At 37.7% G+C, this 68,540-nt stretch overlaps 2 protein-coding genes across 4 annotated transcripts; both read left to right on the top strand.

Moving 5' to 3' along the window:
• Window positions 1–18,663: 18,663 nt before the first annotated feature.
• On the top strand, window positions 18,664–33,801 carry LOC149847112 (Transducin/WD40 repeat-like superfamily protein). Of its 3 annotated transcripts, none has more exons than XR_016430589.1 (9): window positions 18,664–19,009; window positions 19,142–19,244; window positions 20,404–20,511; window positions 20,618–20,727; window positions 20,871–20,978; window positions 21,054–21,099; window positions 23,438–23,569; window positions 27,262–27,455; window positions 33,289–33,801. XR_016430589.1 is itself a non-coding variant. In XM_089998299.1 (8 exons), exons 1-8 carry the CDS (start codon window positions 18,798–18,800, stop codon window positions 33,370–33,372), a joined length of 903 nt encoding a protein of 300 aa, XP_089854425.1. In that variant the 5' UTR covers window positions 18,664–18,797; the 3' UTR covers window positions 33,373–33,801. The 3 variants fall into 3 exon arrangements, 1 of the variants encoding a protein (XP_089854425.1); XR_016430588.1 differs by having other exon boundaries at window positions 27,262–27,459; window positions 33,289–33,384; XM_089998299.1 differs by lacking the exon at window positions 27,262–27,455.
• An 18,815-nt stretch (window positions 33,802–52,616) lies between these two features.
• LOC149847111 (cellulose synthase A catalytic subunit 6 [UDP-forming]-like) lies at window positions 52,617–63,211 on the top strand. The gene is made up of 14 exons (XM_089996826.1): window positions 52,617–53,634; window positions 54,507–54,702; window positions 55,087–55,304; window positions 55,409–55,511; window positions 55,600–55,783; window positions 56,948–57,214; window positions 57,344–57,689; window positions 58,731–58,868; window positions 60,495–60,620; window positions 60,703–60,915; window positions 61,001–61,277; window positions 61,410–61,606; window positions 61,727–62,077; window positions 62,229–63,211. Exons 1-14 carry the CDS (start codon window positions 53,554–53,556, stop codon window positions 62,817–62,819), a joined length of 3,288 nt encoding a protein of 1,095 aa, XP_089852952.1. The 5' UTR covers window positions 52,617–53,553; the 3' UTR covers window positions 62,820–63,211.
• The last annotated feature ends 5,329 nt before the right edge of the window (window positions 63,212–68,540 follow it).

The following is a 68,540-nucleotide window of genomic DNA, read 5'->3' as shown; positions in this document are numbered from 1 at the left end:
CACGTACATAAACAAACATAAAATCAACGGTTCTTAAATGGTTTTATGCCCTCAATGTTCACCTAATAGGAAAAAGCAAAGACATTGCAAAACAGATAAGCAAAAGCAACATCTTATGATTTTTTTTTTTTTGCAATAGGATTAGGTGATTTTGGTGTTGTTGATTCTAAAGAGAATAGGTGATCATTGTTTTGTTGGTTTGGTGAGGCAAAACTTGGTCTATCACTCAACCTCGCTTTTTCTTTTAACCAATTTTACTTTGGATATGTTAATCGTAGATTTATGTTTTATTCTTTTCTTTGTACATGTGATTTTGATGTCTTTTTCTGATATATACATGATTTTATATCATACTTGCTGATAAAGTCTATTTTTTAATATATATTCATTCTTCATATTCTATTTTGAGTTTTCAATGCAATGACAAGCATGAATCATAACTATTTTTTAAAGAAAATTTGTTTGTTTATATGTTGTTTTGATTCTTTTTTTTCCTATTGTTCACGTGTGTATGTGCATTTGCTGTCCAAAAATTGTTCTTTGGTGTTTACTTGAATCTTTGGACTTGCTCTTAAGCTTTGTGGCATGAATGTAACATGAAAATCAATGCATTATCAGCAAAGTTAGGTTTTTAATGTTTAATATCATCCATATTTCATTATTACAAGCAGATTATAGATGTGTATTTAGTATCATCCATATGATTGTTTTATATAATATAACAAAGTGCATTATTTTCATGTTATAAATTGGAATACCAAGCACGCAATTTAAATGTATCAATTGGTTGATATTATATTATTATAGTTATGTTGATTTGAATTTCTGGCATGATAATTTATTTAGATGTCTATAACATTGATGACTTACTACATTTTCTTCTATAAACAACAGATGGCTCGTAGACAAAAAAATGTTCAAGCATCCAATGCCCATCACTCTCAAATAAGTGGTACATCATGTATGTGCACCATTTTTTTTTGCTAAACTTTTAATTGTTTATCCATTGTCTAACATATGTTTTGGATAATTTATTACAGCTCAGCATGAAAAAAAGACATGTAACCTATCTTGTGCTCTTGCAACAACAAGGTTTGCTTCATGCATGAAATTCCATGTTGCAATGAATAAGTATGGTCAGCCCATAGGTGTAGCGTGCAAAAACACTATAAAATATATAAAATAAATTTAGATTCCAAAGCATGTATTATGATCATATGACATATTTTTATGATTGTAGATGATGTTTAGATATTGTTAATGGGTTGATGCATGATTAAAAATTGATACTCCGTGTTTATGCTTGAGTTTTCTTGTTTTTCTCATGATTTATATTTTATTTTTCATGCTATCTTGATTTTCATAGTCTGGCGAGGGGTAGTGGTGTTCACTCAAGTACATGGTTGTGGTGCAATTATGTACAGATATGTGTGCCTCATAATTTAGGCCATATTTGGAAACATTTTGTTTATACAGTTGGGTGTTATGTTAAACCTTTTTTTAGACATTTTGGATAAATGTCTTTTGAACACATAAAACTTATGGATAATACCTTTTTGTATAACCAAACTTTGTTTTCCTCTGCTCTACGTGTGTGTATTGTTAATTTGCCATGTTCTTTTTTCTATTAAATATATTTGCACAAAAGTTCAAAAGAGGAGGTGCTACACTTATAAAGCTTTTTGTTTTATTTGTATATGAATGTATTCCATGAGATCTTTGGGTGTTGACTCTCATTCTTAATGCTTTTGTTATGTGTCGTTATGGAATGTTTGTGGTGTCATTGCCAATCAATTCTCTTATGTTTGATGCTCATTATAAACAATTTCTAATATGATTCACCATGGAATTTGGGTTCTATTTTTATCACTAATTTTATGAAGAAATCAAAGAGATTTCACAGACTGGAGGCCACTAAAGATAAAGGGAAGATGAAGAGCTCATTAAAGAAGGAGAATGAAAAGGATAAATAAGAAAATTTGAATGAAGTGATTTTATTGTATCGTTTGTTTGTATCACAATTATAGTGTATTTCTCCTGGTGTTCATGTTTGTCACCGTATTTACAGATCCAGCTGATCTTTTGGTGAGCCAAGAGGTGCATGTGAACAAGGAAAATATAGTAAAGTCCTAGTTAGCCTCATTGATAAATTAATTTGACAGTACATTTGGTAGGACATGATGCCCTTAAGGGTCAGGGCCATGTATTCTCTTTGCTCTCTTGTCTTCTCCAAGTGTTGTTTACATATTTACAAGGAAGGCAATGCCAAGGGTGACAACAACACTAATCAAAGGGAACTTTCCAAACATTAACCACCAACAGCAGTTCAGTTTAAATGTTTATCAAAATAAATAATCTAGTGTCAGGTTTCTCATTTCTTGATTGTCTTCTTAATTAGTCTTCAGTCAAACATGCAATAACTTAGCAGCCTAGTTCAAAAAAATAATTGCAATCTATTAAAAATCAGCATGTATGCATGCTTGAAAAACAAACATGACACAAATAAAAATAAGCATGTTTCCAAGTTGATATAAAGCTAGGAAAAAAAGGAACAACCTTATAGATAAATTCTTTTTTTGGCTTGTCTTTAGTTGGAATTAGGATGCCTTTGAGCAATAATGATTTCCTCATCCCAAAAGACGTGCAACTTGGACCAATCTACTATTTTAAGGTAAGGTTCTCAATGAGCTTCCTAGTTAATGGAAGAAACCACAAATAAAAAAAGGAAAGAGAAAAATCAATGTACTACTACTGTTTTAGAATAGATCAAAAGAAGCCAAGAGAAGAATTGTATACAATAAGAAAAACCTCAAGAATTTCAATATATTCCTTCTGGAGATAGAAGATAGAAGGCTCCACTGTCCATTGCCAGAGTTGAAGCAACCTCTGAAACTTTATAGCAGAACACAAAATATAGGTATTAAAGCAAGAAAGGTAAGTGACTTTGCCTCTTTGAGGCATTCTAACAAATAATTGATGTGCAGACATGATTATTTCTTTAAATAATTGGACAACAAAAGAAAAAGAGGACAAAGAACATGAAAAAGGAGGACCTTACCTCTAGGGGATGCCTCTTTTACATCCCTGCCCTCTTATCATTAAAACCGAAACCTAGTCAGATCAATTTTCTCAGTTTGTATAATGTTACGAACAAACCCAAATCTGATCCAAAGAAGTTGCCCTAGTGCCCCAGGAACTGATACAGAAGAGAAACGCCTCAGATCTGACCTAGTAAATCTGCCTATGTAGGATCCATTCCAGCCCTAGATTTGCCCTAGTGGAAGCCGCCTAACCCTTGTGGAATTGTACTAAATTTATTAGACTATGATTCTACTAGATTTATTAGATTAGGAATTTACTGAATTTATTAGAATATGACTTTATTGAATTTATTAGAGATTCAACCCAGCCTGGAGTCCTACCTAGGCTGGAACTCTTAAATCCCATCCAAGGTGGGATTGAGCTCACAATTTATCTGCTCTTCTCTTTCAGTATTTCAGTTTAGTTCTTCTTTTGGGGGCTATAAATAGGCATGTATCGTTTTGTAATTTTTTAATGAAGATTATTAAGAGTTTTCTCTTTTCTTCCTTCTTGTTTGTGTGTGTGCTTGATCCTTGAGAGAATGGTTTTTCTCCCTCTCCTATTCGTCCACCCCTGCAAATCATTGGCCAATGGGGATCGATATTCTCTCTTTCAGACGACACCCTAGACACTTGCCTTTGCCATCCACCTCTCACTCCCGAGCCCTCCCTCACTCTGCATGCCAAAATTCGTAGAACCGACCTCAGTGGGAGTTTGGGTTCTAAGAGTGGTATTAGAGCATAAAGTTCACATTGCCCATGTTGACCAGCAACCAGCCTCGATCAACGCTGCAAGGGTTCATGCCCTTCTCAATTTCTGTATAATCCCAATGGTGAACTACACCAACCGCAGTGATCTGTACACCAAGATCTCTTTTTGAATGTTCAAAAAATATCACATCGGTATCAGGTTCTTTGATTCCTAAAATCTAAAATAAATTTTTGAATCATTCTAATATGACCTGAGCACCCTTGATCTGACTTTTGGAAGTTCGGCCAAATTTTGACTATTCTCAAGAAGGATCGGTACAAGTTTACACCATAATCCAGTTTTCAAAAACTCATCCCTGCAGTTTCAAAGACCCATAAATCCCAACAAAACATCATGGTTAGCCTTACATATCCTTAACCGAACCCAATTTATAGATCACAAAAATTATATTTGGTTCTATAGATACAACATTTTTACCATACCATGTCGGAATCATCACTAGGATCCTGACCGGTTTCTGATTTACTACTTCCAACAATTCTCTAGACCTGACCTTAGATCAAAAAATCTTATATTGTGAGCATACCTTTGTTAGCTTTCAAACACATTTTACATATTCCAAAAATTCATCTCAATCATTGAGATCTGGTCCAATCTTTGGAACCTATAAGAGACCCAAACCTAGATGGAACCTGTAATGTCCCGTCCCATCATGAAAATAAATTATTTTTTACAGCTTAAAAAACCTAAAAAAATATCAAAAAAATCAAATTTACATACATAATACCTCTGACCAAACACCAAACCTAGTGCCATCCTTAAACCCTAGGCTACCCCTCTACACCATTTGAAATTCTCGTGGTACTGTAGCCTGACACTGTAGTGTGGTACTCAGTTCTGCACAACAAAATCATGATTCCCATCAATCCACGAGGAATTTTTGTGAAACAGTTTGCTGCATTGGATTCAAAAATAAATTTCCTAGCCAACCATCGGAGCCACCACCTCAAATTTAGCATGTATTGTGCACAAAATGCAAAATGCTAAAAAACTGGACTTCTGAGCTTGGGCACCAAAAATGCACCAACTTGTTGATTACATAAAGAAGTGTTTGCAGTGCTTCAAGGAGGAGCATGAAAGGTACAAGATAGACATGGAAAAGTAGCTGCCTAAATCCACCAAGTGAAATGCAAGGATGAATCTGGACTAGATTATTTATTCAATCATTCTTTGTGGGACCATGCGAAGATTGTCATGTCTATCTTGTACCTTTTGAGACACAGACCAGCCCCACTAGCGCCCTCGAGTGCTTTCAACATGCATGTTTGAAGGAAGAAAATTTGCAAAAACAATATCCCAAAAGCATTTGAGCGGGATTCGGATCTAGATCGCAGAACAACCAAATTTGTTCTCCCTTCATATATGCATCTGGTGGATCCAGTGCAGCAGCTAATTTAAAATGGATTCATATTTTGTCTCAACTTGCCGCTCCAGATCCGTCTGGCACATTCCACTTTGGAGGCCTTTCACATGACTTTGGTTAGTTTGGAAAGTTTTTTGGTTTCAGTACCCAAAGTTCTCGCCATAAGGGCAAGGCGAGTTTGAGAATAGGTGGTTTATTATGAATCATCATAGATCTAATCTAGAGAAGCCGCCCTAGTGCCCCATGATTCGATACAGAGAAGAACTACCCCAGATCTAACCCAACAGATCCACCTCAGTAGGATCCGTTCCAGCCCTATATATGCCCCAGTGTAAGCCACCCAAGCCGTGTGGAATTCTACTAAATTTATTAGACTGGGATTCTAGTGGATTTAAGAGATTAAAAATTTATTGAATTTATTAAATTAGGACTTTACTAAATTTATTGAAGATTTAACCCAACCTGGAGTCCTACCCAAGATGGGACTACGGTCCATCTGCTCTTCTTCTTCAATATTTTAGTTTAGTTCTTCTTCTTCTTCTGTGGACTATAAATAGGCGTCTATAGCTTTGTTATTTTTCAATGAAGATTATTAAGAGTTTCTTCTTTTCCTCGTTCTTGTTCGTGTATGTGCTTGCTACTTGAGGTAATAGTTCTTCTCCATCTCCTATTCATCCACCCTTGCTATCGGCGGCAAGTCGGGATCGATATTCTCCCTTCCCATCAATGCCCTAGCAACCCGCCTTCGCCATCCGCCTCTCACTCCCAAGCCCTCCCCGCTCTGCATGCCAGAATCCATAGAACTAACCTTCATGGGAGTTTGTATCCTAACATCAATCATATGAAAAAAGAAGAGGAAGAAGAAAAAGAAGAGGAAAAAACACGCAACATGAGAGAGAGAGATAGAGGAAGAGGAAGAAGGTCATTACCTTGTTTTTTCAGGCCACTATTGCTTCTGCTTTCTCTCTTTCTTTGTATGTATGTGTGCTAGAATTTGTAGTCATAGGAGGAAGCGAAATGAATTGGGAAGGGGGGTGTTCAAGGGTTGGGACCATCAAGTTATTAAATCTCAAGATAGAATCTTGAGATGGATAATCAAATTCTTGAGATTTGAGAGGAATGAGAATCCCATTCTACCTCTATATTCTATATTCAATCAAGGAGATGTGGAATGTTGAAGAATCATATTCCAGTTCCTTGGGATTCCGCAAATCCAATAGTCCTTAAGGGCATGTTTAGAATCCAATTCCATGAATTGAATTCTCAAGGAATCTAATTCCATGAATTGAATTCTCAAGGAATCCAATTCCTTTGTTAGGATAACTTTGTGAATTGGAATGGGATTCTCATTCTCCTGTTTGTATTCAATAATGGAAATTGAATCCCTTTTTATGTTTCATATTTGATATTGATTCTAACTCATTGTCCTCCTTGGATACAATATGAAATCTCTCTCTCTCTCTCTCTCTCTCTCTCTCTCTCTGCACAGTAAAAAAACATGCTCATACGCACTTGGATAGAAATTACAAATTTTATTCAATATAATAGAAAAATATATTATAACCTTGTTGAATAGTTTACAATTCAAGACTCATGGTTACAACATGGAGGACAATCCCCTATTGTAGTACTCTTCTAATCAAATGACACCAACTAAAGCATCCTATACTACATAATTGGGATCAAATTGACACATGCATCTTATATTGCATATTCAGCATCAAATGGAATTCTCTCGATCAGATCAATGCTTCCCTGATGACAAAAATATAATGATCACCAAAGTTTTATGTTATAATTTTCAAGCATGAACCTAAACACATTCAAACCATCTTTCAACAATGTAGCATGACTACGATTGCTAATATAAAAGTGATCTTTGGGACGTATGTCAGACTGAATGATTTGATGAAATAAAGAAGTGGCAATTTGTCCATCACCATACATCCCATATGAAATAATTGCACTCTAGCAAACATCCTTACACCCTTATTCCTTTGGGCAATTTCTTTTATGCTCTAGGTTGATCACATTTCATATATACATTGATGAGTGTCGTGTTAATGTCAGTGGCTGAGTTGAATGTAGGATTATTTTTTTTACAGAGAATTTATTTCATCTGAAAAAAATTTATCTTTAATAACAGAAAATGATGTGATCACACTGCAAGAATGTAAAAAACCCAAGAAAGGGCTGATACTCTGTATGTTCTTTTGTTCCCACTCATATAAAGACAAAAGACAACACCAACTTCAATTTCTTCTAAGCCAAAAATAGTAGATTGTGCTCACTAAATTGGTTCAAACCTTGCCATCTTACTTCGGCGAACTTAAAGCTTTAGAGATAAGAAAAAAGCAAAGATAAAAAAAAGATCCATGTAATCAAATCGAAAAAATAAGGAAAGTTTGAAGAAACTCAAGCTCCAAACATAATAAAGTGCAAGATAGATTCAAGGTTCATTCAACAAGGGTGAATGCGAAGAAAAATCTACAAAGATGTATTACTTCAAACATATACAATAAAGCTTTTGCAAATTCATATCAAGATCATACAATACCATTTACACATCTCATAGATGTTTTCTTTATGATTCCACCTACATAGCATACATGAAAAGATAATGCATCTGTTAGAAAAATTCCACCGACTTTGCGCATAAAACAGGCGAGAACAATATCACACAACATAATCCAATAATAGGACAAAAACTCACTCACTAGCAAGCAAACACCACACACTACCAAAATAAGATTTGGTGTTGTGTTTGTAAAAAAATCAATGATCAACAAAAGCATTGAATTATTGACGAAACATGCATGTGTGGGTAGTCATAACTAGAAACAGTTATCAAAGTTTCTTTCTTTTTACCTTTTTCTTCGGGCACCACACATAAATTTATAGAAATGACATAATGACCTGATGCAAAGTTTAAGTTTTGAGTTCTACTCCATTTCTAGTCAACTCACATAGCATGTTTTGTCCTAAGACCTACTGAGCTTGCCAGTGGGAACCATCTATTTTTCGTGCCAAAAGTAACCTTGCATAAAATTAAAAGCTTAAAACCTTTTTGGCTATTTCTTTTCTATTTTTCTTAGTTTTGAAAACAAGCTCATTTATAAGGATTTTATCGACAAAGGAAAATCTTGAAATAGATTTGAAGAACTTATTTTTCTTTCAAGAAAATTTCTGTCCATTAGAATTTTAAAAATACATACAAATTTAAAAATACAAAATATAAAAATTGTATTCATAGGATGATTGTATTGCTATAAAAACACGATATCTTTAAAAATATCACATGTTTTCTCGTGATAAAATTGAGAGTTTTTCAAACAATAACCGCTATTTGTAATAGGGTAAAAAATAGACACTTTCGGTTCGATTGTGCCCCCTGCCCTTCCGGGTCCGGTCCCGCCCTCCTGTCCTTCGATCGGCTTCGTGTGTGCCACGTCCAGTGCCCGACCTCCCTGTTGCCACCCCTCTCCGCTGATCCTGGGGTCCAGGCTTACTTCCGACCTTGCTCCGCCCATTCCGGCGCCTTGCCCACCGTCCCGGTGGCCCTGGCCCGTACCCCTGCTGCTGCTTCGTCTCGCACCTTCAACGGCCTGGGTGGTGTTGTTTTCTCCTTCCATCAATCCGTTTTCTTGAGCCTATGCACTGGCCCGGTTCTCCCGTCCTTTGCACCTGTCTTTTTGGGGGCCTTCCTCCCCCTCGAGCCCCTTGCTCTCGCCGGAGTCGGGGCCTCCCGACCTTACCCCCTAACCCTGCTCCACTACCTTCTACTAGCCATCCATCAGCCTCCTTCTTGCGTCCATCGTACCTCTCTGTGTGCACCGCCCCTTTAGCTAACCCGGTCGACTAGCTAGACTGGGTGCTTGGGGTGTCCCTCTCTTTTGTCGCCTCCACTCTAGGTTCCCAGCTTATTCCGACGCAACTGGGCTTGATCGAGTCCGAGCTGCGGTGTAAAATCGAGACTATGCCTACCTCCTTACGAAGGGTAAAGCAGCTTTGGACGATGTGTAACATCCGTGGATTTTTTAAGGGTTTTTTCAAAAAAAAAAGATGGATTGGATTCAGGTTGGATCCAACCGGATTCGGGTTGAATGTCAACTAACTAGTCGACATCCCCCCTCGCTCGTTACTTTACTTAAACCACCCACAGGGGGTTTCTTTTTAAATAAAGAGGCCTGACACCCCTTTACCCCCGATCTCTCTCGCTCTTCTTGGCTAAACCCGGGCCACGCCCCTCTCTCTCTCCTCCCCCGGATTCTCGCCTGTCTCTCTCCCCCGCCGGAATCTCGGGGCCCGACCATTCCCCTCCATGTGCTCTCAGTTGGCCGCTGGTCACCTTCCCTCTTTTTTTTTCGACAGGAGGGTATTGCCCTCCTGCACCTCTCTTCTTTCCTGGTAGCTCACCGGCTCTGATGATCAGGTGAGAGGGGTGAAAGTATTTTTCTCGGTTTTTAGAAGCAGCCTTAGGTTGTTGCTATCATTTTTGGTGGGGAGATCGAAAGGGGTTGGCTGGGGCCATTCCCCTGTCGTCGCCCTCTTTTCTTCCTTTGCCTCTGTCGGAGGCAGAGCTTCTAGAAGGCACGACAGCACCGCCGTCACCCTCCCTTCCAAGTGTTTTGTTTTTCTTTTTTGCTACCCCAACGGTGGTGGTCGATCTTCTCGAATTGAAGCTAGCTCGATTTCTGCCTCTAGGCCACGCCACTAGTGGAAAGTTGCATACTAAAACAATACTTTTAACTTATATGTACTATATATATATATATATATATGTGATTTTAACTCAAGGATGTAGTTTTACGTATTCTTGTTTATTTTAAATTATGTCATTTATTTTGTCGTCGAGTTGTAATGTGTATAGGTTCTAGCTTTCTGTAATTTATTTAGCTCGATGTGTGGTTTCACACATCGGACATTGCTTTATGTCATTTACTTTGTCGTCGTGTTGTTACATGAATAGGCTCCTGCTTTATGTAATTTACTTAGCCCAATGTATAATTTCGTACACCAAGCCTTGCTTACGTCATTTATTTACCTTGTCATCGCCCTATAATGTGCACAGACTTATGCTTTAATATATATGTACTCTATATACATATATAATTTTATAAATTACGTAGTTTTTGCGTACTCCTGCCTGCTTTAAATTATGCTAGTATGTATTTAAAAATGCAGTTTTGTGCATCCTCACCGAAACTGGATTTTTGATAGATTTCACATACGAGATTTCAAGCTCGCATTCTCTAATGTCTCGAAAAGCAAAACAAGTATTTTACATTTTCATATTCGCAACTGAATTTTCTCTTCGAACCAACATAACAAAAAGGCAGTGACTACGTAGCCTTCGGTGGTACGTACGTCAAGTCTTTCTTTTCTATATCTGGAATGACTCAGATATTTTCCAGCCTAAGGCACGAGATATTTAAATTTTAAAATATTGTCTGGGTTTCTTTCTGAGAATCCAATATTTTTATCATCATAGTAGTACTATCAGACATGCACAATATGTTAGTACGTTGATGATTAGACTAGAGGTTTATGATAACCTCATAGTGCAATAATGCACCCTGATTAAAGTCAAAACAAGACTAACATATGCATTATTTCATAACATGCAGTTTCAGAATAAGTAAAAATGAGCATGGTAATCTTGTTTTGTTAATTACTGACCAGTGGGTATGCACAAGATAAACGTAGAAACAACTGAGACTGTCTGAGAGTTTGTTATTGTATGTATTTTAATACCCCGAACAACTAGTTGAGTCTGCTCCCAAGGGTACGGCCTAATGACCGAAAGAGAATTCCCTAGAGGCCACTTGTTACCAGAAGATGCATCTGAACTTCTGCAGAAGTCATTGGGATCTACCACCTAGGATAATATTTGGTAGCCTGAATCATTACTACTCGACCAACGTAGTTGTTAACTACTTGTCCATCGAAGTTTTTGTATTATCATATCCTCTTCCTTGACAGAACCAAAGAATGAATGGTTACATCAGGTCTTATTTTATCTAATAACTCATTCAATATGCTTTGGTCTTTTAAACCAAATCGATCATCTTGCCTGTGGAGACGATCATCTCATTTTATGTGATTTTACCTACCAAGCTTTCATAAGTCTAACGCATTTTATAAAATATAGGTGATGATTAGGTTGATGCGGTAGGTAATGGCACGATGATGTGATGATATCAAGAACTCACTTTCTCTGTTGTTTCGCTTATGAGCACATATTGTAATTTTGTATAAGGGTTTCTTTTGTAATATCTCATTTTGTGTAAACTTTAATTATCAAAAACTTTATTTTGAATCTATGTGGTTTCAATGATTGTATGGAGATACAAATCCATTGTGTAAAGGAAAGTTTGCCAGTAATGTGCCCAAGGTCCGTTGACTTGTTCTTTTAAACATTGTTTTCTGTTGAACTACCATCTTAAACTCTAAAAAAGGATTGATTGCAAAGCTTCAAAAAATTTTCTTAAAAGTTTAAAAGTTTCGGATTTTGAGGCATTACAGCTTTGGTATCAGAGCGACACAGAATATAGTGATTCTTGATCATCCAATATCTACATCACACTGTGATATTTTGCTTCACCTTTTTTTTATATATTCTAATTAAAAAAATTTGTTTTGGTTGAGATGTCATACAATGTGATGGTTGAGGCACTTGACCAGAGCAGTTGAACAACTTCAATTGATTGTCCAGAACATGAATCATAGGGTGGATATGTTAGCTTACAAAAGCACCAACTTAGGATGACCTGGTAACCGGATGAAATGACATCAAGCTCACCTAGGTCAAATATGTTACCGAGATCTTGTTAATTGTATCTTCTATGGTAAAGTGGGTCATTCTATGAAAAAATGTCATCTTAAGCAGGGTCACAACAAGAGACAACTGGCTACGCAAGGCTTTGAGGATGAAGCTTCCTCTATAAGAAGTTCACCTGATATACCTGGACTGGTTGAATACTCATCAGACTCAACAGGGACATGAGGCGACAAGTCGCCCAATTCACCACATTATACGCCTACGTTCCGCTACAAGCCTGTATGAGTAGTAGTGTTAAGCAGTATCCGAACCATTCTTAGGGGGGGTAGAGAATGTTGGGATTTTGGTGCTTTTTGTAAAGTCAGTGAATTCTTATTTGACAGGTTTTAACCTTCTTTAAAATCAACCAGCGGTGCTATTTTTTTTAAATGTTTTGTAGTATATAAAAATATTGTCTTACTTGTTTACCATGATTACTTTAACAAATCCTGAGTTCCCATCATTTGGTATGAATAAAGAATAACGCGAAATACGAATGGTGAATCGCCTGATGAATGGTCTGAACAATGGGGATTCGTCATGGATTCCCTCAGCACCCTGACCAACGCAATTCAAAGTCAGGTTCATGCTTAGAGGGATCAAACTGCAACTACTGAGGAGAACCATCATCAAGGCATAATCACTTATGAAAAAATTTTGAAACTAAATCCATTGACCTTCGCTGGCAAGGTTGATCCTGAGCTCGCCAAAAACTGGGTCAAGAAGATCGAGCATGTTTTTTAAGTACTATCGGTACTCAAAGAGAAAAAGATTATTTTTGGTACTTATCAGCTTAAGGATAACGCCCGAAAATGGTAGGATGTGACCCGGGGTATCCATTTTCTGAGAGCCATAATTATTCCTTAGGAAGCTTTTCGTGAAGCCTTTCTGGCAAACTATTTTTTCCCATATGCACGAGACAAAAAGAAGATAGAATTCCTAGAGTTATGCCAAGGTAACTCAAGTATGATGGATTATACCATGAGATTTTAGAACTTGGAGAAATATTGCACCAGTTTGTTTGAAAATGATTGTAAGCGGGCCGAAAAACTCATTAGAGGACTAAGGGGATTTTGTCACTGGCTCTGAGCAGTATGCCCTTAACTTTCTTTGCAGTTGTTGCGGCAGCCACCCTTTTAAATGATGATTAGGAGCAAGTTAAGGGTGGACAAGATAGAAAGTCTACTGAGAATGGTGGGGGCAACAAACCATAACTTGCTAATGGCAAAATGCAGAGACCCTCATTCAATAAGCAAAATAAAGATAGAGGAATCGAGCCACAACAACAACCAAATCAGTTATGCCCAAAGTGAAACTATGTTCATCTTGGACAACCATGCCCTTGAGACATTGAAGGCTATCTATATTGTGGAAAGATGGGGCATTATGTCTGAGAATGTCGCAAGAAGGCAGTAGATTGGTAAAGACGAACTGCAGGTGAAGGTTAACAACCTCAGCAACAACCGAAAAAAAGTAGTGGCAGGCCACCATGATCGAACAAGTGAAAAATAGTGAGTAGACACTCAAATAATCATAGGTTAAGATTTTTTGTGATGCAGTAAAATTATGAATTTTTTTGAACAAAGTTAAATCAATGAAATCACGTATAAATTTTATTCAACCATGTGGTTAGCCTGAAGCTTTTTCTAGGAACTCATTGTGAGTTGTCTTAATCACTTTTAGAGCTTATGGGTTTGGGTTTATACACACAAAGTGTATGCATCCTCGTTTACCATGATTAACTTAGATTACGATCTTGGCAGATAATCTTCGAAGGAAATTTGAAGGATGATTTTTTTTTAAGAGGGGTAAAATGTAAAATCCATGGATTTTTAAGGGTTTTTAAAACAGAAATGGATTGGACCTGGATCTGGGTTGGATGTCGACTAACTAGTCGACATCCCTCACTCCCCCATTACTTTACTTAAACACCCCACAAGGGGGTTTCCTTTTCAATATTGAAGCCTGACACCCCTTCACCCCCCGGTCTCTCTCGCTCTTCTTTGCTAAACCCATGCCCCACCTCTCTCTCTTTTCTCTCGTCTCTCTCTTCCTCGCCGAAATCTTGAAGCATGACCATTCCCCTCCCCGTGCTCTCAATTGGTCGTTGGCCTCCTTCCCTCCTTTTTTTTTGGTAGGAGGGTATCGCCCTCCTGCCCCTCTCTTCTTCCCTGCTAGCTCATCGACAAACCAAAGCCACCAACGGTGATGGCTCTGGCTTGTCAGATGAGAGGGTGCCTAGCACCCCTCTCACGTATTTTCTCAATTTTTAGCAGTAGCCTTAGGCTACTGCTGCCATTTTTTGTGGGGTGGTCGGAAGGAAGTGGTTGAGGCCACTCCCTTGCCATCACCCTCTTTTCTTCCTCTGCCTCTGCCGGAGGCAGAGCTTTTGGTGGGCACGACGGTGCCACTTGTGCCATCGTCACCCTCCCTTCCAAGTGTTCTATTATTTTTTTTGGCCACCCCGACGATGGTGGCCGGTCTTCTTGAACCTGAGCCAAGCTCGGGTTTCGCCTCTCGGCCACACCACCAGTGGCAGGCAAGGGCCTTCGGCCCTGCTCTGCCCCTCTTCCCTTTTTCTTGCTCTTTCGGCTGGTTGTTGGCCCTCTCCCTTTCCCCTTGTTGTTGGACTAAGCTAGCTTGGTCTTGTCCTGGTTTGGGACCTGGCATGGCTCGGCGTGACTGTTGAGCCATCACCTCGTCCCCTTGGTTGTGCTCAAGCAGCAATAGCTTCTGTTGCTGCTATCTTGAGTCAGGTCGAACCAAGTTGGGTCCGACTAAGGCCGATATCAACCTGATTCAGCCTAGCATCCCGGGCTGGCTCGGATGCACTAAGTCTGACTCACGGTGGAGCCAACTCGGTCGGATCCTGTCAGCCCTCCCTCTACCTGCTCTATCAGGCACAGTCGAGCTGAGCTCAGCTAGCACCGAGCCCAACTCGGTTCTCCTTGCCCCAGCTCGACTAGCCATCAAGATCGGTTTGGCCTTGCACCTCAGGTCTCTTGTGTCCTTTTGAACCGAGTCTGACTCGATCTGGTTGGCCCAAACTAGGTTTAACCCCTACGGTGTGATCATCGCTTCTTCTGCAAAAATGGGAATTTAACCTCGTTCTTTATGCAATGAGACAAAAATCTTTTGAGTGCACCACAACGGACAAGACATGCTTAGTGAGGCACAAGCCTTTAAGAACCTACGCTTTAAATCATCAGAGATTCAAACCATCTCCAAGGTAGGGAAAAGTTGCATACGAGAACAATGTCAGAATACTTCTAACTTCTATATATATATATATATATATATATATATGCTTTTAACTAAAGAACACAGTTTTGCGTATTTTTGTCCATTTTAAATTACAGCATTTACTTTGTCATCATGTTGTAATGTGCACAGACTCAAGCTTTCTGTAATTTATTTAGCTCGATGTGTGGTTTCACACATCAGACCTTGCTTTATGTCACTTACTTTGCCGACACGCTATTAAGTGCATAGGCTCCTGCTTTATACAATTTACTTAGCCTGATGTACAGTTGTGTATATTGGGCCTCGCTTACGCTATTTATTTAGCTCGATGTGTGGTTTCATACATTTGGCTTTGTTTTACAGCATTTACCTTACTGTCGTGTTATAATGTACACAAGCTTATGCTTTAATATATATATATTTTATATACATATATAATGTTATAAAATACATAATTTTTGCGTACTCTTGCTTGCTTTAAATTATACTAGTATGTATTTAAAGACGCAAATTTATGCATCATCGTCGAAACTTGATTTTGTATAGATTTCATATGCGAGATTTCAAGCTCGCATTATCCGATGTCTCAAAAAGCAAAACATGTGTTTTGCGTTTGCATATTCATAACTGAGTTTTCTCTTTGAACCAACATAATAAAAAAGCTTCGACTATGTAGCTTTTAGTGGTACGTATGCCAGGTCCTTCTTTTTTGTATCTAGAATAACTCGAATATTTTCTAGCCTAAAGCATGAGATATTGAAATTTTCAATTATTATATGTGTTTCATTCTGAGAAACCAATATCTTTATCATCGTAGTGGTACTATCAGACATGCACGCTATGTTAGTACATCGATGATTAGATAAGAGCTTTATGATAACCTCGTAATGCGATAATATACCCTTATTAAAAGAAAATCGCATAAAAAGATATGATTGCCTTCACAAGAAAGATGCTTGATTTGGTTTAAAAGACCAAAACATATTGAATGGGTTGTCAGATAAAATAAGACATGATGTACTCATTCATTCTTTAGTTCTATCAAGAGAGAGGATAGGATGTTACAAAACTCCGATGGACAAGTTAAAAACTATGCTCCTCGAGTAGCAATGACTCAGTGTCCCCGATCATCGGAGTTAGGGGAATGAGTTACCAAATAGTCTCCTAGGTGGTAGATCCCAATGACTTAGGTAGAAGTTCGAATGCATCCCCCGATAATAAGTGGCTTATGGAAAATTCTCTCTCGGTTATTAGGCCATTCCCTTGGGAGTAGACTCAACTACTTATTCGGGGGTATCAAAATACATAGAATTACAAACCCCTGGACAGTCTCAGTTATTTCTATATTTATTATGTGTGTATCCATATATCAGTAATTATCGAAACAACATTATTATGTTCAGTTTTACTTATTCTGAAACTATATGTTATAAAATAACACATATGTTAGTTTTGGTTTGACTTTTGATATCCATGCATCTACCAGGCTTTCATAAGTCTAACCCATTTTATGGGATACATGTGCCGATTAAGTTGATGCGGTAGGCGATGATATGATGACGTGATGATATCAAGAACCCACTATCTTTATTGTTTTGCGCCTGAGCATGTTTTGTAATTTTGTATAAGGGTTTCTTTTGTAATACCTCATTTTGTGTAAACTTTAATTATCAAAAACCTTGTTTTGAATATATGTGGTTTCAATGATTGTATGAACATATAAATCTATTGTGTAAAGGAAAGTTCGCTTGTAATGCGCTCAAGGTCCATTGACTTGTTCTTTCAAACATTATTTTCTCTTGAACTACTATTTTAAACATTGAAAAATGATTGATTGCAAAGCTTCAAAAAAAAATCTAAAAAGTTTACAAGTTCAGGATTTTAGGGCGTTATATGATGGGGGCTCAAGAAGTGGCTCCAGTGGCGTTGCCCATCGGCTTGCGACATTCAGCTAGGCAGGCTAGGTCCTTCTTTCATCACCCATGAAGATGATGGTGCGGAACATAAGGAGCCTTGGTAACCCTAACAAATAACTTTTCCTTGGTAGCCTGATCCGCGAGGCTAACTTTAACCTCGTTGGAATTGTGAAAACTAAGATGGAATTCATGAGCTTGTGGTTGGTTCATAGTATCTAACAGGGATGTGAAGGCTTCCACAACCTCTCATCTATTGGTAGATCAACAATATTATGTTGTGCATATAATTCGAGCATTGCATGAATCATATAAGTAAAAAAAGATAAAAATAAAGATAAGAAACTACTCATGCATAAATATGTTTTAATTGTTCTGATAAGTTCATGCATCGATTAAGTGTTCATACATAAATATGATATAAATGTGTGACTTATTGAATGTTATATGGATGTCATTCTTTAGATGTCCATGTGGTAATGGTTAAATTGTATCTCATTATGATTGATGCATATTGTAGTTAAGTTGTTAAGTAACTAAAATTATTTGATAATATCTTAGTTTGTGCACTGTTTGCATAATTTGTTTCATAATCGAGGATGTTTTCAACCTTATAATTTTAACATTTTAGGTAAGGATTCTTTGATTGGATAGTTTCTTTTTTGATTTAGATGATTGAAATGTGGTTGAGACTTTGTTTGGGATGCTATAGGATTTTAGTACTGGACTATGAGATTGGCTTATTGGTTTTGAAACCGATTTATTATGAGTAATTTTATTTAATTTAGTATGAATGATAATGTTTAAATTTATAAAATTTTGTTTAATTCCTGCTTAGCTAGCACTTTTCTTTTATAAAAAAAAGGTGAATCTTTCTAACAATTAAGCTATACGTTTAGAATTGTATTTCAAAATTTAAAATTGAAACTACAAAACATAAGGGTGACAAAATCTGACCTGACCCGCCAACCCGCTTCTTAGCCGGGTTAGGGTTTGGCTTAAACGGGTTCATGTCATAAACGGGTTGACCCGCCTAACCCGTTTATTAAATGGGTAGTGTTCGTGTTAGGGGTATGCCAATCCGCCAACCCGTTTAATAAACGGGTTAGGCGGGCGGGTCAACCCGTTTACACGAACCCGTCAACCCGCCGACCCGTTTTTATATATATATATATATATATATATATATATATATATATTAACTTATCTAACCCTAACTCTGACCCGCCAACCCGTTTGACCCGTTTAATAAACGGGTTAGGCAGGCGGGTCAACCCATTTACACGAACCCGTCAACCCGCCAACCTGTTTATATATATATATATATATAACCCTAACTCCGACCCGCCAACCCGTTTAATAAACGGGTCGTGTTCGTGTTGAGGTATTCTGACCCGCCGACCCGACCCGATTGCCACCCCTAACAAAACATATGAAATAAAAGACTTGATATTGGTGACCCCTCCCTTCCAGCTCCTCTCTCGTTTTATCCGCGATGTCGAACCTACCCCGTCTTTTTTTTAAGTGTTGTTTCCTCCTCGTAGTCGTTCTGAAAGAAGAAGAGAAACAAGGGAGGAAGTGGAAGTGAGGAAGGAAGAGGAGGAGGATGGCGGGGGGAAAGGGGCTGCCTCGGAGGGAGGACAACGTGCTGAAGGGGCACGAGGGGGCGGTGCTGGCGGCGCGCTTCAACTCGGACGGCAACTACTGCCTGAGCTGCGGCAAGGACCGAACCATCCGCCTCTGGAACCCCCACCGCGGCATCCACATCAAGACCTACAAGTCCCACGCCCGCGAAGTTCGAGACGTCCACGTCACCCTGTACGTGAGAGGGAAACAACCCCTCTCCTCCGAATCCTAATCCCCTCTCTTCCTCTTCCTCTTCCTCTTCCTCTTTCTCTCTCTCGCAAAAGGTTTTTCTGTTATCTCTTTCGCTGTGATTATTATTCGTAGGGATAATGCGAAATTGTGTTCGTGCGGTGGAGATCGGCAGGTGTTCCATTGGGACGTGGCGACGGGCCGCGTTATTAGGAAGTTCCGCGGCCACGATAGTGATGTATGCGGCCCCTACTCTTCTTTCCTCTTGTTCTTCTTCTTCTTCTCTTCATGTTCTTCTGCCTGTTTTCTCCCTATTTGATGCGAGATTATGGTCGAGAACCCGTGTTTGTGTGTGATTCTGTCTGTTTGTTTGCATAGTTGGTAATGCAGAATTGTATGAATTTATTTATTTTTTCGTTTCCGGTTCATGTTCTTTGGTCTGAATTATACTCGAATGCAGCATTCTGAAAGGCGAGGAGGTGAAGTGGAGTTGGAAATGTTATTCCTATCTAATTGGTGGTGCCAAGAAGTTGGCTTTGTGCATCTCCCTTTTTCAATTTCTGTGTTTTAATACAGGTTGCCTGTTTGGTAAGTTGTGGTCTAAACGCTGAGGAAAGGACGAAATTACGGATTATATACTTTTACTTTTGCCGCAACGGTGATCCCGATCTCGCATTTATTTTGTTCATGTTATGTCATCGAAAAAAAAGGTTGATGTTATTGAATTTGTTAGTTTGTAAGTCATCAGTGCTTACAGATTGTGACCTGAACTTTAGAATGCGGTTGATTATGCAATTCATGCAATTTAGATAATTGTGCTAGCGGAAGTAGCTGAAAGCTTCAAATATGAGAGGCACCCTGATGATCATGAAATTGGAGTAAATTAAGAGTGCAAAGACACAATATCAAGCTTGTCAAAGGCATGGTTTTGTCAAGGCTATATTTGAGGCTTTAGAGGCTTATCCCTTTAATACCTCGTGGGAGTCCCTGCCCCAAGAGTCTTAAGTTTCTTTGGTAGGTAAGAGAGGCCTATGCCTCTTACCTAAGAGGCTTAGCTTCATGTTGAGGCTTAAGCTTCTTAAAATGAGTTTTCCGTTCGAAGTTGTGGTGTAATCTGGTTATGTTCAAAGTTTTATTATCACTTGAAAACAAAGTAGTTTAAAAAACAATCTCTTGAGAAAGGCAAATTTTATGAAATTCTCCTGAAATATTCTGGTGCTATTAAATTCTGGTGAATACCATCAATGGCATGGATGGGTCTTATGTAACAAGCTTAGCAAGTGATCCAAGGTCACTTGATGATATCATGTATATGCTCCTCAAGCAATGATATGATGATGTATGTTCCCAGGCGACTTTATTCACAAAAATATATATATATTTTTTATGCAACACAGGTAAATGCTGTCAAGTTCAATGAGACTGGAGCTGCAGTAATATCAGCTGGCTACGACCGTTCAATAAGGGCATGGGATTGTAGGTCACAAAGTACCGAACCGGTCCAGGTAGGAATTCAATTTTAGAGGTTGAAGCATGAATATTAGTGCCCTTAGCTTTGTGATTCTTGTCTGATTTTATTGTGTTTCTTTCCTCTTGTAATTATTGTGGCAGATTATTGACACATTTTCAGACAGTGTTATGTCTCTTTGCTTAACTAAGACTGAAATTGTTGCTGGAAGTGTTGATGGAACTGTTCGCACTTTCGACATTCGTATTGGTAGGTATGTAGCGTCTAGATGGTGACACTAATTGACTCTTTTCTCTAATCTTGTAAGCCTCTTCTGTCATTTGCAACATGATTTACTGATATGTATTTTCCTCTACAAACTCTTCCCAATAATATGTTCATTTGGCTGTAAACCAGGGAGATCGTTGATGACTTGGGACAGCCCGTCAACTGTATTTCAATATCAAATGATGGTAACTGTGTGCTAGCTAGTTGCTTGGATTCTACTCTGCGCCTCCTGGACAGGTAATTGTGTGATTTTAAAAGCTGTTGCCGCTGAACCTTTCAGTGTCTTTTGTTTCTTATGCCGGTTTGTGGCAGGTCAACGGGGGAACTTTTGCAAGAATACAAAGGTCATATTTGCAAGGTTGGTGTGTGAAATTCTGTTTTCAAACGTTTTTGATATGTTCGATATTAATCGGCCAATGCCTATCTGATAAGATGCAGGCAGTGAGCATGAGCACCATGTCACATAACACCTCATGTAGAAACCACCAATCAAGAACCATACTAGACATCACCACGTGATCCATTAGTATCCATGGTCATATTCGATCTAAAGCAATCTTTTATTATGCCTTTAAAACTCAACTTTCAACCATTTCTTTTGGCACCATGTTTTACCATTTTCAAATATAACATTGTAAACATTTGCCTTGTAAGTAGCCTTTATTTTTAAGATGGATTTGGACCAATCAAACTTCTCCCTACATTGACTTACATGAAAGTTACATTGTATAATAGTTTTATGATCTCCATATATCTACGATTAAATATCTTAATCCCAAGAAGCCATTTTCTGATCTTGAGGCCTTAAACCAGGACTCTATTTTTGTTGGAATGGATCTAGGTCCCAAAGACTCTGGCATAGTCATAGATATTGGCAATATTTTAAATATATCACGATAATATCATTGTAAATTGATCAAACAATATTAAAGGCAAAATCTCATTATAATTTGCAAATATCCAGAATTTATATATATTGCAATACTATCATGATAATATCACATTATTATTGCAATAATGTCATGATATTATCAATTAATTTTACTTTTTACTTCATTTCTATATCTTAATTATGTTTTTTCTTCTCTCTTTTATTATATGTGTATTTTATTATCTAAACATGTTCTCTTGTTACTTATTTCTACTATTTTTATGTTTTTTTAGATTTTTAAGCACCAAGATTTTCTGAGATTTATAAATTAAACCTATATTAACGCAATAAATTGCCTTGCCAAGATATAGCACAGACCGATGTTTGTGATTATGGACTCTGGCAATGTTGTAGCCAATCATAGAGTTTCTCACCGTGTTGGTGTATGGAGTCTCACCTCAATGTAATTGGTATAATTTTTTATACATAGTTGATGCAGGTAATTGATAGGAAAAACTCAAAGATTGCTTTATATTTTTATATATGCTAAAGTTTCTTGGATCCAGTACAGAATGAGTTTTGCTACTTGATCCACTATATGTGGGTTACTCCTCTCTTATTTGGTAGATGCAGATTGGTGTTGAACCCTTCAGATAATAAGTTCTATTGGTAAAGATTCTGTAAACGTTATATTTTGTCCTCAACATAATTCTTGAACTGGATGACCTTTATGATCCAGTTCACCCAACTTTGCATCCTTTGTTGCTTCATCATAGATTTATTGATGGTTAAGAAATCCAAAACCCTAATTTTGTTTAAGGAACATTAATCCTAGTATCATACTTCTCTTAAGGTATACTTGGGTTTCGGTAAGCGAAACCACAAAAGGATTTTCATTCTTCCCGTGGGTAACTTTTTGATTCACTTAGCCTAGCCATGGAACATGCATCCCGTTCCAGAATGGGCAAACCTTTTGTCTTATTCATCCAGCCTCATCTTAGTTTCTATTTGTAACCTAACATTTTGATGCTCAATTTCTTTCTGTCACTGCAAACTTTGGGAAAAGCTATGCAGCTCCTAGGACCACTTGTCAGGCATGATAGGTTGTGGGTTGTATTTATGGAACATATGCAACCTAATAGGACCTATCAAATCGGACCAGAAAAAGGTAGAATCAAGGGATGATGTCAAAAGAATGTAGGCCACAACTTCAGCTTTTATTACGACATATACCATGGAATATAGTGACGCTCTTAACCCCTAGAATATAGTGACATATACCATGGAATATAGTGACACTCTTAACCCCATTAAAGCCTTCAACCCTTTATTAAGGAAATATACCAAAGCCAATCTAAACAGCCTGGCCTTTTTTGTCTTTCTGTGCTTTTGGTGTGCCATAGATAGCAAGGTTCCCAACTTCCAAGGCTGTGAAGTCTGTGTAACTGCATCACAGCCTTGTTTGTGTACTTAGGATGCATGATCAAGAGTTGCAACTACATGGGGGAACTTACCATGTCGGTTTAGAAGGTAGTCATCAGGTGTTCTTGCTTTATTGGATGGATAGTCATTTTTGTTACCAGAGAGGAGGCATGTGTAGTTTAAGGCTCTTGTGAAATTGGTTTGGCAGTTAAAAATACAACATTACATGTGGACCAGCAGTGGTGTTTAACTGGTAATTATTATTATTTGTTATTGATGGTCGTGTTTACACACAATTCAACTCATAGTTATATAACTATACCACTTCCTTTGTGTCTCACTTCTTTCTGAAATATTTCTATTCATCATACAGTTTTGACATCATTATATTTCTTTTTATCAGTCTTACAAGTTGGATTGTTGCCTTACCAACACTGATGCTCATGTAACTGGAGGATCTGAGGATGGCAAGGTTTTCATTTGGGATCTGGTTGATGCGTCTGTCGTTTCAAGCTTTCGTGCACATGCCTCAGTGGTAAGGAGTCATGGTGTATCTGTGTCATTTCACACCTGTTCCTTATTTAGTAATAATGTCTTTGCATGTGTATTGGCTGTCTCTGCTCTGGTTCCAAATCTCCTTTGGAGGATTCTTGTTGCTAGTAATATTATTGTTTTATGATATTGATAATGATGATGATGAATGTGATTGCTTGCTTGTCTTTGTTTTTTGTTTTTTTTTTTTGTGTGTGTGTGTGTGTGTGAGAGAGAGAGAGAGAGAGAGAGAGAGAGAGAGAGAGAGAGAGAGAGAGAGAGAGAGAGAGAGACGCCTTTCATCTATGCCAATATTGTTTTTTCTTGATATAATTTAGTTTGCATGCTTGAATGGTTAAAGAAGTAAAAGCTTCCTACACTAGGTCGATTCTAACTTGTAAATAATGCATAGTTCTGAAGACAGTAAGCCAATATTCTTGTTCTGCTCACAGAAATTTAGTTGGGCATCTGCATAAACAGATGCACAAACATACACATATTTGCACACACAATGTGCTTGTTTGAGTTTGAACATTAGAATGTTCAAGTATATCCATTGTTTTCATATTTCTGTAGTTAAACATTATGAAGACACAATTATAGTTAGTTGAATTTGCAAATGTCTTTGTTCAAATTCTTCTAAATGCTTGGAATGTTAGATCATGCAACAACGAAGTTAGGAAAAGTTGCTGTTGTAGTTGAATATACTCTGCCAAAGTAAAAATGTCATTGTTGTAGGTGCCTTGGATTCTGGACCCGCTTCGATCCATGACCCGATCTGAAAAATATTTTGTTGATTGTACAATGGGAATCTTCAATGGGGTTTGTGGTGTGCGGGGGTAGAGCCCCCGTAGTATGGACCTGTCTAGTTTTGTAATTTTTCCTTTTTGTACATGCTAGGGTTTTATGCCCTTTGTCATATATATAGATGCCTCTATTTGGGAGTTGGGTAGGAGAGTTTCAGGTGTACTGGGGATTAAGGTTTTGAGAGTTCTGTCGCCTCTATATTTCATTTTATTTGCTAGTGGATTTCTTTCTTCTCTTTCACTCGTGGGCGTAGACCTGAGTGTCGAACCACGTAAATCTTGTGTCTTCTCTTGTTCTTTTCTTCTCTTTATCTTGTAGTTTTTTTCGTTTCAATTGTGTTTTGCATAATAATCTGATATCAGAACAGTTTTATCGATTTGGGGCTTCCGCAATGTCGACAACGAAGTATGATATTGAGAAGTTCGATGGCATAATAAGCTTCAGTTTATGGCAAGTGAGGATGCTTGCTATTTTGACTCAAATTGGATTGAAGAAGGCATTGTTCGAAAAGGCGAATAAAAGTCCCACTGTGAGCAATGATGATCGGAACGAATTGGTTTACAATGCCCTAACTGCTATTCAACTCTTTCTGATGAATGACGTTCTCCAAAAGGTTCTTATAGAGAAGTCGGCGACTGATCTTTGGAAGAAGTTAGCAAAGTTGTATTTGACAAAATGCATCACAAATCGTTTGATCTTAAAGCAACGATTGTATACACTTTGCATGTCTGAAGCCCATTAAATCTCATATCAGTGAGTTTGGTTTCTATTATCATGGAGTTGAAAAATATAGATGTTGAAATTGATGATGAGGATCAAGCCCTTTTATTATTGTGTTACTTTGCCTCCCTCATATAATAAACTCAGAGATACCATGGTTTTATGGAAGGGAATCCCTCACAATATGAGGTTAAGACCAAACTTATGAGCAAAGAGAAAATTGGTAAAGAGTTGACTCTAAATGAAAGTGAAGATCGTTTAGTGGGCTTGGTTGTTGGAAAGAGGACTAAGGCGAGAGATGTGAGCAATAGAAAACATAAGTCAAGATCCAAGTTGAAACATAAGAATTTAACTTGTAACTATTGTCACAAGAAGGGGCACATCAAGTCTGAATGCTTTAAGTTGAAAAACAAGCATCAGAAAGATTATGGTAAAGTTCAGAAAAGAAAATGACACCACTGCAGAAGCTAGTATTGCACAATAAGTTGATAAAGTTGGCATTCTCTTAGTGACTGAAGATAAAAGTGGTCCTAAGGATGAGTGGATTCTTGATTCTCACAAGTGTCCCAATAGGGACTGGTTCTCTACATATGAATTTGTTGATTGTGAAGTTGTGTTAATGGGCAACAATGTGTCATGTAAAGTTGTTGGTAATGAGTCAATTCGGATTAAGATGCATGATGGTGTAGCTAGAACTATAACTGGTGTTGGATATATTCCGACTTTAAGGAAGAATCTTATCTCTTTGGGTACTTTTGTTGCAAATGAATGTAAGTATTCAGCTGAAGGTGGAGTCATGAAAATCAGTAAAGGTGCTCTTGTTGTGATGAATGGTATGGAACCTTTATGTATATTGCATGGTACTAGTATTACAGGTTCAACTGCTATTTCTTCATCATCTCTATGCAATTCAGATATTACCAAGTTATGGCATATGAGACTAGGCCATATGAGTGAGAGATGCTTGACTCTCCTGAGCAGGAGAGGTCCTGTGTGTTTAGAGTACAAGAAAGTTGGAGCTCTATAAACATTGTGTTTTTGGAAAGCAGAAAAAGGTTAGTTTCTATGTTGCAATTCACAGGACAAAAGTCACTTTGGATTATATTCATTTAGACCTGTGGAGACCTCCACAGGTTACTTCCAAAGGTGGTACTCGTTATTTGCTCACCCTTATTGATGATTACTCCAAGAATGTTTGAGTTCACTTTTTGAAGCACAAAAGTGAAGTATTTAAGACCTTTAAACTGTGGAAGACTTTACTTAAAAAGCAAATTGAAAAGCATATCAAGAGGCTTAGAGACGATAATGGTCTGAAATTTTATAATGAAAAATTTAATGAGTATTGTAAGAATGAACGGATTATTAGGCACTACACAGTTGTGAAAACACCACAACAGAACGGGGTTGCAGAACGTATGAATAAAACCCTATTGGAGAGAGCTTGATGCATGTTGTCCAATGCAGGATTAGGCAAGAAAGTTGTTAATATGGCATGCTATTTGGTGAATCGATCTCCCTCCACAATAATAGCTTGAAGACCCTAGAAGAGGTATGGGCTGGTAGCCCTGCTGATTATTCATGTTTAAAAAACTTTGGTTGTCTTGCATATGATCGGGAATGAAGGTAAACTTAAGCTTAGAGCCAAGAAATATATCTTCCTTGCCTATGCATCCGATGTGAAGGGCTATAGATTGTGGGTCTTCAAGAAAAAGGAAGGTATCTTAGGATTGGAAGATGCAAAATACAAGGCACGATTAGTTGCAAAGGGCTATAGTCAAAGTGCAAAGATTTGATTTTAATGATGTGTTCTCTCCTGTGTGAAACATAGCTCTATTCATATTTTGTTTGCTTTAGTTGCTATGCATGATTTGGAATTAGAGCAATTTGATGTTAAAACAATTTTCTTACATTGTGACTTGGAAGAATAGATTTATATGCATCAACCTGAAGACTTTGAGATTGAAGAAAAAAAAGACTATGTATGTCTATCGAAGAAATTTTTGTATGGCTTAAAGCAGTAACCAAGGCAGTGGTATAAGAAGTTTGACTCCTCCATGACCAGTTTTAGATATTACAGAAACAAGCATGATTGTTGTGTCTACTTTCGAAAGCTCCATGATGGTTCTTTCATTTATTTGCTTCTTTATGTTGATGACATGTTGATTGCAGTGAAGGACATATCTGAAATTAAGAAGTTGAAGACACAATTAAGCAATGAGTTTGAAATAAAGGATTTGGGACCAGCCAAGGAGATCCTTGGTATGCAAATTAAGAGGGATTGTAAGGCAGAAAAGCTATATTTGTCACAGAAGAAGTATATTAACAAAGTTCTGGAGCGTTTTGGCATGAAAGATGCCAAGCCTGTAGGTACCCTCTTTCCTTCTCATTTCAAACTTTCAATTACTTTATCACCTCAGACAGATGAAGAGGTAGAATGTATGTTAAATGTGCCCTATTGTAGTGCAATTAGTAGTATTATGTATGCTATGGTGTGCTCACGCCTTGACATTTCACATGCAGTTCGAGAGGACTAGTGATGGTCTGGTTGAATATGTTGACGCAGATTATGTAGGTGATCTTGATAGGAGGAGATCACTTTATGTGTTCTCTTTAAGTAGTTACGCAGTAAGTTTAAAGGCTACTTTATAGCCTACAGTTGCTTTGTCTACGACAGAGGCCGAATATATGACAATGACTGAGGCAGTGAAAGAGACTATTTGGGCGAGAGGTATATTTGGTGAGCTTAGCTTGAGTCAAGAGTTTACTTTGTTTATTGTGATAGTCAAAGTTCTATTCACTTGACCAGGGACCAAATGTACCATGAGAGGACGAATCATATCGTTGTCAGGTATCATTTCATTCAAAATGTTATTGCGCGGGGATGATATTCTTGTGAAGAAGATTAATACTGCAAATAATCTAGCTGATATGTTGACAAAGTCTCTCTCAGTTGCCAAGTTCAAGCATTGCTTGAACTTGATTGGTTTTTATTGTTCATGGAGTTGAATTCTTTTGGGACTCTTGTGGAGAAGGTGGAGTAAGCTTGTGGTTTGTGTGACGATTTTGATAGAATTCAAGCTAAGTTAAAGATTTGTTGTGGGGTGTCTTGATTTCTGGACCTGCATTGATCCATGATCAGATCTGAAAAATATTTTGTTGACTGTATAATGATCATTTTCAATGGGGTTTATGTTGTTAAATATATAATTTTTACATACATATTACGTCTATGTCACATAGGTGCAGGTGCGGATGCGGATGCAGGTGCAGCGATGCGGCACTTTAAAAAAACTTGAGTGCGAGGAGGGTATATATATACTGTAACAGTTTTAAGTTAGCATTACTACTGAAATAAAAATAATTATCCTATCAGGAGCATAAACTAGCAGGCCTGAGTTTAGGTTGTGCTGAACCCAGGAGCATAAACTATGTCACAGGGACTCGGCAAACTGGGAGCCACACCCGCGTCGACACGATGCGGGTGCGCGTGCGGGTGCGTGTGCGGCACCCAGTGCGGTCAACCTGACCCTGGGGTCATTTATGTCCAACTTTTGGACTATATATATATATTTTTATATATTTTTGTCGCACCCCCGCACCCGCACCTGCACCCGCACCCGCACCCATGTGACATAGAGCATAAACTAGTAGGCCTGGGTTCTACAGAGCTGAACCTAGGTCTGGGTTTAGGTTCTGTTGAACCCATTAATCCTGGGTTCAACAGAGCAGAACCCGTGGTTGCTGGGTTCATGCTCTGATGAACCCAGCAACCATGAGAGCCGAACCCAAGGTTGGATTCGACCCTTGCCAAAATGAGGGGAGGAGGAGAAGGAAGAAAGAGAGAGAGAGAGAGAGAGAGAGAGAGGCGGAGGAGAAGGAAGAGGAAGAAAGAGAGAGGACGAGGAGGAGGCGGTGGAGGAGGAAGATTACCTGTCGCTGTGGGTGCCAGTAGGAGGAGAACTGCTGCACTGCTGTCGTCGATAGGAGGTAGAGGAGGAGGAACAGGGACGAGAGGAATGGAGAAAGGGTCGAGAATGGGGTGGGTGGGGGGTTGTGTTTTGCGCAAATGTGCCCTAACGCCCCCCCTTGCTTAAAACACAATTTTTTGAACCGAAATGGACTCGGTCATAGTTGATCGAGTCCATTTCTAGACACTTATAATCCTGGGTGCGGTTGACAGCACCCGATGCAGCTGATTTTTAAAATAGCCGCATTGGGTGCCGTACCCACACCCATGTTGCGTCGCATCGACCCTTTAGAAGAGTCCATGTGACATAGTATTACATATATATATACCTTCATAGTATATATATATATATATATATATATTATGTATTTTATTTTATTTTTCATGTATTTTCTTAGTTTTATTATTTATTATTTTTGTTTTTTTATCCCCTTTATAAGGGTATTTTAGTCTTTGTTAGCTAGCCGTTAGGCTGGGTTTAAAAGTTAGCTAGTTAGCCGTTAGACTAGGCATCTCATTTTCCTTTTTTTGAAAAAAATTGTAATGAAAAATAATTTGTTTGCAAAGATTGTATACTTGGAAAATGAAAGCTCTTCATTTTCCTTCTAGATCTTATGAGGCTAAGAAACACTTTGAATTGGTGCATTTGAATGTGTGGGGGTCCGCTATGGTCATGTCTCAAGGGGGATTCTCCTACAATGTTACATTCATTGATTATCATACTAGATATACTTAGATTTATTTCCTTAGGCAAAAATCGAAAAAAAAAATTTATTTTAAGGATTTCATAATTTAATTAAAAATCAATTTCAAACTAACATTCTTATTTTTCGTTCGGATTCATGTGGCAAATTTTTGTCAAATGAATTCAAATGTTATTTGAAAGAAAATGGTATTTTACATCAAAGATCTTGCCCAAAAACCCCTAACAAAATGGTCTTGCCGAAAGAAAGTATACACATTATAAAGCCTATTAGAATGTTACTTATTTTTAAAAGTGTTCTTTAAAACTTTTGGGTTGGAGCCGCTCTTACCGCCACCTATTAAATAAAAGGAATGACATCTTCTACTTTGAAAAACATTTCTCCCTTGTGAAGGAAATGATAAATTGTCTCCTAAAGCCGTTGAATGTGTTTTTCTTGGTTATGGAGAAAATCAAAAGGATATGAATGCTTTGAACCTCACCGAAGACATGGCATTGGATAGAAATGAATGGAGGAGAAGGATTCATGTGGAAGACTCATAATGATTTTCTTTGTTGGTTCATATCGCCGACCCCAATTGTTTTGGGATGAAGGCGTAGTTGTTGTTGTTGTTGTTGGAGAAAATCAAAAGGGTTATAGATGTTATGACTTAAAAAATAAAAATCTTTATATTTCTAAAAATGTTACTTTTCTTGAAGATGAAAATGGATTTAAAAAAGACATGACCAAGATATTGATTATTCTTTCTTATTTGATTTTTTGCCTAAGGAAAAGAATGAATCATCTAACATTAATGAAATTTGTGTGAATGATGTTGATGATGATTGTTTTACTAATGATGATGATTGCATTATTAATGATCCTAGCAATGATAATGTTAATAATGATTCTCCAAATCTTTTTATAAATGAAGACAATATTGACAAAACCAATGATGTTCAAGAATTTAAGGTCTATTCCCGGCATAACAATGAGAAACATCCATGTGCACTTGATAAGTTCATGCAAAACCAAACCATAGATGAAACCAAACTTAGGAGATCAGACCGTATATCTAAGTCTCCTAGTAGATTTGTGTCATACGAGTATTTTTCTCCAAAATATAGAGTTTATCTATTAGCTATTCATGCCTTTCATGAACCTTTTACATATAAAAAAGCCAAAGACTATCTCCATTGGGTAGAAGCAATGAAGGTTGAGTTGGATGCCCTCCATAGGGCTATAACCTGAGAAACTGTGAATCTTCTTTTAGGAAAGAAAACTATAGGATCTAAGTGGGTATTCAATGCTCAGGAATATAGGTATGAAGAAACCTTTGTACCTATAGCTAAAATGACAAGTGTTAGGTCTCTCATAGCTGTAGCTTTTATTAAAAAATGGCCTATTTACCGATTAGACGTTAAGAATGTCTTTCTTAGTGGGGATCTTAGTGAAAAAGTGTACAAGAAGTGTATATCTTGTTATTACTAACATTGCTCTCTTTGTCAAGAATGCAAAAACAAACATCATTATTTTACTTTTATACGTTGATGATATGATTATTAATGGTAGTGATAGAAAATGAGTTGAGTTTATTAAAAATATCCTTAAAGAAAATTTTGATATGTCTTATTTTGGTTTTCTAAGATAGTTTTTAGGTATTGAGGTTGTCTACTCCTCTCGAGGATATGTTTTGTCTCAAATAAAATTGGCATCAGAGATTGTTGCTAGGTCGGGTTGATAGATAAAAAGGTTGTCGATATTTCTGAAGTCATCAATGCTAAAATAAGGGTTAACGATGAAACTCTCTTAAAGGATCCCAAACCTTAAGTATAGCTAATTTGATCATCACATACTTATCCATACATAACACATGCACCATAACTAAATGGCTTTTCTTATCCTCTTCTTCATCCTTAAACTTAATTGTGTATACTGATATAGATTGGGGAGACAATCTTAATAATCATATTTCTACTACAGGTTATTGTATCTTGGCGATTTGCTTATCTCTTGAAGGTGTAAGAAGTAACAAAAAATGTCGCTTTCTTCCACTGAAGCAGAGTATCGGGCAATGAAAATTGTCATTACAGAGATTGTTTGGCTATGAAGTCTACTAAAGGTTATGGGTATCAACATCATGTGTTGTGACAACAAAGTATCATTTACATTACGAGCAACAACACCTACGAGCGTACAAAGCATATAAAGATGGATTGTCACTACATTCGAGAAGAATTTCTTAAAGGAACCATTAGAGCTTTCATACGTGACATCAGAATTTCAACTTGCCGACTTCTTGACCAGAACGTTGCCTTTGTTGCCTTTGCCACATTTTTGTTTCTTAGCAAACTTTCAATGATTTTACCGTCAGTTTGAGGAGGGGTGTTAAATATATATATTTGTGTACATACATATTGTGTTTATATATATATATATATATTATGTATTTTATTTTTTTCATGTATTTGCTTGTTTTTTTATCCCCTTTGTACTGGCATTTTGATCTTTGTTAGATGACTAGGCTAACAGCTAACTAGCTACCCGTTGGGACCAGCCCAATGGCTAGTCCTCTTTCTCTTTGTTGTATATATATGGGGTAAAACCTCCTTGTGTTGAATATGTTTCTCTTAAGCATTTTGAGTTAATAAAATTATTTATTTATTTTATCTGTTGTAGCCCTTCAGTGGTTTGTGCTTGTGCTATCTTTGGTGATCTTGTATTTTGTTTATAAGTGGCTTGTATTTGTGCACACTTTTGAAATTGTGTAGCCCTTGGTGTTATGGAGTCTATGGACCTATCTAGTTTTGTAATTTACCCTTTTGTATCTGCTAAGGTTTTATGCCCTTTGTCATATATATAGCTGCCTCCTTTTGAGAGTTGGGTATGAGAGTTTCGGGAGTATTGGGGTTTTGGGTTTTGAGAGCTTTGTATGGCGCCTCTGTATTCCTTCGCATTTGCTAGTGAATTTCTTGCTCCTCTTTCGCCTGTGGACATTGATGTCTTCTCTTGTTCTTGTTCTTTTCTTCTCTTTATCTTGTAGTTTTCTTTGTTTAGATTGTGGTTGCATAACAGTCACTATGTATGAAACCATGCCTAGTGTCAGCTCTTTTGTTCTAGAGTTTCTGTACCATTTTAAAAATAATACAAGGACATGATTTTTGCATGTGCAAGCACGCACGGACACACACACAAAACATCATGTCCTTGTATTCCTTTATGCAAACTTCTTTTAGTCCTACCACCAATAACCAGACACTGAATACTGCAGCCTTTCAACCATCATCTCTGTTTGGTTTCAACGAATGAAGGTTTGATTCTCAATCTTTTGCCCTTAGAGTCCTGAAACGACTTCTATAAGTAGAACAATAGAATGCTCTGTGGAAACTAACAATGCTTTGTGAAGAATGCTCTGTGAAAACTAACGATGCTTTGTGGAGAATGTCTTGTGAAAGCTATGTGTTTTATGGGTTGTCTGACTGTTTTTTGGTATTTGGGAAAACCAACTTTAAGCTCGCTAACCTTTTTCTTTTCGTTTTTTATTAGGTGACCAGTGTGAGTTATCATCCAAAGGATGCTTGCATGATAACATCATCCATTGATGGCACAATTCGTGTTTGGAAAACTTGAATGCAACGTGACCGGGTCTGTGCACAAATTGTAGTCATGTTGGTGTCAAAAGCTGACCGATTGATTCAAGCACACCCGTTGCCATCCACCTATTGAGGCTAGTGCGTAGAAGACAACACTGAGGCAGTCATATAATCATACTGACCTGCAAAGGAATGAATGAATCTGGTTTGCAGTTGAAGGAATGTGAACAGGGGCATGTTTCCTTTTATTCACAAAGATTCATCATATGCCCAGCAAAGAGAAGAAAGTGCTTTTTTCGATGGAAAGAGAAAAAGTGCCTGTATCATAGATCCTTGCATTGATGCCCAAGGGTTTCGGTGTGCTAATTTGGCTTTTTGGGGATGTTTTTTCTCTTCTTTATTTGGATGATTTTACAGTAAATGGAATTTCTTCTGAATTTCATGGGGCTTGTTGTTTACCTGTTTATTTGCATGTCCTTTTCTTCTAGGAGTACTTTCACTTGGGGCATGGTTTGAAAACAGAGGTCCGCGGACTTGCAGATCAAGGGATGGGACCTGTGCCTTGATCCACCTCGCTCTCAAACAACGAATTTCAGATCCGTGGATCTGAGATTGTCTTTTTAGGCTTTTTTGGCCCCAAATCTGAGATCTCTAATCTGATGGTCCAATAGGGGTGTGTGTGGGGCGAGTTGGACCAGAGATCCTCAGATCTCAAGGCCCTTGAAATCCCTTGGATCTGAAACCCGAGGAATTCAAATACACCAATAGCGAATTCTGCGGTAGAAACCACAGGATGTCCAACTTTTCTGGTGGCTGGTAATGCACCAATCACCGGATGTACTGTTTACAATGGTGTAGAATGTTTTTTGATTGCCAGCAGTAGTGCTTGCTCATAGGACCAAAGAGCCTTTCAACCATGTTTCTCTGGTGAATTTTTCATCCTCTTGATTTAGAGGACCTACCGAGTAATCTGTAAGAGGTGTGTCCACACTGTTCCGGTCTGATTACAGAGATGGTCACATCTGAGTAGGGTGCAAAGGGATTGGATACAAGCATGACTGTGCTTGGTCCGAATGCAAATCCGAATTGTATTCCCAATCTCAGTCTGGATCTAAATTAAATCCAATAAATAAGGGTTAATCTAAATCAGAAAAAAGTATCGTGGTAATGCTGGATCTGGTAAAATAAGATTGAGAACAAGCTCTTAACATGTAAAAGGTTCAAACAAACTGGATATCATCTGAATCGAAACATAGCTCCAACATAAAATACCGACCCGAATTAGATTAGGATCTGAAAATGATCTGATTAAGCAAATCCAAATCGTGTGTGTATAGGCATCAAGATCTATTTAAGAATTCATGTCCGTAAATTAATTGTCAGATTCGAACAAGATGTCCTACATCTGGGTCAGACAAATCTGGACTGGTCCTGACCTTGACATGATTATAAGCACACTATACCGAGATTTAATTTGGGCCTTTATTTAGGGAAATGTTATTACATGGTTCTTATCCAGAAACAGAAACCCATGCCTAACTAGGTTTGAAACATGTAGAGGGTTTTTACCTATAAAACAGGCCAGACTGGTGCAATTTTCCCCTACCACTTGTTTTCCAAAATATTTATGTGCAAGTATAACTCTTACATTATTCTAAAACATTACATTTATTGACTTGGTAAAGCTTTTAATGCATCGGTTGCATTGTTACCCTGCATTACCACCATCCAGAAATGCTTTTATTTGTATTTATTCCACACCCTTGAGTAACCACACGGTTGTCTTCAAGCTTCAAACATTCCAAATACTAATATGGGCAAATATGCCAATTCCTATCCAAATAGATCCAACCCATAAATTCCAGCCTCATTATTTTGTGCACTGTAGAAAATAACAATTCATTACATAATAAATACATGAATAAAATAGTTGAAAAGAGTATAGATGAGATTCTATAAGCATATTCCTCTCTTTGGTCCGATCCATCCATTACTGATACCAGATCGATATTAGGTCCATTAACATTTCAAGCTCAGGCAAGATCTACATATATGCCCAGGTCAAGCACTGGATTTGGATCCTACTAGATCCGTCATAACCGAAAACTGGCAAAGATGGGCGAGATCTACATTTCAGCTGAGCTATTGGGTCCTGGTCCTTACGAGAAGTACAAGGTCCAGGCCCAGATACGGTACGACCAGATCCAATTCATCTTTTCATGGATCGATTCGTACCTTACCCGAACCGTTGGCTGCCCTGGTCTAGCTCAATATTTCATTGTCAACCCCAACTTTTCTCAGGCGGGAATTTTGAAGAAAGCGAAAAGAAAATTCCCGAATCCGAATTCCCTTCCCCCCCTCCCTTTTCCCCAATCCCAATTTACGCGTTTATACTGATCGTACTCTGGGCCAACATAAACGCCACGCTTCTTGTCCCCCTCTTCATGTGGGCAAAGGTTACGTATCTTGAATTCTTCACTCATTGTTGATTTTGAACAGCAAGATCTCTAAAGAATCTTCGGCCACCTGGTATCATACCCTCTACCGGTCGAGCTTAAAAAAAAAGGAGAATGAAGCTGGAGTTGTAGGAAGTGCGTGGCTTGATTCTTGGTTGTTCAAGTTCGTGAAGCAATTTAGCCAAATTCCAAATCCCGGATTTCCATGCCGCTGACATCCCACGTGGACACTCGACCGCCACGCTCCAAAGATATCACGTGAAGCGGCGCCTGAACGTGATGCTGAGTGCGGAACAGGCTGGCGCGTCGTCAGCATGTATCCCCCCTCTGAGCTGGCATATCCTTTTTACCATGATGAATCTATCTGGCACGTACAAAGAGCAACGTGGCTGGATCTTAAACCGCACGACAGCTTCCCTGATGAGGTACCTCCGGGTCGCACAAATCGCCTTTCTTTCACGTCAAGGAAGCAAGAGACGCCAGCTAGGCCGTTGCTTTCACGTCAGCAAGATTACGTGTCCTCAATATACACGTGGCAGCCGACAGTCGCCCTAGTGTTTTTTTGAGTTTTTTTTTTGTCCCTCAGACTCGGTTGTTTGGGGCGAACGAGGAAGTTGGCAATGATTCCTTCTCTAGGGCTGACGTGGCAGAGAAGCCCTATCATCATGTGACACGTCATCATCATGGATTATGTTGGTGCACTCGGGAGCTCACATGGCGTGCAAGCGAGGCCCATTGGTTCCCTAGGGATGTCAATGAATGGGATTTTATCCGATGTCCCGCTGTGCATTTGAAAACCATATCCTATTAGGATCGGATACGGATATGGTTTTGATTGTTTATTACCTAATTCGACAAATGTCCAAATTTTATGGATATTTGAATTCATTTACAGGTAAAAACAGCAGATCTCGTATGAACTTTTCACCATTCTAATCCGAATCTCTTTAGCCAACATCCAATTAGTCAGACATGGTATTGGGGGGACTACAGCCGATCCAGATCCAAATTCGAACCGTTTACATCTCTAATGGTGCGAGAAGGCAATCGGAGCCCCAGTTCCAAGTAGGTCCCACTTGTGGTGATTTGGATTTTGGTGCATAAGGTTTTTGAATCAATAATAACCAATGTTAAATACCAATTTCAGGATGACTTAAGTGGAGGATGAAGAGTTGTATTGACTATTTATAGAGGGTTCATGAACGTAAGCTATTGGTCAATGGTCATTTTCACTCTCCTAAATTGGCGTGCTATCAATTATAAAATATTAATCACTGCATGTTGCTAAATTTGTTAAAGAAAAGATTGGATGATACTCATTCGATGATGATGACATCATCAGCCCATAGCAAAAAACAATACGCAAGAAGTTGAACATACCTAAATTAGGTATAATACGAAAAATTGAATGCGTTCTTTTAATGATACAACTTTGGAGTTCAAGAACTTGGTCATGTTTTCTGTGAAATTGTGGAGCACTCATAACGTGCCACGAGGGGTTGATTAAAACAAACAGACACAACGTGCATACCTGAAAATTGCGTTTATTAAAAAATCACAGAGAAATTTTTTATTTAAATCGCATATAATTACACAACAAAGACACGTTAGATCAAGAAAATTATCAAATTTTCGGGAGTTGTGGTCTAATGAGGTTGGAGATGATTATGACAGCTGCTGAACTATCAAACCAGTGATCCACAAGCGTATAAAAACAACACCACAAGAAGTCATCTATCAGATAAATTGGTGCTGACAATTAATATAATTATCTTTCTTTTTTTAATTTAAAACAAGGGTCGTGAGCAGTGACTTCTCATCTTCCTAACCCCTCTCTCCCTCAATCAAATTCATTCCACTTAGAGATAAACATTAGATAAAAAAAACCATTGGATTATGAGAATCGATCAATACCCAATAGGTAAACTCTCTCTCTCTCTCTCAAACTCATTCCACTTGGAGATAAACATTAGATAAAAAACCATTGGATTATGAGAATGGATCAATACCCAATAGGTAAACTCTCTCTCTCTCTCTCTCTCTCATGTGGAAGGTTACTAATAACCTTGCTCAATTGCACCTCAAAATTTTAACTTGGTGATAGACACCCCAATCTTTTTTGTAGCTTGTTCATTTGTCTGCACCTACAATTTTTTACACGCAAGGATATGGTGGGCCTCCTAAATATCATCACTCATAGAATGCCTTCCACATGTGACACACTTTCATGAGAGATATGGCTCAAAAGCCAAGAGTCAATAAAATAAAAGGGCTCCATATTTTTGTTTTATTAGTGATGGTAATTAGCAATCAAAACCATCCTCTTATAGAAAGAAATAGGTACTAGGCAAAATTGAGTTTGATCCAAGACATTCTATTTTCCACCCATCATCATTTATCATCAGCATGTATACATAGGCGGAACAAGTTACACGCTTCAATAAGTAAACACCTGCACTTTTACAAGAGCCGAAAGTGATTGCAATGTTGCACCAAATAGCTAGCACTATGCGTATCATGTGAAACAAGGACACGTTCATCGATTACAGTATTTTCTAATATGGTAGGAATTGATCATCAAAGCTATTGAGATGCTAGTAGTACAAAAGTCCATATATAATGGCAGTAGTGCTGAGTTTAGACGTTGATCATCAATAGCTCCATAACGTGTATTAGTTCCAAAATACAAATTTGATCACTGTAATTTGTTTATAATACATACATGAGTGAGAATTAAAAACATGGTTTTGTGATTAAGCCATTTGTGTCATCAAAGATGAACCCCATTTTCTACATGCTAACGCATAGTGTGAGAAGCAGGCACCCTGGCACATGATTCTTAGTAAATAAGTCGGGCAAGCTAAGATTGGGCCTTAGTCTCGAGCCGAGCTTTATGAGCCGATCACCAGCTGGTTCGTTTTTTTAAAAGTTTGCCTTTTATTAAAGCTTGATAATATTTATAAAAAATATGTATAATACATGCATAAAACATATATAATATGCACTTCAAAGATTTAATATACATAATATATGTATAAAATATGTAAAACCAACCTATAAAACCCGAGCCAAGTTGAGCTTTCCATGTTCCTGCTTGGCTTGTTTACCTAAACGAGCTGGCTGGTAGCTCAGCTTAACGAGCTCAATTTCCAAGCCAAGCCAAGCCAAGCCAAACAGCGAGCAACTCATTTTTATTTCCCAGCCTACTATTGGACCTATGTCACAAGTTGAGCTTGTTTAACCCCCTGTGTTTTTCGGCAGGGGGCGGGGGGGTCGACCCCCTGTCAGAAAACGCAGGGGGTTGACCCCCTGCCGCCGTCGTTTACCTGTCTCCGGGCGGCGGGGCGTGCGGACGATGGGACCGGCGAACGACGGGAGTGGGACCGACGAACGGCGTGAGTGGGCGAACGACGAACGGCGGGAGTAGCGAAAGAAGAAAAAGAAAAGCTGTCTGGGATTAGGGTTATTCGAAACTTAACGACGGATTAATTCCGTCGCTAAGCCAACGTAAATCAAATTTACGAAACGAGCGACGGACTATAGTCCGTCGCTACTTAGCGACGGAACAGATTTTATCGCAAACGTCGTCGCCAAATGTTGCGGCTGTAATGACAAAACAATATGTCGCAAAATCCGTCGCTAATTAGCGGCGGACGTGATGACATACTATATTCCGTTGCTATATCCGTAAGCTTCATTCATTATAGTGACGGATGTTTTTCGCTCGTTAAGTCGTCGCTAACTAGCGACAGAAATATTTCGTCGCTAAAGTCCGTCGCTAACAACGTATTTTCTTGTATTGAAAACGGACACAAACCATGACTCGATACAAGATCTTGCACTGATGGCCACATATATAGCGGTCAACTGCTCCATGGCCTGTGGCTCGTCAACACATTAGTAAGTCTGGTCGGAATGCGACACTCATCAAATCGGCCTTCTCCTTTTTAGGAAATATAGTTATGCCCATGGGCGTGGATCTACCTTGGTTCAGTTTATATGGGCCAAGCTTGAACCAGGGTTTTGACCTCTGGCCTACCCTCAGACCCTTGACCCATTAACAGGCAATAGGCCTGTCTGGTGGAATTGGCTGGGCCAGCCCTCACCCTTACTGCCATGTGTAAATTTATGCTAGATTTTTCTTTATCAAAATTCTTGTTTTTTTCTTCTTTATTCCTCAGCCACCAGCATTCTTGTGCAAGTGGACCCCAATTCCGGCTTTTTTTTTTTATTTTAGGTTATATCATGTGCAGCTGCTCCATCACTACCTACTGGTTAACCACTTAAAGTCTTAAATTATAATTTTCTTTTTTAATATTTTGTGGGACTAAGTTAAGCATGTGTTTTAGCTTTGCCTCCTTTTTAATATATAATAACATGGTGGCTGAAATTAATCTTTCCTAGAAATGTAATCAAATATCTAGCTTGATAGCTTATTTTTAACAGGATTAATCATGTTCTTATGCCTTCTATATTTGTACAAGAATCATATACGTGTCAGGGATATAGTCCAAACAATTTGATCACATATATATAATTCAATCAGAACATTGCCGAAACTTTACGAAAGTTTAATGTGTTCGTTTGCTAGTATATCTTTTTATTTTGGGCTTATATTAATGTTTGAATATAAATAAAAACAGAATAAATTGGTTGAACCTATGGGCTATATATATGGTCCACAAAGTTTAACAAAAAAAGCGAGTCAATTTCTGTGGGGGCACCAAGTGAAGCCAAAGAATGATTCTTTGTGCCGTCCCAAAAGGCAAGCAACAACCAAAACAAGGAGAAAGATGGAACAGCCAAAGTTATTTTACACAGAAACCAAAATAGAAAAAAAAAAAAACTTGGGTTGTTATGAATTGGAAAGCATAACCCTTATTGCTTGGCCATGATATTCGTCAATGAGGATTGTCTGCATATATTTATCACGCTAGTTTTGGCCCTGTGTGTTTAGTAACACAGAATGACACGACATGACATGTGACAACCCATGTTATTTTTCTATTATAATATTATCAAAATTTTTATATCAATTAAACAAAGAAAAAAGATTGGCGTCCTTGTGTGTGATGCGTGCTTCGGATTAGGGTTTCAAGTGGTTTAGATACAGAAAAGGGTAAGACTCATGTGGTTTCCTCTAAAAATAGACAAGTTTATTGATTTTCTTTTTTTTCTTTCATATTCTTAGAGTCTTCTTAACCCAACTTGCACGTCCTTTCATCAAGTCTAAAAAATTAGGAGAAGACACCCCTTGAGTGGGCCCCACCAAGCTCAGCTGGTCCCCTTACTGGATTTTAAATATGGGTCAACTGGATTTGTATCATCCTCTCCTCCTCCTTGAAATTTGCCTAATCCACTAGGCATGAATTTGGGATACCACTTTTGAAGGGTACTTTGAGTACCGATATAATCTCCTCTTATCATCCCAAACATTTACGTATCCATCACATCCTCTTGTTTCAAAAGTACCATAGATGGGACGAAAAGCAATGGCATTAACAGGATATACCTTATCCCTTTCAGCTTCATATTTGCGGTGGCACTTGAAGACATATTTTTTAGTTTGAACAACCTCTGATAATTCGAACAACTCCTTAACAACATGACCCTCAACAGAGCTAACCGCAAATTTTGTCTCCTTAGGATAGCATCTCACACATCTTACTTTGATATTTCAAAGAGGACTCTCTCCTTTGCTCAAGCTGAGACATGTTCTGCAAATCATAGACATTGACATGCCCTTCAGTTGTTGCCACCACTAAACGATGGCCAACAAGTGACATGAAATATATACATTCTGGTTGTAAGTCCCAACATGGTTACAACTTGAACCACTTGCATCACCTATCATTCTTTCTATATAAACATGTAGCTTTTCTTGTTGCCTTACCTTCTCTAGCTATTAGGAGCCTTTGACACATTCACCGCCATTAGGCATTTTATGAACTTTCAAAATTCAGAATCGAATAGGGATAAGTTCTCTTTTTCGTCCATATGAACCTCTTCACGACCACCCAAAGGGGATAAGTGGTAATGGTGGAGAAGATTGGAGATCTTTTCGGTTTTATAAGGAAGTAAGAACCTTCTCGTATAGATGACCACTTCACCCAACACTTGATAGTGGGGGTGGCTACTTGGACCTCCTCAATAGTCCTCTTCCATTTTTGTATTTTTTTACTATATTTTTGCATCTTACATGCCTTGCTCTCTATATATTGCAATTTACAACAAAAAGAACACCCAACTTTCCTTTCTCTATTCACTGAGATAAGGCATCAGTGACACAATTTTCTGGTCACTTCTTGTATTGGAGTTCGAAATCGTACTCTATCATTTTGATGACTCATTTTTGCTTAAGCACTGTTCCATGAGATACTTAAGATTTTTATGGTTGGTGAGGACCAGGAAATGCCTCCCAAGTAAATAGGGTCTTCATTTCTCAAGCGCCAACATGATGGCGAGCTTTTCCTTCGCGTTCATCGACAAAGCCTTGGCATAGTTGGTGAGGCTTTTGCTTATGAAAGTCAATGGGTGGCCTTCTTGTATCAAGACAACACCAATCCAGATGTCACATGCATCAATCTTTACAATGAACTCCTTTAAAAAATTCGGTAAAGCTAGCACGGTAGCCTCAAATATGGATCGCTTGAGTTTCTCAAAAGTGAGTTCATACCCTTTTGACCATGAAAATGTATTCGCTTTCATCATTGTCGTTAAGGCGGCAACAATAATGTCATAGTCTCTTACGAACCCTTAACCATACCTAGTGAGTCCAGATAATCCTCTCAAGGCTTTAACGGATGCGAGCTTAGGTCAAGAGAGTATGACCTTGATCTTATGCTTAGACCATGTTTATCCACAATATGGCCATGATAGGACACTCTATGGTATCCGAAGTTGCATTTGGACCTCTTAGCTATGAATTTATGCTACCTTAAGGTGATCTGATGGTCTTGGGATCCTTGGGGAGGTTGGTTCAGTGAATACGTTCTTGATTTTGACAAGAATCCCTTTCATTTTGAGAAAAACTTCCTCTTCTTCGTAACATGTTTGATCCTTCAAATTGACAATGCAAAGTAAGACCTCTTGAGTAGCTCTAAAAGTTTTGACAGCTTCATCTGAGCTTACTTCATCTCCTCCCTTAAGTCTATAAGCCTTACTAACGAATTCAGTTTTATTTTAGCTCCCTCCTCCTTACTCGATTTGCAGTTTTTTCGGCCAATCAAGGGATCAACTAGGCCTTTTTATGAAAGACAAATTTTTAATTGCCCTTCCCTCATCCTATTCTTCATAAAATATTCTTCTAGGGTTTGGGGGTCTAGATCTATGAACTCGGCCTATATGTCCTCCCTAAGTCCTCCCATAAATGAGTCTACCAATGCGATTTCAGACCAATCATCACACATGGTAAATGGGTCCTTGAATTTTGCTTGATATTCTTGATCAGAGCTCTTTTGCTTCATGTTTTTCAATTTAACATTACGGTTCATGTAGGGTGAGGGTCCAAACCTCTTTAAGAATTCTCTTTTGATCTTGAACCAAGTAGGTGTCCTATGGCATTACTCATGCCATCAGTACCACCTTAAAGCTTCACCATCGAGGTGACCAATGATGCATCCTAATTGTTTTTCTGGGAGCACAATTTAGCTTACAAAATATTGTTTGGGATTACATATCCAATCTTGTGGCTTTTTCTTGCGAAAGTGGGAAATAAGAATTTTATCAATCATGAAAATGAAACACCTAGATTTTGCATTCACGAGCCTATTTCACGCTCTTCTAGGTGCGGTCCAAAAATGAATTCTTGTGCCTCCTTGTCTTTTGGATTGTCATGCTCCTTGTGGACACCTGCACTGTGGTTAGCAAATACGAATTGTTGTTAGTGGCCTGAACTCTCTTTTGGAGTTATTATAGCAAGTTTGTTATTTGTTAGAAGTTAGCCTCGAGACCGGTTATGTGGTTTCCAACACCATCGAACTTGGTGTTGATCTTTTTGGTGACTTTGTTGATGAATTCAGAATTCATCTCCTATGTTTGGTCTTGGGTTTTCTTAGGTGGCTTGGGGTTCACTCTGATAACAAGTTGATGTGTGCTTGGGTCTAGGGTTTCAAGCGGTTCAGACGCAAAAGGGGTAAGACTCAAGTAAGTTAAAAAAGGTCAACTCGAGTAGACAAAGTGGTTGGGTTCATATAGGATCTGAGAGAAAAATTAGTTCTCCTAATTGGTGCATCAAAAAAAAATTTGAATTTTGTGTGATGGTTTGGATACCCTAAAGTAGGTTCAGACCAAATTTTATGGTCAGATGACATGAAAATAGGGAGCTATTTTTGGAAAAAAATTGAACTACGTAGGAACAAATTGAGTTTGATATAGACAAACTTCACTTATAAAATTGAGTTCTCTGTCCCAGAGACTCAATAAATCATGAAATTCAGAGGGTTGGTTGAAGATACACTGAAGAACCGTAGGTCAAAAAATCATATCCAAATTCCTCACGGGTTGGGTTAGTGATTTTTTTGAAGACTAGCGGGTTATCTGAGGTCTACAAAATTTAGGTGGGACTTTAGTTTAGGTAGATTCACACTTTGTTAGGGTTATGATGCGGGCAGGTTATATGTTCCCCCCAGGAACACACATTGTAGCTACAGTGCGTGTTCCTGGGTCCCCACTGAGCGTCGCATGACACTCAGTGGGGTGTATGGGGGAGCCGTACATCCCGCAGGCTGATATACGACGGTGTACAACTCCCCCGTACGCCCCACTGAGCACCATGCGGTGCTCAGTGGAGACCCTGAAACATGCATTGTAGCTACAGTGCGTGTTTCAGGGGTGCACACGCAACACCCTCTCAGTTATGGTAGAAAGCGTGGCTAACTTACTCAGATATGGACTCCTAGATCGAGGAGGTTGGGTTGGAATGGTAAGGAATGCCAATACCCAGATTGACCACACGTTCACTTGAATGGACCTTGGACAACATCGTACTATCCATCAACATATTTGGCCCTTTGTCAAAGGAACGTGAAGAATCTACGACGACGACGGACGAGGTGAGACCCAGAGTGATGGGGGCAATGCAGGGAGAAGAAAGATCACTCTAGCGCAAAGGCAATGCACAAGAACGAGTAGACGCACAGAGCCATGTCCGACATGGGCCAGACACCAACATTCTCATAGTTCGACCAAACTGAACCAACTCGAAGGAGGAAGGACACCATTGTGTTGTGCCAACGTAGGAGAGAACGCAATGATGCGTATGGGAGAAGGGCGAACTCAGAGGCCCATAGGACAGACTTGATGGGACCAATAGAACAAGACATGCAGGAGGGGCAGTCGCAAGGTCTCCCACACTACCATGGCTGCATAAAAATTAGGGAAGGGAGGCATGAAAAGTGGAAAAAGTAGAGGCGGGTGGATACTGACATCATGGATGGGTTCACAAGAAATGCCACTCCTCCTTTTTCATTGGTTTCAAACTATGGATCCCAAACTACTCAGAAAGGTTGAGAAACCAGGAAAATACCCCCGGGGTTCAACTTCCTTCCCTACTTAACCGAGGCAGAAATGGAGCAGGGTCTGGATGTGGTTTCAAAACCTCATAGGAATAAAAAGAGAAAACCAATTATGGGGCAAAAAAATAGTCAGATTTATTGCGGAGGGGGAATGGCAAAACTTTGGAAGCAGAAGACCATGCTCATTTAAGGAGCAAGTTCGAGAAAAGGGGAACTTCATCGACCCAGTCACAACTAACACACGCAAACCCCGATTCACGAAGACCGTATATTGGATTTGAAACATTTTAATTTTTGAAACTAAAAATTTAGAGTTTTTTTTTACACAATTAAAAAAAATAATGAAAACTCTTTTTAAACACTGTTCAAGCCTTGAGCGGGTTACGGTTTTCAACTCACAAGTGTAAGACTAAAAATAACTGAATCAAACCATCATTTGAATTTAAATAAATCAAAATATTATTTTTCTATAATCAGAGTTTACAATAGTTGATGAAATAATCAAATCATAAAAGTAATCAAGTCCTTCCAACAACTTAAAAGAAATGTGACTCTCTTAGCAAGCCTCTCATCGTCACTAGCCCGCTTACTCATTACCTAAAACATTAAAAATAGAAGCATTAACAACAACCCCAGTAAGAAACACCCTACAACATATGCATAAAAAAATACAAACACATAAAGCATACATCTTTCTCTATGCAAAGAAATCATAGTATGTCATAACATATAAACACAATAAGGATCATGATTACAACAATAATAATATAAGCATACGAGATTTCACAATAATTCATTTTTACTCTCAAATAACAAACTTGCATCCATGTCACTAATAACCAAGATCACAATAAGACTAAGTCATATATGCCAACAAATGCATGAACTTGAAATCATTCATGACATGCATCGACATTTATGCCAGTATTCAATGATACATTTAAACACTTGTGAACTTAACCTAATGCATTGTTTCTCTTTTCTATCATGCAAGGGTACACCCCAAAGAACCTACTTCAATTCAGCAATCAAATTAGAGTTTATTATGCTATGTATTTTAATTATTCTATTGATTCAAAGATTCTGAAAAACATCCACTGAAGTGGTTCATGACTGAGAGACACTTTACAGTAGTTTAGAAAATCGAATTCCATTCTGCAAAGCCTAATTGCCTACCTATGATTCATTGACAGTCCCAGTCTCCTACACTAATGACTAGGGACCAAAGATGCGTCTTTGCCCTCAAAATCATATCTGTCAGTTGACGTGTGTATCTCCTACCATCTTCAAAGTAGGTTAGGGTTCAAATGGGCTAATAGGTGTTATGACACTGAGCTCAACTATAACATTAGGCTCAACAACCCTAAGCTTCAGTCTAGGTAGCTTAATTTATTGTCTCATAAGGCATGGACCCATACCCCCTGAACTCTTTGAGGTGTAACTAAAAATAACTCATTTAATCTATATCAAGGTACATACTCCCATTTTAAGAGCACCAAAGAGTATTTTAAGATACGTACCCTCCTTTAAGAAGCACCCACGAGTTATGCCTCTTTAAGGCTTAAGTGTGTATGAATATGTTTATTTTAACTTAATTAGGTGCTCACTAGCACCCCTGGTTCTACCGAACCTGGCTCACCTTTAAGCCCCATGTCTGTGTGACTTACATGACTTACAACATATCATATACCACATACTACACTACATGATGCATGCGACTCATTTCAATATAGCATAAACCATGAATTTCATAAAATAACACATATATGCCTATGCATACTACATGGTAATCTCATATATTAACATGCAGTCTTATAAGTCATCATGCATAAATAATTATCATGCTTGCATATAGCATATTCATGAAATATCATATATCAGAACATACATGATTGACATATCAAATTATAAGGAAGCATATGATTTTAAACAAAACAAGTTTACAAGCCAAGATATTGTCCAAAACCAAAAACTGCATAAATCAGAATTTTTATATTGTTCACGGATTTGTTGGACTATTATCTCGAACAAATATAAACTCATGAAAATTCACAGTCATACCAGAAGGTATTAGCTCTTATATCCAAATGATATCTAAAAAAATAACAATTTTGTTTGCCATAGAAATTTATGAACCAAAGACTATTTTTTTGTTTTGTCAAAACCTGCCAAAAACTTGCCTTATAAAGAAGTAGTTACTAGACCCATTTGAGAGAGATCTCATCCTCCCAAATTTTCTGGTATTAGCTATACTTGGTATCTTTTAAAAGCATATGAGTTTATAAAAAAAATTTATTTCATATGAATTTTTTATATTTTATGGATCAGACCCTATCTGAGACAATTTTAGATCCAAATCTTATACAAAATCTTGAATTTCACACGACTTGTTTGAGACTCCAAGATTCACAGAAAAAAAAACTTATTTTTCTTTTTTTTTAGACTAATTCATACAATAACCATCACATATCCAAAAATCAACTATAAACAGTAAACATTTGATTTATTAGATTTTCTATAAAACCAACTATAAAAAATTGCTCTGCACACAAGACATGATTTCTGTCTTGGGTTGTAGTAGCCATAACCCTTAATTTTGTACCATCACTAATGCCCAATTTTTTTTTGAGACACCTCCCAGATAGGGATGGCATTAGACTAGGGAACAACGGGGCCCTGCTCCGCCTTGCTTCATTTGGACCAGGGATGAAGGGCATGAAACGGGGATGGAGGCGGGGATGAAGGTTAAAATCTATCCCCGTGCGGGGATGGAGGCGGGGATGGACTTACGCTTTCCCTCGCCTCACCTCGTTCCCATCTCAATCCTCGCATTTCTCCGCCCGCCCCATCCCCAATTCTTTAAAAAATGACTATAGTTCGACCGGAAACGGGGCCCCGCCCCGCCTCACCCCCGTTTGGACTGGGGATGGAAGACATGAAACGGGGATAGAGGCGGGGGTGGAGGTTAAAATCCATTCCCGTGCGAAGATGGAGGCAGAGATGAAGGTTCAAATTTTGAAACGGGGCGAGGGTGGAGACCTTGTCCTACACCCCCGCCCCGGTCCACTGCCATCCCTACTCCCAGATGTCTGGAGGGTCTCCATAAAAGAATTTGTCCGATGGTGATTTAATTTGAGAGTTATAATTATTTTCTCATAATAAGTCAGATAAGAAAATCATGGCAGCATGTGTATCATAAAATAAAATATAAAAAAATAGGAAAAACACATATATCAACATGCAATATTGATTTTAAATCATGTATTAACCATGTAACCAATATCTAAACATCATATAGAGTCATAAAAATACCACATGGTCATAAAACATGCTTTAAATCCTAAACTATCAATATAACTTATGATTTTTGCAAATAATAACTACTTTAAGATGCTAGCATGTGAAATCATTATAGAACACTTAAATAAATTTGTTGAAACATCATTCATACCGTAAACACATAAAAAAATCAATATTCATTCAATCATACTGAAAACAAGGATATAGAAATCTTAAACCACATAGGAACATGAAACTATACATTTCGCATTACTCAATTTTTTAGTTTAGTCGTTCAAACATAGTTTTATCGGAATCGTATTTTTAAATCCCTTTCAAAGCATGGTATTGATTTAAAAATAATTTTAAAACCTTTTTCTAACATGTTCCAGATCTGATCCACCACGGATCATCCTGTAGAATCGGCAAGACGCACAATTTATGTGTTTGCATATGATCAATGCTACAAGTAGGATGAATCCTACCAAAATCATGTTCTTAGATGAGCTAACACCTTTGTTTCTCATCTTAGCACCTTTGAGCAACTTTAATAGCTGCTAGAAAAACTTTAGAAATAAAAAAGAAGATGAAAAATATAGAAGAAGGAAGAAGAAGAGAGATGCAATGGAATTGGGAGAGAGAGATTAAATAAGCACAATAGAGGGGGGGGTCCCCTCCTAATGGGCTTTCCTTTTCCATCTAGAGATAGAGCTCTATCTTTATCCTCCAAGCGGTGGGCCCACTAGATGGGACGTCCCACCTAGAAGACTCTTTAGGTGAGTCTTTTATCTCTCCTCAAACTCCTCCCCTAATAGTCTTCCTAACCTCTTAGGTCTCTTAAGAGTTCTTCAAAAATAAAAATCTAATCTCTAACTAAATGTGGGGTTCACTAGGGGGGGGGGTCTCACCCTCTCTAGAACCCTCTTATAATTAGTTAGAGAACCTCTTCCATGAGTTCTTTAGAAAAATAAAGTGGGCCCATATAGGTTGCATCTCACTTGGGTCCAATCTAAGTGACCAGATTAAAAAATTCTAGACTGTATCTAGTCTTAATTGGGTTGGATCTATGTACCATATATTAATTTCAAATTCAACAGTTAAATCAAATGCCCAAATCCATTTATGATGTTCAAATCAATAGTGAATCGAAATACTAAAGTTTGAATCAGAATATGACAAATATAGGATCCATAAAAACCATTGGCCACCCTGAACCCCTGTGGGCTATCACGTTGGCACATGGCATCCCATTGGGCTGGGCGTGACCCTTTGGGTCTCATAAAAAACCTGGTTTGAGTCCAAAACACACATCAATCAATTTTAAACAACCAAATTCTAAATCTTATCTAAGTTGAAAAACTCAAAATGAAGGCTGGGCAATTTTAAAAATCTCATTTTCTAGACCAATCCATATTCAAAAACACCAAATCTGATCTCCTACGAGATCTATGGTTTATAACAGACCTAACTATAGTCCTAATTCAACTTAAACTCTTGAATTTTGTTTAAATTTAACCTAACTTTAACATGAATTTAACTTGAATTTTTCTCGAATTTAAAATTTAAAATGATCAAATTCGTAGGTGCTATGGGATTATTAGAGGTTCCGGGAAGAGGTGGGTTTGCAAGCACATAGTTGGTGTAAGTAAGGATTATGACGTTGATGTCATCTTCATGTCTAAAACCAAAATTACTTTGGAATTTGTGCTTGAAATTCAAAAAGAATTTTCGGTATACCATATGATAGGAAATTTTGAAGGCTCGGCCAACAACAGAAGAAGCTGCATGTGGGATCCAAGGAAAGCAGTTAGTGGAGGTATTTCTCAAAACAGACCGGGTGAATTTGACTCATAGATTGGCTCAAGTTTTAGAGGGTCTAGGAACCCAAAGGAAGCTTCTACATAATTGATTGAACTATTGTATAATTCTGAAAGGGTTTAAGTAAAACATACTTAATGTAAATTTTATTTTTTGGTAAAGAACTTAAGCACAATTAGCAAAGGGGATGACTAACAATTGAAAAACTGACCCCAGACTAACACCCACTGTTATAAGGGTGTTTTCTTATACAGACTTTACCTTTCAATTGATTAATGAACTGGTAGGGGTCTGCCTAACACCAGCTTGCCTTTAAAAAAAAAAGTTTCCAAGAAGGAAATGAAAATAAGAAACGTGTTGAAAAATGAAAGCAGCAAACAAGACTTTCTAAAGTTCATGTAAAACCGAATAATGTGATATATATATATATATATATATATATATATATATATATATATATATATATATATATATATATATATATATTTATATATAGCAAAAGTGCAAAATGTCAATAATATGGACAAAGAATATTATAAGTTTACATGAACTTTATTTCTTTTATTAATATTATAATAAATAGTAAGAATTAATATTTTTGTATAAAATATAATATTACAATGATTACAACAAAAATAAGTAATTAAAATTATGAATAACACATATATCTTAACTTTTCATTGAAAAAATCTTATTTAAGAAAAACTTGCAAAAAAAAATGAAAATATGTTTCTCCAAATAAGAGAAACAAGTTTCCCATATAAAGTAAAGAAGGTTTCCCATGTGATGTGAAACGAGTTTCTCACTCGAGTTTTCCCATGCTTTTTTAAAAGTTTCTCACAAGTTCTGAAAACACACGGTTTTTGGGTTTTGAAAACAGTTTCCCAGGAAGCTAGTTTCCAACATGTAAGTGGAGTTTCTGTAACCCTGATCCATAGAAAGATAAGACTTGGATTCTCTGTTGTAAGGATACCCTTTTTCTTTCAATTTTTTTTTGTTGGGATAGCCAAGCTGGGGTTAGGTAGAAAAGCATTCAAGTCCCTTGGATGTCATTCATCACCAAGATGAAGGGCATCTAGAAATCTACCAAACAAAGGTCCATGGACAAATATGAACCGTTCATTCTGCAACCTTTGATGCCGTTCATCTGGATGATAAACAACAATAAAAAGTTTTGTGAGAGCCATGCAGATGGTGACCTATTATTTGATGGGTTTTTGGGTGCCGTTCACCTTGGTGATAAACGGCATCCAGGGTACGGTGTACCTTGGATATTTTTCTGTCAAGGGTCCCTTGGACTTTATACTCTCTATCGACCCCAACCAATATATAATGTCCGGAGGAGTCATTTTCATCGTGTCCTTGTGACATAGCCTTGACCCATGAACTGGAATCCAGGCATTTGGTCAATGGTTGTTAGTTGGTGGGCCTCACTCAAATCCAACTAATAATAGGATATAAAAAATTAAGTATGGACACTGCTGCATTGGTGGAGTACGGAAGAATATGAGCTTCCTGAAGTAGGTCGCTTCTATGACGTGTCGCCTAACATACATATCTTTCAAATCTGGTTGTGTGTCCCTTCCTAATCCAACTACATATAGGAGAAAATGGGTCGGACCTAGAGAGATCCGATCCATTGGTTGCCTACCATTTTATTGTGGAGTACAACTGGGTCCTATTTTGTGTTTGGTGGGGGCCTCCGGCCTCCTATTCTTGGGCCCACAGATTCCAAATTCTCTCCTTCCGGTCCGGAGACGCGCAAAGACAGAAAGTTCTGGAGAGGATATTTTCGTCATTTTATTTTACAGCAGTCTTCTCATGAGCGACACACTCACATAACATGTGTGACATTTGGAAAGATTGGAGCCAGAAGGCAAAAAAACGTTTGTGGTCAATGTGTATGTTCTGGCATGATATAGTGTACTGAGTGTGAAAACTTAACGGTCAGATTTTGTGAGGCATGCAAACCGCATGAGCAGATGCCTCATGTGATCACTTCTCACAGTGAGCCAGAAAGAAGTCCAAAAGAGAGTACCAGTAGCCCCGCATTTCCTGCACGAAAAAATAGCGCCTTGTGCCAAGGTGTATGCTTTAAGCTCTCTCTCTCTCTCTCACACACAGTTCCGTGTCTACCAAGTTCAGTTCCACCTCACACATATTCTGCAAAATCTTTCTCTTACTAGATTCTAAGGTCCACCTAGCTCTTGCCTTTGCAGTTTGATTGAATCATTGAACGTCTCTCTCAGAATGTATATAGTATATCAATATTTTTTTAAGAAATTATAGCGCAGATAGAAACCATTTCTCTCTCTCTTTAACCCCTGGCTCATCAGACACAGAGACAGAGGCGAGGGGCTCACTCAAACCCGCGTCGACCCAGACCGCGTCCCACGGCCCCCCCTTCCTTCGACGGGACGCGGCTTATGACCGTACACCCATAGGCTGCAAGTGGGTCCTACTCAATGGCCCTCCCTCTACCCCCTTCTCTCTCTCTGCCAGCTGACGCTGACCATCGTTGATTGATTCACAATAAAGAAAGGTTGCAGACGTCCTGTTGGGTATCACAACCACACCATTTTCTTTTTTTTTATTTAAAGAAAACCATCCTCTCTCTCTCTCTCTCTCCCCCCACCCCTTCAAGGATTCCCTTCTTTGTCACCCTTTCAGGAATTTCCTTCTCTGCCCCCCTCCTTTTACCCTTTTTCTCTTTCCTCCTTCCATCCCTCTCACACTCATCCATCTACGCGTTAACATATTTAATTGATTTTTCTATTCGCCAGTGGTTCTTTCCCCCACATGCGTCCTTTTCATTCAGCTATTCCTGTCCGTCCATCGGCACCACCACCCTGTCTGACTCTTCAATCGACCCAAGTTTGGATGGAGTAAACCAAGATCGGGAAAGGAAGACGAGGGGAAAGTGGGGGATTGCAAAAAATATTGGCTTTTTTTTTATTTAGTTCTGTGTTTTTTTAATGGTTCATCTTTTGGGGTCATTGATCATATCTCAATATTAAAGTTTCTAGACAATCATTTTTAAGTAGGGTGTTAGGATTTCAACATTGAGAGAGAGGGAGAGTTTGGCTTGGCCGTGTTGGTGAATAGAGAGCCTCGCTCTGCCTCTCTCATTTCCGTTCTTCTCTAGGGTTTATGGCTACCAATGGCCGGCTTATTGCTGGCTCTCACAACAGGAACGAGTTCATCTTGATCAATGCCGAGGAGCTAAACAAGGTGCGTCCATCAAAATCCCATCTTTCTCTCTCTAATCTATGATGTGCTCTTGATGGTCTATCTGTTCGGCTTGACTGTGTTTCTGCTGTATCAGTCGTTACCCTTGCTTTCTGTGTTCTGATGACTTTTCCCCCTTTATAATGCACGTTTTGTAGGTTTGTTTACGTTTTTCTTCCTTATAATCCATGATAATCGGGTTTTTTATGTTTCTTCCTGTCATCTAATCGATACCCATTTGGTATTTCCTGGTGCTTATTCTCTAGGATTGATCTGGAGTTGTGTTTTTTTTTGCGTTTTACTGATCTTTTCTTTGATAATAATGCGTTACTTGTCAGAATGCTCGTCCTGTTCCAGCTTCTTTTGGGGTTTTCTAATTTCTAATTGGTACCAAACTCATTTTTTCTCCTCCTGATTAATGTATTCTGTTCCTCTAATATTTTCCCCGTTTCTGTTCTTGGATCGTTTCCCCCTTTTTCCTCTCTATTACATTTTTTCTCGATTTTCCTCTCTGATTAATCAGGCTTTTCTATTTCCATTAAAAATGTTTTTTTTTAAAGCTGTGGTGCTTGATCATAGCATTCACCTTATTTTTCATCTACTGTTCCTTTTTTGCACCTTTGATGTCTTAGATAGACATGCTGATTCTTGTGGTTGGATATTGATGGTTTCATCTGTACTGTTTGCTTATTTAGTAAACTAAACTAAAACCCTTTTGTGAATTCCCCCCCCCCCCCCCCATCTTGAAAATTTTAATTTGGCTAAACATTCAATCTGTTCCATATAATAATAAATAATTTGGAGATTCCTTTGAATGGTGAGGGTTTTATTTCTGTAGTTTTTTCCCATTAACATTTTATCGGTTCTTTTTGCAGCCTAAGGAAGGGAAAAAATTGAGTGGTCAAATATGTCAGATTTGTGGAGATGGGATTGAAAGAACAGTGGATGGAGAGCCTTTTGTGGCTTGTAATGAATGTGCTTTCCCAGTTTGTAGAACTTGCTATGAGTATGAAAGGAGGGAGGGTACTCAGGCATGCCCACAGTGCAGAACCAGATACAAACGACATAAAGGTTATGCCTTCCCCACACTCTTCTTTTTCTTTATATGTAATTTTCATATATACGGAAGTAGTAATGCGTTTGTGAAATACGTTTGGTTGCTTTGTTTATTTATTTTTGAAACTGATGGAGCGGACAATGCATAATGTGAGAGAGTGAGAAAAAACATGAATTTTGCTTGAAATACCCATGAATAGGTCAATATTGGATCCTTCCCCTTTTCATTTAAATTTTTATGATCTAATCAAAGGAAGAAAAATACACAACACTTGTAAAGAGAAAAATAGAGAACTTTTCATTCCTGGAAAAAATTGTGGATTACTTAGCAATATTGCCTTTTCACTTCCTTAAATTTGTAAATTTCTATTGAAGATAGAGCAATGGTTCTTTTTTCAGGTAGTCCTCGAGTGGAAGGTGATGAAGAGGAAGATGATGTTGATGATTTGGAGAATGAATTTGGTTTTGGTGATCATAGGGACCAAAGAGATGCTCAGTATATTGCAGAGTCAACATTGCATGGCCGTTTTAATGTTGGTCGTGGTGACGGAGGGGATGCCCTTGGGACTCAGGGGCCATCTATTTCTGATATTCCACTCCTAACATATCGAGGAGAGGTGCCTACTTGATACTAATTATATTCTTATGTTTCTTGTTGGTTAAATTTTCACAGATGTTCATTCTTTGAGTACTTTTTATTTTCTATTTCCTTCCTATGTAGGATGTTGGAGTTTCTCCTGATAGCCATGCACTTATTGTACCTCCATTCATGGGTGGTGGCAAGCGTGTTCATCCAATGCCGTTTCCAGATTCTTCACTGTCTTGTAAGCTGCTCTGAGGGTTTACTATGTCTTAACTGTTTAGTTTTGTTTTCCTTCATGTTTTTGTTGAACTAGCTTTTCTGGATTGCAGCTGTGCAACCTAGACCATTGGATCCTAAGAAAGACTTGGCTTTGTATGGTTACGGAAGTGTGGCATGGAAAGATAGAGTGGAAGAGTGGAAGAAGAGGCAGAATAAGTTGCAGATGATTAAACATCAGGGTGAAAATGGTGGGAATCCTGATGGAGATGGACCAGATGATCCAGATTTACCCACGTATGCATATTCTATAACACATTTTCAAAATTCAAATTGCTTGAAATTCTATATGGCATTTCATTAAAACGAACATTGAAATTGCAACTTCAGTGCTTCATAGCGGTTACTTTTGGTTTGATTACAAATATTATTGATATCATGAACTCATAAAGTGCATTGACTCGATGAATGCTGCTTTTCAGTTATAATCTTCCTGTTTGTGGAATCATTATAAACAAAAACTGTGCTACTGACCCGGTTGGTAACCCTTGCCTAATCCCAGGGCGAGTTGGTAGAAACAAATGCAGATATTTTCCAAAGCCTTTTTTTAAGTTCAGTTCTTCATGGTGCTTCTGTTTTATAGTTTTATTTTTCTATCAGGTTGATTTGGCAGCCTTTCCATGTCAGTGCCTTGGAAGGTTGACCTGCACAAAGCAGTTCAAAGGATTTTATCGTAAATGTGCCAAGTGCCTTCTGACTAATGCATAATCAATTACGTGGAATTGGCAACTCTATGATTCTGAAGTTTTCCATCTCAAGATGGGATGAGATTATGAAAGTGATCAAGAATTGAATGAGGCTTGCTTGTCAGTTTGTCCTCACATGGTGAACTTGGTTAGCTTTTACTGTTTGCACAAGCTGAGAATTTTTGAGCCTCACCTAGTTTGGGCTACCTGTGCACCGGCAGAGTTTTGGTCCTTTAAGCTCTGATTTCTCTGTCTATCTTTTGTTCTTCCACTGTGTTGGAAAATGTGCTGTCCTTCCTAGATTTGTTATTGGTTTTGTTTTGGCTCCATTTAGTACGATTGCCTTCTTGAGTTTGGCTAAAGGAAAATGAAGTTGGTAACTGGGAAATCCTTGTTTTACACAGCTCAGTTGGTTTTGTTGTTTAGTTCCCATTCTAAATTAACTCTGAGGTGATAAACTATCACTAATTAATAGTTGACGCTATACTGCCACAACAAAATCTAATCGGTCATCCTTAGTAAATCCTAGAATGTCCTATTTGCTGTGACTTCTTGTGTAGATAATGGCCTCATTATATATATCTTTCATGGATACCTGTTCCATACGTGATTCTCTGTGCTGAGTCAACACATAATTGAGATACTCAGTGGAGTGTGTTGAGTCATGCTTGAATTTTGTATAATTTTTAAGCTGTTGTAATTTAATTTTTTTCAGGAACGATGAAGGGAGGCAACCATTATCCAGGAAAATTCCCCTTCCTTCAAGCAAAATAAATCCATATAGATTGATCATCATATTGCGGCTTGTGGTCCTTGGCTTCTTTTTCCATTACCGACTTCTTCATCCTGTTCCAAATGCATATGGCCTGTGGCTTACCTCAATTATTTGTGAGATATGGTTTGCACTGTCTTGGATTTTGGATCAATTTCCAAAATGGTACCCTATTGAACGAGAAACATACTTGGATCGACTCTCATTGAGGTATTGTGTTTGCATATCTTCTGCTGCTGTGATTTTTGACCCTTTGTGATTATATTTCTTTGCATTTTCATCAATATATATGACATTTCACTTAGTATCTTTAAGCTACTAAATTTAAACTTATTTCAGGTATGAGAGAGATGGAAAACCATCAGAACTTGCTGATTTAGATGTTTTCGTCAGTACGGTGGATCCCATGAAGGAACCTCCGCTGATTACTGCAAACACTGTTTTGTCCATTCTTGCAGTGGACTACCCTGTTGAAAAGGTTGCTTGTTATGTCTCGGATGATGGTGCTGCCATGCTAACATTTGAAGCACTTTCAGAAACATCTGAGTTTGCTAGAAAGTGGGTCCCCTTCTGCAAAAAATATAGCATTGAACCTCGAGCTCCTGAATGGTATTTTGCACAGAAAATTGATTATCTTAAAGATAAAGTTCATCCAGATTTTGTCCGAGAGCGGCGTGCAATGAAGGTCATTTTTTCATTGTCATATAGGTCTTTGTGTTGCTTTTAAGTTTGTCTAGTGTTGATTCAGCTTGCTTCCAACTGATTGAACCGGATTATAATATGCTAGTTTGCCCAATAAAAGGCACAGAACTATTGAGTATAAGTCACCTTATTTTAATATTTTTTTTGGATTTTTTTTGTAGATGAGACCTTAGGGATGAGATCTACAAGGTTTGTTTAGTAAAAAATGAGTTTTGAATCATGTGATTGTGACGTATAATCTGGTTTTTTAAGGGCTTCTAAAATCAATGGTCCACAATGCACTAAAAATTTCATGACTCAAAAAATCATATTTTTAAATTGAAATAACATGATCCAAGGTTTGATCCTTAGCAAACAAACCATGTTGAATACATCTATAATGGTCAAATTGAGTGGGTAAAGCTTGAACATATGATTTATGTCTCTCTCTCTCTCTCTCTCTCTATATATATATATATATATATATATATATATATATATATATAAGGGAATGAAAACCTACCCAATAGAAAATCTCTCAAACCTATCCAATAAGAAACATTTATCAGATTTTTGGTGTTTTTTCCAAATTCTGACCTTACAGATGTGATCTATGCACTTGTTTTTTTAGGAATCAGTTATTGGAGCATTTGATTCTGATGCATTGATATATTTTTATAAGGTTTCAAAATTCAACGGCATACAATTTCATAAATTTTTGTGGCTCCAAATACCATTTTCCATCCAAAATGCATGATCCAAGTGTCGATTTCTTGTAAATCAATCATGCTGAACACATCTGTAAGGTCAGAATTTTGAAAAAACACCGAAAATCTGCAAAATGTTTTTTATTGGGTAGGTTTGGGAGGTTTTCTATTGGGTAGGTTTTCATTTTACTATATATATATATATATATATATATAAACTAGTTCAATTGTGGGTGCTGTTTAAGTTTTAGGCTACCTTTTGTTGGGTTGATCATCTACAACTTTTGTGCTTTAGCATCACAAATTAACTTCTTTCAGCAATTTATTGTTTTCTACAGAGAGAATATGAAGAGTTCAAGGTTCACATCAATGGGCTTGTTGCACAAGCACAGAAGGTCCCTGAGGATGGTTGGACCATGCAAGATGGAACTCCATGGCCCGGAAACAATGTGCGGGACCATCCGGGAATGATACAAGTAAGAATTGCCATGTTCTACGGTTGCCATTTTGGTAATGAAAGTTTCAGAAAAGTGTATGTTATAGCTAATTTTTATTCTTATGCTATGTCACTGCTAATCATTAAGAGGATATTAGTTAGGATATATCCATTTCTAATACATCGTGCTCAATGATTTGCTTGGTCTTCATCTTCCAAATGCGCGATGCTCAATGAGTTGCCTGTCCTCCATCACATGTGAAGGTTTTCCATATCCTATAGCTGCTGCTTGCTATCCCCAAAATGAGCTGCTCCATTTTGACTTACACTTTCCTGTTGCACCTCATGGACCATTATTGGCTACTTGTCAGTGTCCTGGCTGCTCTATTAGCTTGTCAGATCAGATGATGATCTATGAGATTTGGCTTTTGTGTTGATTTCCTTTGAAAATTTTTTGTTTGTTGGTTCATATCGCCGACCCCAATCGTTTTGGGATGAAGGCGTAGTTTTTGTTGTTGTTTGTTGTTGCTCTACCAAAGTGTTGATTCAAGCATATGTCCATAGGATATGAAAGCAGCTTTGATTTCTCCCATGATACAAAGTTCATCATTGACTAGCAGGTGCAATCATCAGTTAAGGCAGCTTGACTCTATTGTTTTGGACCAAGACACCCAAAAACCTAGAAGATTACCTGCATTTTTTTTTTGAAAAAAGGGAAATGTTATCAAGTATAAAAGATAATTAAGTACAAGGAGGAGGATGACAAGCTGTCAACCCTGAAAAGAGAGGGGTGTGTTAAGCACATGAGAGTCCAATAAAAGGTCCTACCCACCAAGATCCAAGTGATCCCTTTTAGCCTTGACACCCAGCAAGACATCATGTAGAATAAGATTTAGTATGTGGGAGATTGGATTGCTTATCCTCAAGCGTGCCACCATTCCGCTCCTTTCAAGTTGTCCACCATTGTCCACCAAGCAATAAGCAGCCAACGTCACCACACGAAGTACCATCTTTTGCTCCTGCTAAGGGGATTGAGTCCCAAAAGTTCTCTAAGTGGGGTGGCTTCAGTTATGCTAAACTGAAGGTTGGGCCAGGATCGAGTCTTAATATTTGGGAAAAATTTGCAATACTATAAAAGGTGTATAGTCGATTCTTCCACCCGTGAGAACGTTAGGCATTTTCTGGACCTTTTATTACTCACAGTACCTGGTAATGAGATAGACATGGTGGTCAAAGTGTGCATTACTGATCAGTTAGCTATAAACAAGAGTTAATTTATAAATTATAGGTAGAAACATTTATCAGTGTATAATTTATAAACAAGACAGGCATGGAGTGAGGTTTATTTTTGAAATATAGGTGTATCATTGAAATGACCTTGATCTTGGGCTATTTGGACCATTAATTTATAAATGAGAATGGGGGCATGCTTTATGTGATTGTATTGTATACCTTGCCCATTTATTGTTATTATCTGGGGAAGTTATATTTATGATTGCGCTGTAGAATCTTTTTCATCCTATTGGATTCTGCTACATGTTTTAGATGGATGCTTTCTTGGGTTGCTTTGATATTCATTCTCAATGTACTTTCTCAGAATAAGGACTATCCTGTGTTATGACCTTTGAAAGACTTGAATGTATTCATGAATTTGTTTACTCGGCAGGTTTTCCTTGGTCCAAATGGTGTGCTTGATGTGGAGGGTTGTGAGCTACCTCGCTTAGTGTATGTTTCTCGTGAGAAGAGACCAGGATTTGACCATCACAAGAAAGCTGGTGCTATGAATGCTCTGGTATGAACCATATTCTTATATGGACTTTGTGCAGCTGGTCTTTTAATCAGATATGTTCACTGACTTACTTGAGTGTTTCAAGGTACGAGTGTCAGCTGTTATCTCGAATGCACCATATCTTCTTAATGTTGACTGTGATCATTACATAAACAACAGCAAAGCTCTGCGAGAGGCCATGTGTTTTATGATGGATCCTACATCTGGGCACAAAGTGTGCTATGTGCAATTTCCTCAAAGATTTGATGGGATAGATCGACATGACAGATATGCAAATAGAAATATTGTATTCTTTGATGTACGTTATACTCTTGTTGATTTAGTACCCCAAAAATAATCTTAATTGTTTATAGTTTGACCCTTCTCCCTGTTAATTTTAATAGATCAACATGAAAGGGTTGGATGGCCTTCAAGGACCAATTTACGTGGGAACAGGCTGTGTCTTCAGAAGGCGAGCTCTTTATGGATATGATGCTCCTGTGAGGGAAAAACCTCCAGGAAAGACTTGCAACTGTTGGCCCAAGTGGTGCTGCTTATGCTGTGGGTCAAGGCGAAAGAACAGGAAAGCAAAAACAAAGGAGAGAAAGAACAAAAAGTTGAAACCAAGAGAGGCATCTTCACAGATACATGCATTAGATGATACTGGAGAGGGACTTGAAGGTGACATCCTTTTAAATTAAAGAAAGTAACTTCTAGATTGTCATTTCAGGAAGGAAAAATCATTTTTGTATTGCAAAAGTTCTAAAAAGTGTTGTTTAATATGCCACTTATTCCGACAGTTTTCTTCTTCAGGAATCGATCTTGAAAAGAATTCCTTGTTGCCCCAGAGGAAACTTGAGAAAAGGTTTGGGCAATCTCCTGTTTTTGTAGCATCTATTCTTAAGGAAAATGGTGGAACAGTCCATGCTTCTGATAGTGCATCATTGTTGAAAGAAGCCATTCATGTTATAAGCTGTGGCTATGAAGATAAAACAGAATGGGGAAAAGAGGTAAATGAGGAAAGCTTCGAGTTCAGTTACCTATTCTGAAGCAGTCTCTGTTAACTCCGGACTGAGGGTAGCAAAGGCTGAACACCTATAATGATATCCCTTGTTTCCTTTTCATGGCAGGTTGGCTGGATATATGGTTCAGTGACGGAAGATATTCTAACAGGCTTCAAGATGCATTGCCATGGTTGGCGCTCTGTTTACTGCATGCCTAAAAGACCAGCATTCAAGGGGTCTGCTCCCATCAACCTATCTGACCGTCTTCACCAAGTTCTGCGGTGGGCACTTGGTTCTGTAGAGATCTTCTTAAGCAGGCACTGTCCAATCTGGTATGGTTATGGTGGTGGCCTGAAATGGTTGGAGAGGCTTTCCTATATTAACTCTGTAGTATATCCATTGACGTCTTTGCCACTCATTGCTTATTGTACACTTCCAGCAATTTGCCTTCTCACTGGGAAATTCATCATCCCTGAGGTACATTAACCAAAACGTACTCTTTTTAAATAATTTCATCAACAATGCTCTCTCTCTCTCTCTCTCATGCCGAGTCTTTTTGTTCATATGCTGTTATATGCTGCTTTTGTCCACCTCCAAATACTGATGCTTGTATCATTTTATGTAACAGATAAGCAACTATGCAAGCCTCATATTTATCGCTCTATTTCTATGCATTATAGCAACTGGTGTGCTTGAGATGCAGTGGGGCAAAGTAGGAATCGACGACTGGTGGAGAAATGAACAGTTTTGGGTGATTGGTGGTGTTTCAGCCCATCTCTTTGCTCTCTTCCAAGGCCTACTCAAGGTACTCGCAGGAGTTGATACCAGTTTCACTGTTACATCAAAAAGTGGAGATGATGGTGAATTCTCAGAGCTTTATGTGTTCAAGTGGACATCATTGTTGATCGCTCCTTTGACACTACTGATCATCAATATAATCGGGATAGTGTCGGGAATAGCGAGTGCGATCAACAATGGGTATGACTCATGGGGTCCCCTCTTTGGCAAGTTCTTCTTTGCCTTCTGGGTCATTGTTCATCTCTATCCTTTCCTGAAAGGTATGATGGGCAAGCAGAACAGGACACCCACTATAGTGGTGGTTTGGTCTATTCTACTGGCTTCAATTTTCTCACTTGTGTGGGTGCGAGTCAATCCGTTTGTAAGCAAATCAACAGGGCCTGTGCTAGAAATTTGTGGGTTGGATTGTGATAATAATTAGAATCATTGTATGGCCATGTTGCGTGGCTGTGGGGAGTCAAAAGAAGACGGTTATTTCCTCAGGATGACGAGTTTGTTAAAGTGGTTTAATTGCATCATAAATGGTGGAGCTGACAGAAGGGTGCCATGGAGGCCTGGTGTAGATAAAAAAAAACTATGGCTATGACAGTTTTCATATTCGTTCTCTGTGTATCCATTCTTTTCATGCATACGTGTTAAAAATTCCGATCTTTGTTTCATTTTCCATTTTTTCTTCTTCTGTCATGTCGGTTTCAGGGTCGTATGTAATTTGAAGAAGTCATCAAACTAGAGGTACTTGTGACGGAACTATATCATTTTTTTCCCTTCCTGAAAAGGACAGGCTATATTTATTCCATGATCTTTTTTATTCAATGGATTATTGAACTGTATGGTGTAACGTGAGGTGAACTGGACTCGAGTTCGCGTCCTTTTATGGTTCTTTGTTCATTTTCTTCGATCAAGATGGTATCTACTAACGAGCATCATTACCAGCATCACCCTTGATATTGTAACTAGGTGAGGTGCTGCAGCATCATTGCCCAGTATAAGCACATCTAAGTCCCTTGGCGACTTGGGGGAAACTCGAGGCATGTTTGCTTTGGTCACAGGTGACAAAATAGAAGCTTAGTACAGTAGAAACTGATAAGGTAGCTGTGATTGTGAATCACAAGGTAGGTCAACCTTGTGATCTACTTTCACAAGATTGTGATTGTCATAGCTGGCAATCACAATCACAACTTTTTTTTTTTTTTATGTTCCATTAACCTTGAGAAAGTGCAGTAATTGTGATTTACAGTCATTCTTGTTGAATCTCACCGCCTTAGGGGTGATTTGATTCACCCGCGTATCCATAAATCCAGTTTAAGTGGGGGCGCTTTCCTTGCCCTCCTAAATGCAATTATTGAACTTATGCTGCTTTTGAGGAAAAAAAGTGGCTGCATGCAAACCATTGTAGACTATTTCTCCATTAATCAGCGTAATTGATGATGCATTATCATCTGATTGCAATAAGACCATCTGTCATAAAAAAGATCACCCTAAGATCATCATCTCATGGTCATTGAGAACAAATCAAATGATATGGTTTTATTTCTCAATCCTTTTAACTTGCTCTTAGAGAATCATGGTAAAAAGATTGAGAAAGTGAGATCAAGGATTCCTCAGACAGTTAAGAATAGGTAATCTCTTTTAAGAAATGCAATGGATTAGGTTTCATACATACTTGAGAAAGGCAATAAAAAAAGAAAGAGCTCTTTCTTTTATAAGTTAGGAGCTATGTGAGATGAAAGTCTCATGCATGCACGGTTTTGAATGGGAGAAAGAAATGAAGAATCCACTTTCCAATTCTGACTCTCACTCCGGTCATTGTTTTACTTTTTGTTCGAAAATACTTGGTTCAGTTTAGCTACTCAAATGTTTGATATTCCTTTTTATTTCTTATTGAATAAAAGTAATATCTGGTTTTTTCTAGTATTATAAATCAAAGATATTATCTTGTGAATTTCGAACTGGATTTGAATATGATCCAAGGGCCGGAAGCTCTATACAAATAGGATCTCTTACCAGATTTGGATGCATTCGAATCCATATTTCAGGGCATGCCTGAAAACATTTGAATTTTTTAGGGGCAAAACAATAATTTTATAACCCAAAGGCATATTTTGAAAAATAATTAAATTATCTCAAAGAAAAATGATAATTTTATGACCTAAGGGCATATTTTAGAAAATAAATAAATTGTAAGAGGGTAAAATAGTAAAATTATTAAGACCAATAAACTATTAATTAAAATGGTTATTTATGAAACTAACCAGGGATAAAAAGCTAAAAATAAATAAGAATTATAAAATTAATAAATAAAAGAAATAATAAAAATTAAGATATTCTCACTTTTTAGAAAATAATCAAATCTGATGATTTTTGTAAATGGTTTTACAAAACCATGTTCCAAAAATCAGGAGTACAAAACATGGTTTTTTTTTTCGGGGGAAGGGTGGGTGGGGGGCCTTTAGAAGAGGACACCCAACAGGGGGTGACCCCACCCCTGGGCCTATAAATACCCCTTGGGGTCTCTCTCTCTCCTCAAAAAATTGCCCCTCCCCTCTCGCTCTCTTTAGAGCTTCTCTCCTCCCCAACCTCGCTCTCTCTTGTTCAAGTATTAAAGGTGCTATTATTTTTCTAGTTTGTTTTGTTAGAAACCCTTGCATCCCCTCCCTTTACTTATTGACGGTCTTCGTTTGTTTGGGTGAGTCCTGCCTTAACAAATATGACCTTTACAACTTGGCCAACAAAGGTTTTGTCAAATTCAACGACAATTTTGAGACCCTACAACAGAAGCATTGTCAAAATCGCCACAACCAAAGGCGAACTTAAGAACGCACCGCGGAATTGCTACCTATTTTTTTACTTCTAAAAATAAATAAGGTATGTACCTGTAAAACTTTTCTCGTCCCTTCTATGAATCTATAGGACCTCCTAGCTTTCTCCTGAACCCTTAGGATTTTTTTAGACTAAAACGTAGTGATTATGTTAAAATCTTAGTTCATTTATGCTCCCGTATAAGAGAGGTTCTATCAAAGTTTTTAGAATGATCTTTAGATTTTTCAAACTAATATAGAGTAGGTACTAACCAAATTCCAGCAAAATTCGAAGGCAATGACACTCTAAAATAGAGCAAGTATTGTCCAAAATTTTTAAATAATTTTTAGATACTTCGATCCAAAATGGTGTAAGAAATGCCTAAATTTTCATATATCTTGTTGTTATAACTTTCTGAAATAGGGTAGGTGTTGATTGATATTTGAGAAAATCTCAACATGGGGAAAAGAATCCCCAACATGAATTATATGAATTTATTTAAATTATTTTAAAATTTAATTTGATATACTATGAAGAATGTGAAATAAATGAGTAGGTCCTAAGGTTTGACATTTTTATTTACACGGATTACGAGTTTAGATCCCTAATTTAATTAAATAATAGCATGAGACTTGTATATAGTATGTATGTTAGGTTTAACATACATATATAAGATTTTGGTTGAGCCGTGAGTGCTAACCTAGTACTCAGAAATTGTCTGGAGATCCATTCATGATTTAATTATTGAAAAAACATGTTATGATGCATTGAATTATGATGATACAAATATTGCTCATTTATGTTTAAATGATTTGAGATGCATATTGTGATGCATAAATGCGTAAATAGATACTTTAATTGTGAAATGCATGCTATTTATATTTCAGACATAATTATTCTTAAAAATATTAATGCATAGTGCATAACATGAAAAGTTTTATATGTATTGACCCATAAAGTGCAACTATTATAAATTTTTAAGCATGCTACATTATTTTAAATGGCATGCATTGAGAAATTGTTCTCACAAAGATAAAAAAAAGTTGCACTAATGTATTTAGATTTTGTTGTAAAGATTGCATACGAGCGAACTTGTCAAATATGAACCGATGTCAATGCTAATCTCATGATTTTTTTAGTAGTCTATATGAGGGGTAATTCCTAATACGAGGTAGTCTTAACACTTAAAGGTTAATTCAAAAGATAATAATATAATTAATACATATAAGATAGACATGTAGATACTTAATTATCTATTTTATTAATTGCTTAAATTGATTGTTATAATCATAAAAGAAATGTGAGATACAATTTGTTCTTTATGATTATTTAGATCAAATTATTTTGATTATATACTTAACACATAAGAGATTGCGAGATGTGAGCAATTACTTATGATTATTCAATTAATTGCAAGCAGCTAGATTTAATTTAGTTAAAGAGATTGCTTTGTGAAATGAAATATGAATATGTACAAATGAATGCATAGTTCAATTATGATTGTGGAAAAATGCATAAAATAGATGTCTTATGGATGTATATTGAAATGCCAATTATGAGAGTTGTGGTATATTTTTCTACATATTTTCATATACACTAGAGACACGAGAGATGTCTACTAGTACATACAATAACATCAAATTGTCAAACTTATTTTTATTAAATTTTTTTAGGTTCACAGAGATGAACAAACAAATGCTATATTACATGAGGACTCAATTATAATTATAGTATAGATTATGTTAATTTGAAATGTCTTTGAGTCTTTGTGTTTTTGGATTGTACACTCTAATATTCAATGGAATGAAATATTATTGTAGTTTTTATTTTTACCTATAACGAGCCCAAAAATTAAAGCAGAGATCTGTTCTGAAAATAACTTTCGCTATATTTCAAAAGTAATTAAAAGTTTTTTAGTGAAAAATTAAGTCTCTAAATTTTTAGGGCATTATAGAAATGGTATCAGAGCAAGTCAGATTTAGTTTAAATTTTGTTGAGATAGTAAAAGAGTTCAAGGAATTGTGTTTCTATAGGCATAGCATATAATATAATATTAAGTTCTTGTAAGAATTTATAATTTTTTGATGTTTTACACAATGATTTATGTTAATTATTTGAATCCAAGGAAAATGTCAAAATCATGGACATAACAGAAAGATTTCGTAATGGAAGTCCTCAATGTATTGGCGAAAAATGCTCAATCCTAGCATTCACAGCCATAGAATATCTCATATGAGAGATTTTTGAAATTAGATCCTCTGGCCTTTAATGGGAAGGTTGATCTAGACACAGTAGAGTCCTGGATCTGTGAGATAGAACACATCTTCACTATCTTAAATGTTCTCGAGGATAGAAAAATATTATACAGATCCTTTCGACTTAAGGGTGATGTAGAAAAGTGGTGGAAGACCACTTTTGAAATACAGTTTAAGAGTGCATTGAATATTCCCTAGGAGAAATTCAAAAGGGTCTTTTATAAGGCCTATTTTCCTATTTTTGCCAATTAAAAAGTGATGCAGAAATTCTTATACCTCTACCAAGAAAATATGATGTTGGTAGATTACACTACCAAGTTTAGGCATTTGGAAAGATATTGTCCAAATGTCTTTACCACTAAACGTACTCATTTATAAGAGTATGTTCAAGACTTAAAAGAGAGAATCCAAAGTTTAGTCCTTACGAAGGGATCACAGACACTTAATGATGCCATTGAAGCAACCACTGCCCTAAACGAGGATCGAAAGTGCTTTAGGAGGGAATCAACTAAATAGTTAGCTGGGCATGGTGGGGGCCGCAAGCAATAGTTCGCTAGTGACCAGGTGCAACGACCACCATTCAAAAAGTAGAGGCAAAATGACAAGACAAGATCCCAACCAGAACATGACATACGGTGCCCAAATTGCCACTATCACCACTTTGGGCAGTCGTGCCCTTGTGACATGGGTGTTTACTTTTACTACAGAAAGAAGGGCCATATAATCAGCCAATGTCACAAGAAGGCAGTAGATTGATAGAAACAAATGACCAGGAGAATTCAACCCTAGTAATAGCAATAACCACATTAGATAATTTTAGATAAGGGCAACTGGGTACAGGGTACTACGACAATCACTAGTTTCACTGTGCTTGTTTGGTTTGATTTTAGTACAATCCAATCATACTATTAATAAATATATAGCTTAGACATACGAATACCCATGTGAATAAATAGTTTCAATTTTCTAGTATATATGAATCCTAAATTTTGAGATATGGACCAAATATGATTGCCAATATGTGATTGCACTATGTGAAAATAATTGGGATGCATAGTCATATCTGTTTTGAAATAAATGGGATGCAT

The sequence above is a fragment of the Nuphar pumila genome, chromosome 2, assembly GCF_984573655.1.
Source record: "Nuphar pumila chromosome 2, dmNupPumi1.hap1.1, whole genome shotgun sequence".
Classification (NCBI taxonomy): Eukaryota; Viridiplantae; Streptophyta; class Magnoliopsida; order Nymphaeales; family Nymphaeaceae; genus Nuphar; species Nuphar pumila.
Note: the sequence above shows the minus strand (reverse complement) of the source record. Positions and strands in the feature narration are given on the sequence as shown.

What these genes read in the sequence shown, in the direction of transcription:
- LOC149847112 (XM_089998299.1), top strand. Translation starts at nt 18,798, where the DNA reads ATGGCGGGGGGAAAGGGGCTGCCTCGGAGGGAGGACAACGTGCTGAAG. An exon ending in TTCGACATTCGTATTGGTAG is followed by an intron (nt 20,728 to 20,870) that starts GTATGTAGCGTC and finishes GCTGTAAACCAG; the next exon opens with GGAGATCGTTGATGACTTGG. An exon ending in ACAAAGGTCATATTTGCAAG is followed by an intron (nt 21,100 to 23,437) that starts GTTGGTGTGTGA and finishes TCTTTTTATCAG; the next exon opens with TCTTACAAGTTGGATTGTTG.
- LOC149847111 (XM_089996826.1), top strand. Translation starts at nt 53,554, where the DNA reads ATGGCTACCAATGGCCGGCTTATTGCTGGCTCTCACAACAGGAACGAG. An exon ending in GAGAGCGGCGTGCAATGAAG is followed by an intron (nt 57,690 to 58,730) that starts GTCATTTTTTCA and finishes TGTTTTCTACAG; the next exon opens with AGAGAATATGAAGAGTTCAA. An exon ending in GAAATATTGTATTCTTTGAT is followed by an intron (nt 60,916 to 61,000) that starts GTACGTTATACT and finishes TAATTTTAATAG; the next exon opens with ATCAACATGAAAGGGTTGGA.